Source organism: Anopheles coustani, chromosome 2, assembly GCF_943734705.1.
Source record: "Anopheles coustani chromosome 2, idAnoCousDA_361_x.2, whole genome shotgun sequence".
NCBI lineage: Eukaryota > Metazoa > Arthropoda > Insecta > Diptera > Culicidae > Anopheles > Anopheles coustani.
In genome coordinates this window covers 61,276,113-61,348,201 of record NC_071289.1, presented here as the reverse complement: position 1 = coordinate 61,348,201, position 72,089 = coordinate 61,276,113, and the positions used below count along the sequence as shown (strand labels likewise).

Below are 72,089 nucleotides of genomic sequence, written 5' to 3'. Positions count from 1 at the left end.
GGAAAGGGTCAACAGTGCTCAAAGCCAACGCAAATCCATTTTCAACGTATTCATGTTACCTACCCTGCACTACCTTCACCAGTCTTCGCCACTCCTTATCAGTCCTAAACACAGACGATAAATTTCAACCCGCTGAAACGCTGGAAGCTACTAGCAAAAGCGAGCCGGCCATTTTTGTGAAAGTTTTTCCACTCCACTTTTCGGTGGATTAGTTGCTCCGTTTATTTTATGTTCTTTCATGCATACATATTTATTTATTTCTTCCCCTTTTCGGTCCGCCCGCCCGCGTGCTCGAGTTTCGATCGACACTATTTGAAATTGATTACAATTTCTTCACTGCATTCCCACCTTTCAACCCGACCCGACCGTAGGGATCGTCAGGTCGTTCGGGATTTTCTCTCGGCCCCTTCGGGTGGTCTATCTCTCCCAAACAGCGGCGCAGACGACAGGATTGGATGTAAAAAGAAGTTTCACTTTCACTTCACATTTCGCCAACGGAGCCTCCGGAGAGTTTCGGACAGCCCGCGTTTGACCATTGACCGCTGGTAAAGGCGTTCATTTTGTTTGCCATACCTTCTTGCGTGCACCCAATTCAATCATGCGTCATTCGTCATCCGTCAGCTTCCTACTTCGTTTTTTTCCATGGTGCTTGCTTGCTGCTCATCGCTCCAATTGGAGGAGCAGGGAGTTGCACATGGCGTGAGGATGGGTTAATCATTCGCCGACAACGAGTTTTAGCGGCGGGAGGCCACAAAATTCGACGACTTAATCAATTCGCTATGCGATTCGTTCCCTGGCACAGTGGGCAAGTGGTAAGGCACAAAAGGCATACAAATAATCAACACAAAATAATGGTTTAGTTTTTGAACCCATTTATTATTTATTTTTTTACATAAAAAAAGCCCGGCTTGGGTGTATTGCATAGTTTTCTATCTTAACTTAGGTTAACTACGCCTTATGTTCTAATGAAGGTCTTCACAAGCTTATGCCTTATTGTTTGCCCTGGATCACAAGCTTTTGCCTTATTGTTTAAGAAGGATTCCATTTTTGAATTTATTCATTCCGATGCGAATGTTTCAAGACCGAAAAAGCAATTGTTTTCCAACAAACTTAAGCTACCCAAAATAGACTTCCTCGATAAACGGTGGTAGATAATCTGAACATTCTTCAAAAGCCAACAAAACAGTATAAAAGTTTGTCAAAGCACTGAGTCTAAAAGTTCGAAGATGGATTATAACATTTTCGATTACATAACTTTGGGAACTAATACTGAAAAAGGAGATCGAGCATCGGGAGTTAAGTGTAATTCGATTACATTCACAAACTACGAGAGGATAAATTGTTTGACAATTTGTTGGTTTATCCTTTTTCTTCTTCCAAATTGAGAGAAGATGCTTAACTACTTACTGTCATATAATTTCATAACAGCAGCGATTTGAGCAAATTTAAAAACCCAAATAAAATATTCATTTCAATCAGTCTTATATTTTTGCTAAAAACTGTCTTTTTTATTATTTTTCAGTTCTTCCCTGGGTTTATGTTTTAGATTATTTCGAGTACATGTAAAAACACAACCCTTTTTACGTTGTTCAAATTTTACCGTTGGATTTTCATTTATTCCCATAGTGAACTTCTGGAATGTTTGTGGGTCTTTGTAATGAAAGAAAACCCTGGCCAAATCCGGGAGCTGATAATAGATTTTTGTGCCTCGGGTCATTTTTCATGCCGGGCTTACACTTTTCAAGCTAAATTGGGATGTAACCGATTAGTCGTTCGCTTTTCACTCTAGTTAATTTTTAATATTGACTATTTTGTTTTATGAAAGTATACAAGAGGCTTTGTTTAAAAGTAGTTAGTTTTTCGTAAACATTCAATCGTTCCAATTTTGGAAAATGCCAGCAAAGATTTTTTTTCGAATATTTTTACAGGAAATTTGATGAACGGACTTAAGCCCGATCCCAGTTTGTGGTGGTTTCTTCCTATTAGTGATTTGCAATGCTATGACCCCTTAGGATCGGAGACCCGCAGGATCCGGTCAACCCACCGTTCGGGAAAAAAGGGTAGAAAAAGGCGAAGAAAACGCAACGCGCAAACTTAAAACGCTCAACCATGCGAACGAACGGGACCCTCGTGTCGCCCTGGGCGTCATGTTCCAGTTGTTTCCAGCTGCGGGCCAAGGGCCAACAACACTATCACGCCCCGACGCTGTCCAACACCCAACCAAACGTCTAACGTCAACCAGCCGGTGCGTCCCGGTCGCGTTCGCCTGCGCCGTGCGTCCCTCGCGTGTGGCCCGTCTCAGGCGCAAGAAGGAACGCATTTCGCTTTCGGATTTTATGAACTTTCAAGTTCAAGTAAAAGTGTTAGTCGCTGTCACTTTTTTTTGCTTCCCCTCCAGGCTACCAGGGACTATTTACTGGAACTGGTTTCGGGGTGCCCTTACCGGCCCGAGATCGTTTGCCTTGCGCCCGGGAGGGAAAACTCCCCGAACATACACGCACTTTAACGACGATTGGGAAAGATGAATGCGCGCGGTGGTCAGCGGAAGGGGTTGGAATCGAAGGGAGGGTTCGCGTTGGGGTGGGGGACATACATTTGTTTCCCACATATCCGAGAGTGTCTACATAAAACGACACCTTAGCGGTCGCCAGAAGACCCCCAAACGAGGCGAGGGCAACCACTATCGAAGGCGCGAGCTCGAATGGAAAGAAATTTAGTGGTAAAGATTAAAAACTGAAACGCACCGGAGTGGGCTAATAAATTAAAACGAAATTAAGACCGGGCACGGCCAAGCACGGTTCAGCAACACGCGACAACGCGGTCCGGTCCGGCAACGGAAGTTGGAAGCTGCCCTACGCTGCCACATTTGGATCTAAGATTGTTGCGCGCCAGTTTCTCGGAATCCCTCGTGAGGTTGGAACCTTTTATGATGGGTAGCTTTGGCACCCTTCGGTGGACCGGCCGATCGGTACGGTCCACAATATGGAGCTGCTGGTCGTGGAGAGAGATAAATAAATACACACACACACACTCACACGCACATGTTATCCTAAGGCACTGGACATTAATCAATTTCTCTCCTCAACATGTTGGTCTGCGTGGTTCGAAGGGTGCCACCAAGTGTGAACACTCGTCTAGGACCATCTTCGGTTGGTTCGGCTCGGCGTTCCTCGTTCGTTCCCTCCTTCCTTGCCCCGGAGGGCATTAGATATTTCTTTCCGTTTGTCGTTGCACCAGTCCGTCGAGGTAGCGTCTTCGCCGGCCGATCCGATCTTCCGTTTCGCCTGCCGGGGAGGATCGGAATTGCACATTTATTTATGCGACATTCCACGCGACGGTAATTGAGCTGGCCGGCCACGAACACCCTTCGAGTGTGTCGGGTTGTTTTTTTTTCCTTCGGAAAAAAGCAAAACGGGAAATTTGTTGTTTTCCCCCACGAATGCTGCAACGCCGGGGCCGGCGCAGGCGACGAAGTTTATTAGACGCCAACTTGTCGCGCTAATGACGATTGCGCTAATGATGCCGGGAATGGGAGTCGCTTTAATTGAGCGTGATTGTGTGCGGTGGATTATTTATGTTAATTTTAATGTTATCTGCCAAATCGTAGGTGCGATTTGTTTGGCTGCTGAGAAGGGGAAAGCCAGGTTTTCTTGCACTGGCGCAGACTTTTTTATAATAATAATTACATGAACGAAAAACGGGCTTTGGACGTAACCATTCTTCATTGGATCAGGTTCAATTTGAAAAACAAAACATTACTTTCTACACAAAAACAATACAACCAGAATGATATCTTACTCGATGTGCATATAAACCATTATTTTATTACAGACAATCAATTTATTACAGACTTAAGGAGAAAAATGACTGGCCGATTTTTTCATTGAGTATTCAACTACTTCCACTGGTTTGTTATTTCTCATACAAAAACACAGCACGCAGAAACATGCAAGTTCATACATACTTTTGATGCAATTATTATAATGCAAATTATCCTTCTTTAGATTCTTTTTTATTTTAAGAAAGGTTCTTATATTTGGTGCTGTTATGCGACTTTAAACGTTTTTTTTTTCAAATATAGTATTTGAATTTATGTTGTTGCATTGAAGGTGTTATCTTAGGCAAATAATTTTCAGTTGCTATACCCTGCTCTTTTGAAAATTATGAATTGCAACTTATGTTTTGTGCAATTTCAAAATTTCACATCGTGTTTCGCATCTTTTATTCTGTCAATCTGAGTAAAATATTAAAATTTAAACTTTGGAAAAAACACGCATGAAAACTTCACATGGCCAATCGTCAATCAGTACGTTTTCAACGTTTCTACCATCGTTAATGTATTACATTAGACCAGGGGTCGGCAAAGTCCGGCCCGCCAACTGATTTCATCCGGCCCGTAAGAAAATTTTAGTGCTTCATACAAAACATCCAACTAAATTTTTACCGAATTTGTTGATAATGTAATCAAGTCTAATTTCTTCACAAAACTGAAGGTTAAAATTATTGAAGGTATTCCTGTTAAAAAATCAAAATTCAACGAAAATATATTGTCTTTTATCACTTTTTATATAACTTTACTATTTAGAATGTTAACACTCCAATCAAAAGGGTACTACTTTGAAAACATTAAATCATCGTTTAAGGCATCCGGCCCGCGTTTTCAGATTCGTTTTAATCATCTGGCCCTTTTAGGAAATGTATGCCGACCCCTGCACTAGACAATAGTTTCCATTGGGGAGACTCCGGGTTTATTTAATTGAAAGACTTTATTGACTTTGTTTTTTTCATTTATTTAATTGAAAATATTCTTTAGTTTTTTGTTTCTCAATTGTCTTTTTTGCAATAGAAAAATCAATTAAGTCTCCTACTCGATCAATATTTCAATCTTGTTTACACCGTGTAACTAAAGATATGCAAACTAAGCATCACATACATATTCACTCCACAAGTGTTCACTCCTTCCTATAATAGCTCAATCAACGCACGATCCCCCAGCTCGACCGCCCGGATGAAACATGCTTCGTCTGTAGGAAAACATTCTAAAAATTGTTGCGATCAGCCTCATCCCCGCAAGTTGTTGGGTCGACATTTTCATAATCGATTGATGGCAGGCAATTTCCTCTGCAACGATCAAACCAGGGCCACTGGGAAATGGGGAATCGGGCCTCCCAACGCTCGCTCCCATCCGATTGTCACATGGAAAACATCCCGCTCTAGCCGTCCCACCCCGCTAGGCCTCGTGCCACCACCATTTGCACAATGATCTCTAATTTGCAGCCACTTAGCGTGGCGTCCAGCCCATGCTTCCGGCCGGCACTCCGAAACCCGGCGTTGTAAGGACACACTCAAGCGACCGAGGCGAGGGTTTGTCTTTTGCCCTACAGGCCACAACAGCCACTACCGTTTCGGTGCCATTTCGCACGCCGTTGAGCAACGGGAGCACAGCCCGGTTGGCGAGATCGCTGCGAATGAAAAGCGCTATAAAAAGTAAGAAAACATCAACGTCACCCTACCGATGAAAAGTGCCCCCTTCCTTCCTTCCTCGCTTGGCTCACACGAACGGTAATGTATGCAAATTGGTGTGCTCGAAGAAATGCACTGCGCCGTGCGCGTACAATGCAAAAAAGTGGCGTTCGTTTTTCCCGGTAGCAGTGTGCATTAAATTACACGGAAACTGTTTGCCATCCTGGGGAGCCTGGGCGAGATTTTTTTTCTTCCGTTCAACTAACACCACACGAGCCAAAGCACGCGCTCTAATTATCATAAGACGTTGGGTGGGTTGGAATTGAAGCTTCCCACTTCCCATCTGCTGGCAGGCAGCGAAGAGAAAAGGGTGGCCCTGTTTAATCGATGCCATTAGCGGAAATGACACAGTCTTGGCAGATGTCGTGAATGAAAAAAATACATACCCGCTGAAGCAAGGTGAGATTCGGAAAAATTGAAAGTGAAATTGTTGCACAGTTGTGGACCAGCTGCGAGAGGACAATGTAACAAGCAAACGGTAAAGAAAAATAAATTGGATTGAATAACTGAACTGTGAATAAGCATTGTTTAACACGTGTTCAACATAAATTAAGAAATTGAAAATGTGTATCATATTAAAGTTGCTATTAATAGCTTTATTTGTTTCGTGTTTTCCACTTCAGTTAACCGATTTTATTTATCAGATCAAATTTATTATTTCTCATAAAAGACTTCATTTGTTAAAAAATAAGTTATCCAGGGATTAACAGGATCATTAAGTTTTGTGTGAATTTAAGGGAAAATATTTTTTTTCACTCCCATTCCATTTCTTTGTCAGAGCTACGATTTGGCTTCGCTCTTTGAAGCGCTATAATTATCAAATTGTCCAGTTCATCCAGCATCAACCATCCAAGCGCATTTGAAAGGCCATTATTAGTGGCCACGCCATCGCTGACCCATTTATCATTTCCCCTCCAAAACAAACAAACTGTCACAGGCTTCAATTGCCACCGGCTTTGGTCACTCCGCCCGAGAGACAGTTTTCCATTTTTCATTTTTGCTTTCCGCTTGTGGAACGGCGCGGGAAAACGGCTGCCCCCGGGGGGGGTTTGCCTCAGAAGTGTAAAGCCTCAGAATCGATCGCGTGACTTTCGTTCCGTTTGTGTTCAGGCCAAACCAATCGCGAAAAAAAGGGGAAACCGCAGTCCCACAATCGCACATTAGAAGCAAACCGGCCACCGCAAACCCATTTCCGCAGAATCCCCATCCTACCGGGCCACGGACGGATCAAACTCGCCAAAACGGCAAACGTGCATCGGGAAAATGATAATGATATGTTTTTGTTTTTGTTTGCGCTGATCGCTGATTTTAATGCCGATTCCACGGTCCACTTTCGGTTTGTTTGCGCCCTAAGTTTAACCATGTATGAGCGGGCTTTTTATGCGCCTTTTTTTTAGTTTTTGCTTTCAAGACGCGCCTACTTCCTTTGGTCCAATGACCGACATGCCCGCCCGGGCGGGAAACCCCAAAGGAAACGAAGGAATCGTCCCACAACATAATCCGAAAACCCACGGGTCCGATTATCGCGCGGCTGACAAAGGTTTTTATGCAAATAATCGTCCGCAAATGAAAGAGAAAGTAACCCTAGGAAGGACTTGGCTTGCGCCGAAGCGTCTTTTTAAAGCAACCGATCTGTGGAACACAATCTCCTCTATGGGAAATAAATAAAATAAATAAAATTTCCCTCCGATTGAAATTTGATCAAGGAACGCAAATAATTCAACCTGATCAAAGATCACCTTTTATTGCCCTCAATATGCTCAACGATTACTTTGACGATACAATTCCAATCACCGATGAGAGGATGTGCTTTATCGGTCCAATTTTATACTTCCGGTGGGCATTATCGTGTCGTTCCCGTGTTAACACCCGACCGGAAACAGTTATGTGGCTTTACCCTGTCACATTTGCCAAAAAAATACCGCCAGGAAAACCAGAAAGGATCGGAAACGCAAATATCTTCGTACTTTCTCCTTCGCCGTCGCGTATTAATTTGATGTCCGAAATCAAACCGACATCCTGTAGAAATTAAAACAGTCTGTATTCCCTATCGCTATCGGAGTGCGATTTCGTGGAAGCGAGTTCGATTTCACGGTACGGCCGCTCCGGTGGCTTACATACGAAAGTAAAATCGCCCATCCGTCCGCTCAAGATCACTGCGTGACCTTCCCGTGGCGTGGCCCAATCGACCAACCGGTCCGTTTGTTTTGCCCTCCTAGTCTTCTGGTCTGCCAAGCGCGCGCTGCAACTTCGCAATATGAAGCCGCACACTGATCGAAACTGAACCTTTCGTTTCGTTCGGCGTTCGAGAATTTCATGGTCATCGCGTTGAGGTCTGAATTAAAGAAGCTCGCGATCAAAGGTGAGCTTTCGACCGGATTTTCAACCCATTCGAGTGGTTCGCGGTCGCCAACACACGACTACAGGTGCAAGATGGCCGCGAGCGCCGAGAACAAAAACAAACGGCTCGCGGAAAGAAAAACCTGATAGAATCAACGCCGAGTTGACGTGAGCTAATCATTGGTGGTGGTTTTAGTTCGCACTAACTGCGGGGGGTAAAAAACGTCCACCAACCCATTCCACCGTGGGAGAGGACACTCATTCGCACACCGTGGTCGTATGGACGCGATCGCGCCATGTCTGTCTCAGTCGTCGTTCAGCGCTAACGTCAGTGGAACGTGAAACGTCACCTCAGAAGCTGACGAGCAAGTACATCGAGGGCGTTGGTTGGTAGTAGTTTAGTGAAGTGCGGTGTAATTAGGGTGGTGTACACACCCTCACAGGTTCGCTGTACGCTTGTCCCATGGGCTACCGGAGACATCACCGGAGCAGCAGCCGGGACGAAAGCCCGGAGCGCAGTAGTGGCTCAAGGTCGAAAACGTCACTCGAGCCACGGGATGACGCCACGGCTGGTGGCGGGGATGCCACGTCATCGTCCGGCACTCACCATCGGTCGTCCTCGTCACGGCATCATCATCGGAGCCACCGCAGCCAGCAGCACTCGGAGGGTCGACCTCGGCGTCGTCGCGAACGTCCGGAATGGCTGAAGCTGATTCTGCGCGCACAACGTCAGTTCGTCGGAGCGATTCTGATGACGGTGGGGCTCTGTCTGAGCCGTGGCGCTCAGCTGGTGAGCGCAATGTTGCTGGGACCTCGGGCACAGCCAGTCGAGGAAAGACCACGGGAACGACCGTCCGGAAGTGGTGACCCTGTGCCGTCGGCAGCGCCCTCGACGTCTACGACGTTGGCGACCAGAAGCTATGCTCCGGCGAGCAACTACCCGATGGCGCATGATGACTTTACGCCGATTCACAACCGTGCGATCGTTCCTCCGGAGGATTTGGACTGATGTACCAGTAATTTCAATGGGAATAGGTTACCAACTTGCCCAATTTCAATTCATTCAGTGAAATTGATTTAGGATACTCTGTGGTTAACGGCTCAATATAAAATATATGTTATTAAGTATTCACCAATTTTAATGATGTGTTTTGGATTTATTACACAAAGTAAACAGTGGTGAGGTCCAAATCACTCAAACTGAACCTCAAAGCCGATTCTATCTGATGAATATATGGTTAATTTCATTGAGATTTGTTTCGAAATCAAGTTTTAATAATTAAAAATAGTTTCCATTTACCAAGTAAGACAAAGGTGAGGAAAGTACCAGTAAGTTTATTTACGTAGATGATTTACCGGACAAATTAACGAACAAGTTCCTTGCGTCTACTGTGACAGAATGATTGATGCACTTTCCCCGTTGGGAACGCACATGAAAAAGGGCTACATTTGCGCTTGACAAATATGTCTTAATAAGTGTGTTGGCAAATGGGCGTCGACTGCAAGCCTTTCGCAAGCGCGCGGTGCCTAACGAGTGACAAAGTTATCACCAAAACTGGTCCTCCCGGACACAAGCTACCGGAGAAATGGCTTCCGCCAGCTGGAAGCAGCTCCGGATGAAATGCAATCACTGGGAGATGCATTACAAGCTTGCACTGTGAAATGAGTTTTACGTACGAAAGCTTGCATTACAATTTCTACTTAAGGAGAAAAAAAAAGATTTAAACAGCCTAGATTCACATAAAATTTAAGAAGAAAGAACCAAAAATGGTAATAAATATAAACTGATGCAAATATTTATGTTAGACAAAAAATTTATACTTCTATATATTTTATACTTCTAAAATAATCAATTGATTTTTTAGTTCACAAGTAATAAATGCAAAAGAAAGCAGAAGGCAAACAATAATAGATGAAAGTGAAAGGTAAAATCCAAATGAATCTCGAAGAATATTTTAACTTTCATTTTGACCAACACAATTTGAACACAATTGAACTAGATTTGCCGATAGGAGGGAAAAGTTTGACAAACCCGGTCGGATGTTTCTCGCAAAAACTTACCCGTTTCCGCTTCGGTTCAAACGGCGATTGTTTGCTTGATGCATTGTTTCGCCGCTGCTCGCGGTGCAAATGGTGGTAAAAAGATGAAAAAACACCCATTCCAATACACTTTTAAGCAAACGGAAACAAAAATGCACTATAACGCGAAAAAGAGGAACCACCTCAGCCATTCGGAAATGTATGCTTTTGGGTCCCTTCGGGGAGCTCGGATCCATGCAGCGCTAGCATTAAGCGGGGAAAACCGGCAGATTCAGAAGACGATGGTGGCGCGCAAATGGGTCAACGGGTTCGATGTGCGACGGACCGATGCATTCGAGAGTCACCAGCAACCATAAACGTGGCTGCCGGCAGCAATCAGTGTAAGACGACACGGTTTAACACTCTCGCGCGAACCCCGATGGTACCTTCCAGACGCGTGCGAGGTGTTAAACGTCGACATACACACTTGCCGGGGCCTAATGAGATGCTAAAGGTGGCAGGGAAAATCGGGAACGCGAGGGAGAAGTGTCGCGCAGGTGTTGTGTGTAGAAAATGTGAGACACTATGAGGATTAAAAATTAAAGAAAAACATCCGTAAAGGACTGCTGAGCTTAGGTCATTTTAGAGTTATGTTAGAGTATGTGAGACAAGAAAAACATTAAACCTTCACATTTTTATTTTACTTTTAATGTTAGCTCCAACGAAGAAAAATCTCGTCTGCTTTGCTTGCGAAAGGTGCTCTCGGTTAGATTTCCCTTTCGTTAGCGCTGCATTAGTTCCTTTCGATTTCGCCTTCGGGATGGATTTGGGAAAAGTGTAATCCCCGAGGATCGGCGTTATTGGCGCTGTCCCCGCTGGGCTTCTTCACTCGTTTCCGTTTTCTCGCTCGCAGCCAATCGGCACATCTCGCCCAGGGAGGTGCGAGGGGACGGGAGTTTTGTTTCGTACGCGACAACATACGTGACCAAATAGGCAATTAAGTGAACTATAGACATTGCGGACGGAGAAAATGCATCTCACAACGGTCGGCTGGAGACTTTCCGCGCCGACAAAGCTCCCTTTTGATGGGCTTCACTTTGAACGGAGCTGACGACACAGCACGGGCAGACCCTGAGACCGCCGTCGTCATGATGTGATGTCCGTCGTGACGCGACCGAATATGACCTCCCCCGTGCCAGGGAACGTTGATTGCATTAGATAAACAATAAAGCCCTTTCCAGGGCCCTTCCAGGTGTAGTTTGGCGCGGTACTTTCCAGCGACTCACGAGCCTCGAACGAAAGCGAATACGCTTACGCGAAGAAAGTACGTATCGTTCGTTTCCTTATGCTTTTGACTTTACAACAACTGTGCTGACTGCCAGGAATACCAGGGGATCGCAATGTTTGCACCTTACAATTTCAATCATGTGAAGAATTCTCAAGATATCATCAACATTTTTTAATTTTTATCTAATTGCTTACATATGCGAAATGAGTGTTCTAGTACAGATACCTAGTCAAAGTCCCTGAACACATAAACTAAATACACCATTCAACTTTTTCCATCAACATTGATAAACTTGAAATTGAAATTCACACCATATCATGTTTGGAAAATTTTGAATCATGTTTGGAAAAGAAGAAGACAATACTTTTTTAACCATTATTTCTTTATCTGGAAATCTGCAGGGCATTCTTTTTTGCTGATCCACTAAGTTCATTATCATCAAACTATTCTGAGAATTTTCCTTTCCTTCAAGCTGACTTTTTTAGCATACGGTAGTAACGGCATTGTTTGTCTGATTAGACGCTCAATAGTTATGACCAATTCACAAATTTAAGTAAAAAATAAAGACACAACAACAAAAGTTATTCAAAATCTAGTCTAAATATGACCAGTTCCAAGCCATCATTTTGTAATTCCTACCTTCAACACCTCCAGTGCTAGAAGTTTCTTGTTCTAAATCTTGTTTAAATATTGTCTCCTTCGTCTACGATCATCATTCGTTGAGAACCCACACGTTATTTGCCAAAACTGAAGATGCTTCATATCAATAAACATTAACTATTATAGATTTTTTTGAAAATATATTTTTTTAAATTGTTAGATATTGTTTTTAAAGTTTTTTTAAATCAGTGTTTTGCTCGTATGAACCTGAAGTTCGTTTGGATGTTTTGTCCGATACGGAAGGCTCAATACACACATTCAAACCAGAATACTAACATATGATGGAGTTCTTTTTCTATAGAATGTTTTATATTGATCTTCGTTCATAATATTTGTGCAATGCTGGAATAAGCGTCATACGCTACACTATCAACTGTTCAAAGATTTTTACAATTTCATACCACTTTCAAAAGACTCTTTATCTAAACTACATTTTTCCATCGACTTTTGAAACATCCCCGGAGCTCCATTTTCACAAGAGGATGCGCGATCCCAGTCCATTCCTGCCGATGACTTCCAGCGGGTTCCATCTAATTGGGCGACCGGGCGGGGAATCAATTTTGACCCATCGAAAGGGAAACGCTACCGCTTCACCGCCAGCAGTCAGCCAGCCCGTCCCACACGTGCTCCCGCGGAAAGCCAGCCGTGCGTGACGAAGTGAAAGTAAAATGTGGTCGCCCGAGGTGAAATGGCGTGCGATGGGTTTGCCTTTTCAACAAAGTTCAGCGTGTCCAGAAGGCCAGAAAGTGAATCTGATCATCCCGAGCTGCGAGGGGCGAACCCCATGATGAGGGGCCACGGCCTTTCGACTGTTGGCGCGATGCATCGGCCAAATGAAGACTCGCCAAGGAGTCATGCTCAGTAATAAATCGCTTGGGCCAATCATTGCGGGCATAACCTTTACCTGATCGCGGGACTCGTTGGTCGGTAGTAATTATTATTCCATCCCGAAGTTCCCATGTACCACGAGATGAAAAGCACCCAAGGAGCCTTTCTTTACCCTTTTTTGCTGGACTTGAGACGCTCTGGGAATAACTGGAAATTTGAGGATTTTATAAATCAACCTAATTAAATCTAATTTACACCAAATCGTATTTTTATCCGCATCACAACGAAAGACAACATAATCAGCATGCAGAAGTGAAAGATGGCGAACGCAAAAAAAGGGTTCCTGAATGTGTCATTTTTTGTGAAGCCACCACCGGAAATTAAGATATATTATTGTCCTCTCCAGTTTTCCAGTCCCGCATTCAGTCCGGTGACACTATCACTATCCGCAAACTCTGGCCAAATCGTGTTGTAAAACAATCGTTTTCGTTTTCTACGGTTTTAAAAAGAGGTAACATTTTACGCTACTCTTAAAAATAAATATTGTAAACGAAAGGAGCAGGCCATTGTTTATCGCATTAGGATTAAAATAAAGTACCCAATCCACATACAAATTGGCATCAACATTTGCATACAAACCGGCACATAAAAGACCAATTATGATGTGGGTCAATTCATTCCAGAGCGAACCACCATTTCGTTCGGGGCAATAACTATTTTCCAACAATAAACTTCCTCTCAAATCTATCCCCGAATGGATACATGTTTTGTTTTTCGTTCCTTTCGCTTATCAAACCATAGCGGAGCGTGCTTCCGGCCGATCGCTTATCCCAACTTTCCTAACCAAAAAGAGCCATCGACCCAAAGGAAGATGCCCAATCTCTTACGGTCGGACTGTGCTGCTGCTTATCTATTTGAGGAAAGCGTCCGCGCGGATCAATTAATTCATTTATCGTCGGGTTAATCTTAATTGACGTTTCGACACCTTGCGGGCTCGATTAATCTTTCCCCCTGGAGGGGCATGCTCTAAAACGAGCCCACCGGTAGCCCACCTGGCAATCCTGGTCAGACCGATCAAAAAGCGATCGCACCGTTTCATCATCTTTCCCCCGACCCCGAGCGTGACAGTGAAAATAAATCGATTTTTTAATGGCGTCTGCTTTCCGTGAGCCGCTCGTGCAACCATTTTTGTTTTTTTTGTTTTGGGGTGTGCGGCTGTCCATTTCATTCAAATAAAATAAAAACAAAACCTAATCGAATGTCGAGCAGCGATAAAATACATCATAAACGCAAGCAACAGAGAGCTACAAAAAATGGTCAAATCTCGCAGGCCAATTTGGGAGAAAACAAAATGCAGCAAAACATAAAGGGAAATTGGGGAAATTAATGTGGAAAGGTTCTCTTTCTCACTCTGACTGTCAGGAATTTGGCCACGGTTCCCTTATTTATTATAGTCGGCTGAGTTTGCCTAGACGCTGAAACAGTATAAATTTCCTGTTCATTCCAATGATTAGCTACAATCAGTGTGTAAAAGGGAAAATACCTGATAAACAATGTGGCAAACGTTCGTGAATCAGAATGAAAACAAAATGACGAGAAAGTGACAAAGAAAACGAGCTAAGTGTTAGTAAAGCTTTACATAACAATCATGGCATAGGATTAAAGTACACCAACGCAAAGGGTTAAATTGATAGCAATTACGTAAAACAACAATCTTACTAATTCTATTCATAAAAATCGAATATTACGAGTATACACTTTGTTAACTCCTTTACTGTTATTGATACTCATGGAACCTTGCAATAAATCTCTAGTTAGGTTGTATCTTTCTTATTTTTGAAGCTAAGATTTTAATAAAAGAAAAATAAGTGACGTTAAACATTACCTAAGCAACGAACATCTAACTAAAATTGGACAACTTAATATATGGATTATAGCTTAAGACTGGGCATTTGATCAAATCTTGAACAAAAAGTCGGTTCATTTCAAACCTCCCGTTTCTTTTGTTTTCTAGCAGCTTACCGTAAACATTGACAACAACAGCAAAAAATCTTCCTTTCACCAATCTTTTTTTTCCATTTATTGGAGCAAATTTTTCCCATCCAAATTGTGTTATTAACTTTCAACTCAAACTGAAGTTTTCGCGCGTTTATCTTTTTGTGCATCGGAAGGTCAATGCACTCTCACTTGCACAAGATATTTGGGGACGTTTCATTTTCACCACCTCCTCTCGGAGTTTACCAAGAAAACAGTAAACAAGGCATCGTTTGTCGCCAAGAAGTTGTTGGCCGGCAGACTCCAGTCGACTTTGATGGAGATGCGAACACTTTCTCCGAATTGACGTATGAAAGAAAGTGAATGAAATACGCGGTGTTCTGAGGAACTGATCGTATCGCTCAGAATTTTCCCATGAAATGAGCTTAACAGTTTAAGAGCAACGACGTGGAACGGTGAGAGTTTCATCGCAAACATCGTATGACTTCAATTATTGCCAGATGTCCAATGTCGAATGTTCAGCGCGATGAGGGGGATTTTAACAAATTTCACAAGGAAACGATAATGAAAGAGAAAAGTGATACAATTGGCTCATCCCCAAATCCAAGCTCTGATCTGATTGAAAGTATCACATTTTTAAGAGGTATGTTATAAAATTACATTGAAATTTTTAAATCCAAATATTTAGAAAAAGAAAGCACTAAAAGATTGATGAACGATAATTTAAAACTCGTACAACATTTATTAGAAAACTCAACAAAAATTACCACAATTGGCATTATTTTAAAATATCTTTGATTTCATTTGGTTTGGTCAACTTTGAACACCACTTCCTACCGAACAAGCGTCTGGACATGTCCGGTACTTTCTCCCACTCGAGCTGTGAACATAACGCGCAATGCGTTCTGCCCACATGTGTTTTATGCATTCGGTTCATTTATTTACTTTGCTCCCGTCCGACAGAAGTGCACGTACGTTGAACATTGCACTACAGGGTGTCTCAAGTGCGTCAGCAAAGTATTTTACCAAAGCATCATCCAAGTCTAACGAGAGTATTAGGTTTTTCTTATATTGATTAACTGCGGAAGATTCTCCTAAGTTGAGTGACACTATCGCCTATAAAATCATTTAATCATAAAGAGTTCTCGCTCCACCCTGTGTTGCAGATTTCTACAGCCCAGCGGTATCCAGAGTGGAAGCGCAGAAACCGCAGCACCCATACGGAACCCGCATTCCCAAAGGAAAGTGAAACTCTGGACTCGGGAGTGTGGAAAAGATTTCCCTTCGGCGGCGTCACAGCAAACTTGTGTGCATCAGCCCTGCGGACGGGAACAGCCGACTCCCTAAATGGTCGCCCACGGACCGGCGGAAGATCAGCTGTCGAACGATTCGACGGTGCATTGAACTAACGACTGCGAAAGTGGTCAAGTAGTATGCCCGATCCAGACGGATCAACGATCTCCGCTCCGAACCCTCGAGGCGCTCGTTTTTTCCGATCGAGACGTACTAGAACGTTCGGTGATGTGTCTTGCCTATTTCTTTGATTTCACTTTAATTAAATCTAACAAAATAGCAAATATTGCTTTTTATGTATGATGCCCTAAATCTACATAATTTGCTGTTACACAAAAAAAAAACAAATTAAATTTCTTTACGATTTAAGGTACATTTATTAAAATGGTTTATTCGTATAATTAGAAAAAATATGTTTGCAGCATAAAAAGCAAGTGACATGGACATATACAATATATAACCAAATCGTTTATTTAATTATTAGAAATTCGAAAATATTTTGCTTATACACCATAAGTTAATCACATGTTGCCTAGATAACTGCGAACACCAACATCCTTTTAAAGCAAAATTACGATTAACATGCTGCATTCACGACTCGTTCCTGCACTCCCTTTTTCTCTTCAAATGCTGCCAAGTCTAATAATCTCTTACCATTTGGAGATCATTCGATTTGCTGTTTCTGCTTGCCTTTTCCCGGGAAAGTTCCAATTGTGTACGGGCAAGCACAAATATGATTTAAATCACCGACGCGCTTCCATTGAGAAATGCAATTAGTTTCAAGCCGTCTGGTCCCGCGATCCCGCGCGTTCTCCCTCCAAAGCCACCGAATATGGTTATCAATCCGCTGATCATCGCCCGATCGTTATGCGCAACATAACGCTCGCCAACGTTGGGTGCGCATATAAACCAACATAATATGACAGGAGAGAAAGTTGCTCGTCGCTGCCGGGCTTATTCCTGTTGTTGTCCCCGCCGTGTGTTTACATTCGTTTATTTGTTTGTTTGCTTTGCGTTAGATGCAGTGACGATACCGTCGGTAATGTGAAGATAGAACGAGCTGAATACGAACGGTGCACGGATCGGTTGTAACTGAACCCCAAGGGGAGTCAATCGCGATGGCCTGGATTTTGGGGGGCAATGCCGGTACGACTGCTCGAACATGATCACCGACTTCTGCTTCAGTCGGCTGGTATAAGCTGGTCTTCGTAGTTCGGAAATGGAACCGGAATTTCATAAATCATCTAGTGCTCCCTCCAAGACTGTAATGAACTCTACACGAGCTCCTGGATGGTTTTGTACTTCCTTCGTTGCACCTTTGGTGACTTCTTAAGTGTTCGATTAACGGTCCGCTGTCAAATCACCACGGCCTCAGGTCAGTTAAGTGTTAGAGTTAGTTATTTAAATCCACGCAAACGCAAGAGCGCAAGTCCTTTTTTATTATGGTTGTTTTCCCGATACAATCGAATACAATTTTTCCTCAACTGTCGATGCATGAACGATAAACGAAAAAAGTTCATATGAAAAACGATCTCATGTCCAATAGGAGGTCATGCGATGGCTGCAGCAAAAGTTTCCTGATTTGGATTTTCTTTGGATTTCTATTATGATTTGATGTTCAATAAAATTAAAACAAAAACATTCTGAATATTAGAGACACCAGTACGGTGTCAAACAAACATAAAAATTTAGATCAACTCATCATCAATCTACAATAAACTATATGTGTAACTCTATAAAGTAAGTGAATATTGTGTGAGTTAGTATGGAGCAATAATGATTTACGTAGTCAAAATTCGTACATTTTGGCTGGTAAAAGAAGTACAAATTTTTCAAAGAGAACGAGCTCACGATTTTATAAATGAAATGCACAAACCCAATTAACATATGAGCTTACAAAAATAAGGTAAAATTATACTCACAAAAATGATACTCCACTCATCCTTTTACGATTGCTAAAACAGTTATCGTATTTTTCCGTGTATGATGACCCCCTTTTAGTTCAAAAGACCAGAGTCAGATTTAGGGGGTCGATACACGGGTAGTAACTTTTCGATTCTTGCTTTATGGATTACCGGTCAATTTACATTTGGACGTTTCGAGACTTTTTTGACAACTTTTTGTATGACAGACGATACATGACAAGTGATTGATTTTTTAATGGTTTTGGTATTCGTCTTCAAAATCGCGCAATATAAGCAACGTGCCTTCAACAAAGAAAATTTCGTATTAATCCAGTTTCAAGTTAACAAAAACAATAATGCAAAAGTGAATCGCGTTAATCTTGCGGCAAAGAAGCATTTTGGATCACCTTCAAGCAGATCTACGATTAAAGCGTGAAGGTTAAAACAGGAATAAAATTGTTAAAACTGGTGAAAATTAGAAAAAAAAAGTTTTTTCAAAAACATTGAATAATTTTTTTCGTCATTACACACAGAAAAATACGGTAAATTGTTCAAATTACAATGTAAAAAGTTAAATTCAACCGAAGGCTAGTTCAATGTAAACAATGACAAAATTTATGAAATTGATGATAGTAATCGAATGTTATACACAATTCCAAGTAAATGGTGAGTAAATCAAAATTTTATGTTTTATTTTGACATACAAATTTCACACCTTATGTACCCCCGCTAGCCCAGTGTGCAAAAGTGCATCTACCGACTAGAGCAAAGAATGCAATCTGAGTCAACATTCGCCGAATCGGTTCGATGCCGGTGCGTTGCATTTCCAATCACAGCTGCACTCGCTCATCCCAAACGCTTTATGCTCTTCACTTCCAAACTCAGATGTGAATGCACTTTCTCTCGGGTTGTCGACTTGTATCCTCTGCTCATTGTTCGCTCTCCGCGAGAGTTCGCTCACATTTCTCCACCGTTCATCTCCTTCGCGTTTCTGATGCTTTCTTCTTATGCTCGCTCTGTTGAAGAAGGGGATGACGACGGCGATGGAGATTGTCGTTCTCTCTCTCTCGCTCATCATCCCACGGGAGCCCCAACTATGATCGTTCGCTCGTCTTTTGTCCGGTTGTGCTCCACCGTCGAGGATCGGAACCGCGAGTACTGGGGTACGAAAATGAGGAAAATGCACCGCGGGAGCATAGACACGCACTCGGCAGATGGCGCGAGAGCGTGATGGGAAGAAAAATCTGAGAGCATCATCCCCCTCCCGAGTCGGCGAGAGATTGCCAACCCTTAGGAAACGCGCGTTTTCTCCACCGGAGAGAGAAAGAGCGTCCATCAGAGGCTGTGCAACAACCTGTCCTTCCCCAACCCCATCCAGCGTACCCCCCCCCCGGGCGGCCAACGGAAAAGAAAGACGGAAAAGCAAACAAAAAGGGTTCGCCGCTCGCGGACCGCCGATCGCGCCGGAGGAAAAGTGTAGATCCGCGAAGGCGAGAAGTCGGGCGACCGCGTCGTCGTCGTTGTGGTCGTCGGGGGAGAGGAAGCTGGGCGGGCGGAGTTTCGGTCGCTCGCTCGCTGCCAGTTCGCGCCGGTGCGTCCTATCGGGCTTTCTCTATAAATTCCGTAAGCCTTGGCATTGAAAATTCATTCTCGATTTATTTCTCCTTGGACTTGGACCAGTTTCTTGAACTCCATCGGCGGCGTCCGGGCGAGTCGTTGCCGTTTTGCCGTTGCTCTGTTCAGCCGTGCTTTGACTGCGCGCGAGCCTCCCCGCATAAGTCTGCCCGGTTATCTCGTGTGCCAAGTGCCTGTCGGTGTGTATTTTCATGTGTGTGCCGTACGATCGTACGCTGCTGGGGTGTGATTTTTCGTGATCGTTTTCGTGCAAAATTTCCACCCAGTGCATGGGTGCACTTACCTCCTCCGTTAGCTAATTGTGGTGTTGCTTAATGTTTGTACGTTCGGACTCTTACCGTTACCGTTTGCGGTGCTTGAATGAACTTTGCAATACAAAACGTCCATGCAGAACGAACGACTTCTTTATTCAAATTAGTACCGATTGGCTTGGTTTACTTTTCTCTCACCCAGTGCATCGCAATTTATTTGCATGATTATCTTTAAAATCGTTCTTTTACGACCTTTCAACGGAAGTTACTCAGGAAAATGAAAATTCATTGTGTAATTTAAATTTTATTGCAATTGCGTGACTGTTTGGCGAACTTGTGCTTATCGAAAATTGGTCGTGAAAAAACGATAAAATGCTTTATATTTCTTCTGGGTGTATGTTTTCCTTGTTTTAATAACATTTGTTTGATTTCATCGTTACCAACATTCATTTTCTTGAAAATTTTGAAGAAACAGTCTCACATACAAACAACTAACAAAAACATTAAAAAAAGTGCATTTATTTTCGCGTGTATCGTCCATTAAAATTAAGAAGTGATGACGCAGTGTAGGTACGGTAGAAGTGAATGGACTGTAGTATGCTGTCGGAGCGATCGTCCCGGAGAATATTTTTTCAGTGCCAAGTGGAAGGAAACGAATGACTCTCGGGGGGTTTATAATTATGCAAAGCAAAACGTTAAAAAAAAAAACAAACAATCAAAATACCCTTTTAGAGACAGGTTTGCGCGAAAGGAAGTGTGGAACGGTTGTTATGGATTCTTTCCCCGTTTCGCCCCGCTCGCCTTGATCTCAGTGGATGATCGCAATGTTTGCCGTTGATCAACCGCACGAAATCGTAATCGTTATCGTCGGCGCGGAACCGAAAACCCGCAGAAACCAATGGATTAATTAAGCCGGCCAGGAAGTGCAGAGGAGTGCACACCACGCAATGCTGCAAGTGAAGCGTCCGGAGCGGGCGGAGGGAACTGCCGTGTCGTGTTAATCAGCAAGAATTTGTCGCCACAGCTTGCATGACAAACGCCATCCGTTTAGTTGGATTGTTTTATTTATTTGCATATCTTTTCGAATTATCAAAAGTGTTTTCGGTTGTTATTTTTTATCTTATGGGGAAGTTTTTCTTTTGCTCTTTTTGCAAATGTTCACGAACTATTTTAGAAGAACAAAAAATTAAATAAACTACAATATTCAAAGAAAATTTTATAAACGTAAAATAACATAGCAGAAAAAAAACCATAAAAAACTATGGATGTCGATTCGTTAGTAATAAGAGAAACAATGAAACACAAACATTTGAAGCGATTTGAAGCGACTTTGAATAGCACATCTGAGTGATTAATATAACCGTATAAAAAAGTATGAAGAGACTTCCGGAAAAATTATTTTAAATATATAAATACGTTAAGGCTTCACATTAAATACATCGGTGCCCATTGTTTTAATTTATTTTTAAATCTTTTAGGCTTTTTGAAAAGAAAAGTGAAAACACAGAAATCAAATCACAACAGTTGTTAAAAAGTGAACGGATTGGGCATATTGAAACAAATCAAAAGAAAGCAAGAAGAACCGACAACAAAGTGAACCAGTTTAGTGAATTATCGGGACTTCAAGTGAAATACAACACATCATGTGGAAACTAGTGACGCTGATAGCGGTGCTGCTTGCGCTGGAGGCCAGCTATGCAAAAGGTATGTTTTAAAACAACACCAAATTTGTGAGCACTTCAACGAGTGAGTTGAAGTATTGGTCCACCCGTTTCTGAAGCACATTAACATAAAGGATGGCAGATAAAAGTCTCTCCAACAAAGACAATTACCATTTGCCAAACTAATCCAGAACTCGTTCAGCTGATTCACATGAAGAATGTTTCAAGATAGTCCGTTAAGTTATTACTTCCTTTCATTAAATCATTTTCCCCTTTTACGGGATTTTTTAGTCCACACGCCAGGGCGTTCAATTAATTGAGGTCATCCACATCCTTGTCAGTAATTAAAAACTTTTCCCGAATAAAACCCAGCGAATCAAGCATACACACACACACTGCAAACTCCACTTGAAGGACCCTTCCCTCACCGGTTCGCCGCGCAGCGCTCAAGGAGTTTTTCGGCAAACCAATTTCCATTCGCAATCGCAATTTCGTATTCCTACAACATTTCGCCACTTCACAGCAACCAACCCCGGTGCGTTTTCCCGACGACTTTTCCGCCACCGAGCGCATCCTGGCTCTTTTTTGCAAACGGTCGGAGATCCTTCTCGGGATGCACAATTATGCATGGATTTTGGCGGGCGCCCTCTGAGAACGGATCCGGCTGACGACGATTTTCCATGTCCGACATGCTCGTGTGTTGCCGGGTGGCATACGCGAGTGTGTTTATTTGAAATTTCCTCCCTCCTCCGCGAAACCACCACCATACCGGACGTGCCATGAACCGAATCGCCCGCTTCATTTTTCATTTTTCACTCGAACTCCACGCCGGAACATATTCTGCCGGTAGGGATGTTTTTGTACGCTTTTCTTTTCGGTTCGGGTTTTAGTTCTCTTCTTGCCGGCAGCTTTGGTTCAATCTCTGCAACAGTTTCGCATTTTTCGTTCGTTCATCAACCGGTGTCTCCCGAGCGGATACCTTTACCTGCCGCTCGGTGGTACGCTTTCCCTTTTCTCCCAAGCGGTTTTTTTTCCTTATTTCCTCTCTTCCCACCCCGCGGACGGATATATTTTGATGATTATTTTTCCCGCACATCGGTTCGTCGTCCATTAATGAAGCGAAGAAGAACCGTCCACAAGCCGGCAACACATAATGCGAGCGAATATAAAATCCATCCGCTGGGCTGGGTTGGCGGAGGCGCATCCTCATTTCGCCCAGATCTGCCCGGATAAGCGACCGGATACGACCGTTCCAGGGAGGAGAAGAAAACACACGCAAAAAAATACAAACACATTCAAAACGCGCCACGGTCGTGCGGAAAATCGCGGGAGAAAGCACCGGCATTTTGTGTTTCCCTTTAGCCTCTTATTTTTCTTCCTTTTTCCCACCCTCCCCACTAAATACTCGTACTGGTGTGTTGCACATTTCAGTGAATTTCACTTTCCATTTCACGGTTCCCTTGGCGGACGGTTTTGCGAACGACCGACGGTTTATCTCTCCGGTTCTTTCGTGGGTCGCCACGGGAGACGTCACGAGAAGGTAACGTTTTTGACTGACTCGCCTGAATCCGGCCGGGACGGGATCGGCCAGACGCCGGCCCAACCAGGGTCCTCCGATCCGCACTGTTTTCCTAATGGTTGCCCGTTGCACAAACACCGCGAATCGGGATAAATGGTTTTCGCTTCTTGCCTCGACCCGGGCGGTTCGCTTTAATGTTTTGGCAGCATAAACATATTTGCGCTGGAATTCATTTCCATCTGACGTGCTCCGAGGGGATGGCGTCATTGCGGGCTCCAGCTCTCAGTAGTTTCAATTACAAACAAGCCAAACTATCCTCGGTCAAAGAATCTCTTTGCGAAGAGGATGGAGAAAAAAACGGAAAGGTACAAAAAAATAAAACTCCCCAGATTATCATCCAACTTGTTGACCTTTCACCATCGCGTTGAGGTTAGAGTAAGCCGTCCTTTGGCTTCGGCGGTCAACCTTTATCGCTTAAACGCTAGTAGATCGTGCCAACGGGCAAATCAAATAAAACTTAATCGTAACGTTTCCCTGCGGGAAGCAAACGAACTCGCAAACGAGCAATAAGAAAGGAATTTTGTCCTTGGATCTTAGCGTCCGGTAAGTCCTGGACAAAACGTATTGCTCCCTTGAGGAAAACGGGGCCTCATAAAACTTCATGTGCGTTGTTTTGAAGAGGAAAATGAAGGGTTCGGTCTCCTTGAGGATTCGTAATTGATCCATTATCTCCCATCGGGATAAAGCAACGAAGGCAGTTCAATTGTAGCAACGAAGACATCAAGCAGATTATGAAACGGGTTTTGGGTTTATTAACTTTATATAATTGTTTTTTTTTCTGAAGACACTCAACCAAATGAACTTTTCTGTTAAAACTAACTAAATGAACTGTTCTACAAAATGTCTGTTACTTAAAGCTCAACACGAGATTTTTTTTCTGAATCAGACGAAAACCCCTGAACCGATTTGATGACAGCCAACATTTCAAAGTAGTTCTGTAGATGATATCATTACCATCATCTTTGCATCATTACAAAGATGTGTCATTAGAAAAAAAGAGTAAAATAAAATAGGAATTTAAGCTGTTCACATAATTGATAAGAAAACTAAATAGTCAATATTTGATATGAAAAATATCTTATAGTTTTAAAAAGTAAAAGCCCTTGAAGTAAATAAAAATGGAACGTAAAAACTTTATAGAAATTACAAAAAAATGTTCTTTGAGTAGCTTTGTCTTTGCTTGGTTTCACAACACCGTTAGTTTAATAAGTTTTATAAATGAATTTTATCAAAAAATATTGTACAAGACATTGCTCTCAAAATGGCAATTAACGTGTTAATAATAGAAAAACAGAAACAAAAACAGGTTGACAGAAATTTAATTTTTGCTGCTATCATGTAGTTCCAGCAAGAGTCCCAGCAATCTACCATGGAAAAACTTGCTGTAACTACATGACAGCTGCAAAAAATTTGAATTTTTGTCAACCGGGACAAAATTAAACTTAATCATTCTGTTAAATTTAACTTAAAAGATTAGTTTATAAATTAAATAGTTCAACGTTTTCAATCGGAAAGTATTGAGCTTTTAAAAAAAACATCCTCATTATAAAGATACATAACGGTACTGACTAAATTAAATCATTACAATACCGTTGAAAGACCATTCCGAAATAGTAGCTCAGAATGCAAAGAAAGTCATTATTCCTCCGTTTCGCACCGTTTTGCACATCTGATGCGGTACCGTAATGTCATTGCAAAAACAAATGTCTTCCTTCTCCGGTTATTCTAAATCAGTTCAGTCATCAGACAAGTGCTAGAGAATCACGCCTCGAAAAACAAAAAAAAAAATACATATGTCGGCACGCGTCTGGTGATTCAGTTTGGAGAAGAGCAATCAACAACACACAACAAATCAAAGGTACAATGACAATTCGAGCGCAGCTGAAGTGCCGGTTTTCAACACTTGGCAAGGCAGACGGGACGTTAATCAAGCTCGATTAACGCGTCCTCCTCAACGAGCATCGCATCCCGAGTCCGGCTCATCGCTCATTTGACTCGAACGACTCTCGACCAAAGAAAGCAGTTCGGTTTCGTTCAGCATTTCTCGGTACAGCGGTCCAGCAGCAATGAAGCGCTTCTCATATCGATGACAAGGCAACGGGAAAGAACCGATTCAATTTGGGGAAAAAGGATTCCGTGGTACAAGGGGAATGGATATCAATTAACCCTCTCGACGCGCCATCCCGGTTCCAATCCCCCCTTTCGTTTGAATTTTTGAAATCACTCTGCATGCTGGATAGCCGCAATACAAAGGTTCATTTCTACTGTGTTCGGGTCCGATAAACGCCATTGAAAACGACAGCGCAGGATGGAAGAAGGGAATAGAAAATGAAATGAGGGAATGGCGGCGGTACGAGGAGTGTGGAAGGTCGAAGATCGGTGCCGCTGGTTACGCCACCCGATTACGTTCGAGCGTGCGAGATTCGTTCCCATTACCTTGTTGGAACACAGAACACGAGTGTTCCCCTAGAGCTCCCGGAGGTCTCTGAACTCCTCCAGCAGCCGTATCGGGCAACACAGTACTGTGTCGCTCCAGGATCTTCGGACTAAAACCGGACCTAGAACGTACTCGTACATACTTGCGCGTACGTACGACCATGCATCGTCTAGGTACGCGCCCCCTTTTCGCAGAATCACAGATCGATCCTCCTTTGCTCCAGGCTGCCCTTCGGTGTAGCGGTCCAGATCTAGGTCCGGTCAACGCCAATCCGCTGCAGGATCATATGACCTGCGTGAAAGGTGGAAGAATACTCAGCTGCTACCCCGCACCAAGAAGATCCATCGAGAGCTGTTCCATTCAGGGCGTGGAAAAACGGGCTAGCAAATGGGCTGCAAACCTCTCTTCAGAATTCCTTCATTGGCTTCCGAGGTATCTATCCTGCAGCATTTTCGGTTAGTTCTTCTGAAACTCCTCAGGTCTCTCTTTAATGGATGTGAAACACCGTGAGACGATGATCTATTTTCTGACGCCTCGCGAAATCCCTCCCGATAGAACCGATATGTCTATGTGGAGCCCCTGTGAATCAATGCGGACTTTCGTCTTTATTGCGCGAGAAGTACGTTTTGCAACAAATATATCTTCATTACTCGTGCGGTCTGGCCTAGGTACTTCAAGTACCAGGGTATTCCTTGAGGCTATATTCAATTTTTCCATTCTTGACCAGCATGATCGTGGCATTGCTGCTTCCAGGAAACCCGTTGAAATCCGGGTTCGATAAATTTCGCAAACGTCACCGAAGTGGATGATCTCCACTCGATAAAGATATGTACATCTACAGAGATTAATAATTCAATTAGGGGCATCTTACAGTCGAGCGAATGTTAGGAGGTAGGAACAAATCAAAAACTCCCTCGGCAAGAAACCTTCCACCGTTCTAAGTATGGTCGTTTAGCGCCAACCGGTTTAATAATAGAACTGGATCTTCGCCGCTAGCTTGTTCGCGCGGAGTGCGTGAAAATTTACCTCGTCCATCGCCCAGGATATTCAACATGATTTTCGCATGTTCATGCGATCCCAGCGTGCTGTAATGCCCACGATCCTCCCCAGGGTTCAACCTCCCAGAAGTCCTCAGCCCCAGGCCAGACTCTTCAGCAGGAGACGACACGGGCGATCAAACGCACACGACGATGATTTACGGCCGATCAGCGACCGCGCGAAAAGCGCCAGAGCGGAAGCCACGGTCGCGGAGATGGCAGAAAAATGACCAGATAGCGCTCGATGGATGCGTTTGATTTTTATTGTTGATCCACACAGCACCGCCCCCCCCACCCGTCCAGTCCGTTGGCCATTTTTTACTTCCTTCTCTTTCTGGTTCGCCACCAACTCCAATAGCCGCATCAGTGACTGCCGTAAATTTACGCGCTCGTTAACTTTTATTGCGAGTTGTTAGGACACATGTTCGGAGGTGCCACGGCGCCTCCATTAGAGCACTTGCAAACGGAGGGAAGACAAATCAACGTGGCGTGGGAGTTACTGCGATGCAATTTCTATTGCTAGTTGGACAGGGTACCGGGCATCGCAATTCATCATCAACCAGTTCGATAAATTATAATGACAACACGTAAAGACAAGATCAAAAACATTACGATAAATAGTCAATTCGGGGATAAATTCCATAAAAATGGAATCAATTGCTTTTAATTCAATTCAAGATGCTAGTTCATGTTACATTCAAAAAAGTTCGAAGACAGTCATCAGACTTCTTTAATTTGAAAGATATATTAACATAATTAATAATAAATTTATAGACATTTTGTTCCAGCATGTAAGTATAATCAATCCTTCCATCTGTTGGCATCTTTTCCACTCCACTGAAGAGTATTAAAATAAAGATATAAAAAAAAACGGTTACGACAAGATCAGCATCGTGAGAAATACAGAAACAACCGGAAAATGGCACCACTTTCCGTGCTCCTTCGGCAGCTCTTGGAAAGCCGTCCATTGAGCGAGAACTATTTAAAATCTCTCGTTTACGTGATTCTTTGCCTCCCCGCCGGTGGCATTTCCGTCTGCGTGACAGAAAAGCATAGCTTGGTTATGTCCGCATGTCGGCTGTGTTTGTTTTATTTTTATTTTGCTTGTTCATAAATCCATGCCCAGTTCTTGTCCACTTCCTTCCTCCGGCGTGCCAAAGGGAGGGCCATCTCTTTGACAGAACGTTCCGCACAACGAATGTCTCTAACTCACCGGAGACCGAGGCAGGAACATGGGCCTCTCCTTTCGCTACCGGTGCAATGACTCCGGTGTCAAAAGGGCCCGGAGACTGCTCCAGCTGCTCCGGTTCCGCAGCTCCGCCCTCCCCACGTAACCCTTGGAATCCGGTAGAACCGCATGTCGGACGATTGTCCCGCGTTCGCCCCCATTGAGAGACCTTTCTGGCACGTATAAATTATATCCGAGGTGTAGCAATGAAAAAATATTAATGAAAAAAACACACCACTTCTCAACCGCCCGATAAGATGACACGATAAGCGACGACCAACGTTGATTCTATTTCCTTTCCGTCCCGGGTTTTCTTTCGTTTCATCTGCTACGGCTCGCCCGCGATGGCGCTAACCGTCCGATTCTCGGCGGAGATTCGTCGGAGCGATATAATTACAAGCCCCGCGATTCGATGACGACGAGATTCGCATCCGTTGATCTATCCGTCGGAGGTCGATTCTAGTTGCCAGGCAAGGCGTGCGTTCGCAGCTGGAAAGCTCACCGTTTGGAGTAGGCGGAAAAACGGAATCGAATAAGCGACGATCTTTGCCTTGGTAATAGTTCCTTGATCTTGGGCTAGACATAAGGCAACGACACGATCAAGTAGAACTTTAGGCTCCACAGCCGCTACACCGCCCTAATTATCTCGATGGGAACAAAGCGCACAGCGGCTGTTTAAACCTACAAGGAATTGATCTCACAATTCCAGTTGTTTCGACTTGGAGCCAACGAAAAACTTTTCCATAGACCATAACGTCCCCAAGAATTCGAAATTTCTCCCAATTGAGAGCGGGGACTAAAGGGCAGTCAAGATGTTCACACACGGTAAAGTCGTTGTTTCTTTTTGTTTCCTTTGAGACATCTGTTTGCCTAGTGGGTATTGAGGTTTACACTGGCTCACAAAATCTGACCACAAAAAACCGGAAGGTATCACCTCAGCACTTTTGACGTTCTTCGGATAAGTTGAGGAACTTCGAACCACTTGGACCAACTTACGGCGGGAAAGTTTCCACTTAACCCGATTTTCGGTCAGCTCTACCTCTGCAGCTATGCAGAGTAACACCAACCGCGATTCTCGTACACCTGTGAGTTAGTTTTTGTAACGTGGACAAAACGGGTACTGTACGCGCGTGCTTGAAAACAATGCCGGCCGACATAAACCTGGATCGGGTTCCGGTAAGGCCTGCAGCCTTCCTCCGCATTTAGTTGCGTCTTCCTTCTCACGCGCACTTCACTGTGTTTATACCGAAAGTGTCGAACCGCTTGAATATTCATCACGTTGTGCTTCTGCACACGCGCAAACCAGAAACTCCAAACCAAAACCCCCCAAAAGCTCCACCGAATCTGCATGGGCTGCTACGAGCGCCAGGGACAAACGGTCGCGCGGTACGGGGTAGCATTGGACAGGAAAGGGTTTTAACTTAAAGCCTGAAACTCATCCAGCGGAAATTTTTTCGAGGCAGTCTATGCCAGTTTGAGCCCTTGTGTGTTGACTTCCTCCGGTTGACTTCGTACGAACGGCGACGTGTGCGCCGGCTTCACTGTGTACGGACACATTTGGGCCAAGAATCCGCACTCGCAGTGCCAGCTGTTGTGGTTTACTGGTGCGTGCGGGTTACACCGGCCCGGTCGCGACCACACGCAGTAAAAAAGGGGCCATGTTGTTTCGTTAACCTTTACGACTGTCCACTTTTTGGAACGGTGTGAACTGTAGACCCGATGAAAACGCTTCAAGTTTTGCTGCTATTTCGTCGTCACGTCACTGACGGTAGCACATGGTGCAATGGAGAACTCCAACAGACCAGAAACCACTTCACGTGACGCTGTCAATGTGTCATATCTTCCTGGGTAGCAAAAACAACTTGTCGTAGCTTTCTCCTCTAAAAACATTTTCTAAAGAATTTACCTGCTTAGTAAAAAGGTTATTTTGCCAATTTTCTCAGCTGTCAATGAAGATGTCACTGCTGCAGTTTCACATCCAATGCACACCATTTGTAACGCTCATCGCTATTTTAACTTTATTACCTTACAGTCATATTCCGTTGATTAAAGATGTACACAATATATTTCAGCTATTTTCATCTGTTTTCAACATTTAATTTATTTTTTTTATAATTATTTTAAAATGTTTCTAGCTCTCTCGCACCTCTTTATACCAAACGTGATGCAAACGGGATGCTATTCATTAAAAAGAAATGGCATTTCGAAAATTGATATTTAATTGATATCATTTCAAAACTAATAGCTGTAATACTCATTTCTATACAAATAACAAATAACACCATAAAAATGTTGATTTATCTTGAAATCGATGGTAAATCATGTTTTTTTAGATGATTTCGTCTTAAATTTTGCACATTTTCAAGTCACTTGATTTTATTGATTATTAGTTTTGTAACAATGCACAATCAAACGATGGTGTTTTTCTTAAGTAGATATTGAGCTTGCAACAACATACGCTCCACAATTGGCGAAAATCCATTTGCATTAAATGATCAATTTTCCTCCCCCTTTTAAAAAACCTTTTGGAAAATCGAGTTTTAACCGAGGCAATACAACACAGCCGGAAGCTACGCGATAAAGAGGCGCTATCTGCCGGGGCAGTATTCATCCAATTTGCTTTTTGCAAGCGTTGGCTGACCTTAATGTGCACGTCGGCTCAAAAAGTAGTAACATGTTCGGTGGAAAATTACACACCAGCACACGGGATGAGGGAAGGAGCAACCACATCGACAAGCACCGACTGATACTGACCAGCTTTGCCAAATTCCTACGATTCGGTGTGAGGAGATTCCTCTATTTTCCTCTTCGGAGCGTGAGAGATATCGGAAGGAAAACCGAAAAAGACAAAAAACACACACACTCAGGCACTTCAAATCCTCCCAGCAGCATGCGATTGGCAGACTTCGTACCGCCGGTTATGGTGCTTTCATTTTTTGGCAATCATCATCACGGCTAATCCAACGTATTACACAATCCATGGTTACATGGTTATCCGAGGCGCTCTGACGAAGCGTGAAAATGGTTCCGAACACCAAGCCCGGCAGATTAAGGCCACGGTCGGCCGCTCGGATGCAACAACGAGGCGCGATGTAACGCGCATTCCGAACGCGAGCTCTGGCCCGCGGAAAATGCAGTCAACAACGCCTGTTACAATGTGCAACACACCCCCATAGCGATAAGGGACTGCTAATAACAATGAGCCTGCATTCGATTTTTTCCCTGCTCTCCGAATGGAAAGGAGGAAAAATTGTGACGGATTTTTTTGTTTACCCTTCGATTTTCCATTGCACACCAACATGAAATAGGTCGTTGCGCATTCGATTATCGAGCCTTGGGGAGGGGGGTTTTAAACCGCCCCAAACCAATCGATCGGGCGGTGGCGCGAATGGGGCGCGTTAAATCCGACCAAGTTAAACTGGTCACCCTAATCGACGGCTAATCAGCTATGCAAATAGAGCAAGCAAACAAGACACAAACGAGCACAATACGGTGGAAATGGTTATAGGAAGTGATCCGATTCGGAAAGAAGAGGAACCTCGGAAGACCTTCTTTTCAATTTCCATTCGCCACCATCGGGGAACTTTCCCGGTTTGTTTATCTGTTGTTTGCTGGAAGAGAAACCCGAGGCGAACGTGCCGGGTGTTGTGGTGATTTTCATCATTTCTTGCCACCCACCGAAGAGCACTAAGGAAAACGGTAAGAACGTCACCGTTTCGTGGCGGCATCTCTTAGATTAACGCGACGGTTTCACTCGTGTCGTATGGCGAACAGAAAACAACCCCGAAGGAGAAAGAAATCCGAACTGGACCCACAAAACGCGCCGATGGACATACTTGCTTCGGTTCACAGCCATTAGAAGCACTTATTTGAAGTCTGATTAGCAACGGTTCGGGAAAATCTTGTCGCTCAATTAGCAATGCGGCGGGAAAGAAAACTGGCCTGGCGCCGACGAAGAGGCGTTCATTTGGAGAAAATTGAAAAAAAAAACACAAAAACACACAATCATCAAGGTACTCCGCCACCGTGACGACTGGTAAGATACCGGAACCGGAACCGGGCGCGAAGAAAAACACATCACACACTCAGAAAATCACTCAACGCGCGCACAGGGTAAATGGAATTGTGCCATCGCCCTCGGCGGGTGTAAAGCGTCGGGGCCTCGCCGAGCCCCCGCAAGAGGTGTCAAATGTTCAGCTTTCTGCTACTGGTTTTCCGTGCCGGGAAAAAGAGGAAAAAAAAGGCCAGCAATGGTGGGAAAAACCAGTACGCCACAGTCAGTGCGGATTTTCGCGGTTCCGATCGCGAAGCAAGCGGAGTGATGTTGCAAAGCCGAAGCCATAATGACCGCCTCAGAAACAATGGGGAAAAGGAAAAATGGAAAACTGCTCAGAAAGAGGCCGAGCGTTTGGGAAGAAAATCCCACCCACCACGGGAATGAATCGCGGGAACAACATGCGCTAGAAAGGAAAACACCAATGAAAAACAGATGAAAAAAAAATGGCAGAGAACAAGCAAAAGCAATTCACACAACACCCGGGCGAACAAAACACATACACAGGGACAAAAAAACAGGGTACATACACGCGCACCAGCACGCTTAATTCATGTTATTAGCTCAGTGTAAAGTTAATGAGTCGTTCAATAGCACACGATAAGCAACGTGGCTTAATGGTACACTTTCCCGGGGAAGATGAAAATGCCGATGTCGGTGGAGTTTGTTTGTGGTAGGAATTCAAGATTATACTCTTTTTTTCTTTTTTTCTCTCGTAAACCTATCAATTAGACACCGCTTTATGCGACGCATCATAAGACAGAAATAAGCATCCATCAGCCGACGTACGACATGACATAAAAGTGACACATATATCCGGGCGCCCATCTGCATATTCATCAGCTTGGGAACTTCCCTTTTCACGGTGGCTGATCGTGGCGCTTCCACCTCTTCTTCGTTTCTGCAGCAATCATCCCGTGCCCTTTCTTTGTTTTTATCAAACTAGGCCAAGTGTAAAACAATAAGAGAAAGAGAGAAAAGCAAAAACATGAATCCTCCTGAAAGTGGATCAACGGTTACGGATATTGTGTCATCATTGTCTGGAACTGAAGGCTGAATTTCCCGACACAGTACAGAGTTGGTGAAGAAAACCTCCGTATGATTTAACACGCTGGAAACCATTCCGCCTCCCCCTCGCGATCGTTATGCAATTGTCTTCAATTTCAGAGCATTTGAAACGGTTCTTTTTTTATCTAGCCCTTCGGGTGGTAGGTCATGTGTACAATTTTCGTTTTGGGATTTTACTCCCTTGTCGATGGTAGCTTCAAGATTGTTCATTCGGTAATTATCTATTTTTCACCCACTATTTATTATCAATCCGTGCGATCAGCTGCGTCCGCAAAACGCCATTTTTGCCCTGGATTGGATCAGCAAAAAGGAGGAAAAACCACGATGGAAACTCGATCTAACAAATCCAATTCTTCAGTTCGAATGATATAAATCAATAATGTGGTTGTGGTTGATTTGCGGAACATTTTTCTAATTATTGTTTTCGTAATTTGAAGAAACAGTGATCGTAGAAACAGGACTTCCGATTTGACCTTTGTACATCATTGGTTCATGATGTGAAAAGATTTTCCTTTCCCAATCTCACACCGTACGGGACATAAAATGTGCCAATCCATCTTACTGTTCGTAGGGAAATGCAGTTTCTTCGGCATCTATCCCGAATATCATCCCCCATGGTGAAGAAGGAAAAGCAAACCTGCCATTAGGTTAGACTGCATCGTTTGAAGAAATCTGCACCGGGAAGATAGCAAATCAATCGAGCAATAGCGTATCGATAGCCATCTTCTCGCCAGGAAAACCACTTTTAAAGACGTTGGGAAACGAAGGTAAAAGAAGCAAGAAGTAGAAAAGGAACGGATGACGGGCGGTCAACGATTAAATTGAAGCTGATTGCCTCATAATGCATCGTCGGTGTCGTATTTATCACTCGGTCGGCAAAGGTTTACTGTTCGCTGATCGCTGCCATTCTACCCCTTCCCATCTCCTCCACCGTAGACATTATCTATCGCTCAATCTATCCTTGCCATCTTGAAGTGTTTGCCCTCTGTCCACCTTTTCCGAGCTCTCGTATCGAACGTTTTCTTACCAATTTCTTCACTCTTTATTTATCTTTTCAGGTAAGTTTCATCGGAACGCGTCAAATTCCATGCCTTCCTTTACTGGTGATCGTAAACGAGTCTCATTTGAACACTGATAAGGGCAAAGAGCAATGCCAGTGGAAGTTAGAGTTTCAATAAAGGGGAATAAACGGTAAGTGAGCCTTGTACTTGATGGAATCGATAAACGTTTAGCAACTTCGCAAGAGAACAGTGGTTCAACATCCTTACGGAACGTATTTCAGGTGCATGACCTTGACCTAGATTTATTTGATTCATAATACTTATAATATTAGCCGATACCATTATAAGTTGGCTGTGTTTTGATTTTAAAAAAATGAAAATAAGCATAAAACAGGGTTAGAATGTATAAATGCATTGTACAAGAAAATGGGTGAGAATGGAATCCGAGATACAGTCAACTTTAGAAAATTATTTCCAATTCTCTTTGCATTCGCTTTAAGGGTAAAATGTTATGATGGATGTTTATTATCTGCTAAAATTCAACTGTAGCTTGAACTTCTCGTTGAAAAAGTATCTAACAATTATCATGAATAAGCATCACAGAGCAAAGTTCGTTTGAGCAGTATGGCTATGCCATATTTCAATCACTGGCCAAGAAATCACAGCTTAATATAACCCAAGTTGCTCGGTTTGCCCTAAACCTGAAGTGAATCAGGAATGCAAGTGACATCCAGCTCGTCGCCAGTTCATTGCATTGCACCGAGCACAGGAAAGAATAAGGTGAAAATGACAGATTTAATCTGAACCCCAAACAACAACGACATCATGGTTAACATCGAGAGCATCACATTATTCGCCTGTTTCTTTCTTCTACGGGCGACAGAAGAAAGATAAAATATTGAGCACAAACAACAACGGCCAACGGTCCGACGACGACAAATATGTTGAAATGCCGAGCTGGTTGTTTCCCTATGCGGCCAAACGGCCCTAAAGCAGGCTCCGCCGCCTTTTGTTGACCTTAAACATCCTCATCGTCGTCTCTGCTGTTGATTTCTGAAGAAGCATGGAAGCGGGGGGGAAAAAGTAAATAAATGTCACCGAGGTTACTGTCTTCGGTCACTGTTCCTTGGCGCGACGGACCGTGTCCCTCGAACGAATCTGGTTCAGAGCTTCAGCTCAACACTGTACGTGGTCTATGGAGAAAAGTGTCTCGGTTGCATCTTTGCCCGGGAAGTGGGCAAGCGGTCAGTACCTTTAGCACTCCATCGTACCGGTTGTGCTTCTAGTTGGTGTTCCATAAAGGGGGTAGAAAGGGCGAAGTATGTGCTGATTGCAACATACAGAAAAAACACACTCGTACGTCCAAAGGCACACAACTCACTAAAGCCGCATGGAATCAGGCTCAGTAACCGTAACCAGAACATGAAGTTATTTCACTTCACGAACTCCGTAAAGTGACAAATGAATGTCGGTAATTTCTTTCACCACTTTGTGCTCCACTGTACCTTCCTTTATATGACGCTCCACTTGGCGTTCCGTCTCCAGGCCACACCACCGTTTATCATCTACCTCCAACCCTTGCAATGCAACCATCAATCTGCTCCACCGGGGACAAGAGCGTTTTCATGTTGCTCCCCTTCGGCGCCATCTGTCGGTGACAGTTTGGATTCAGGCGAGTGACAGGAATGCAGGAGTAGCTGGTGATTACTGGACCGGCGATCGTGCCGACGTGCCGCGATCTGTCCACCACCGGCACGGCGAGAGAATATCAAACAGGAGCGCTGCAACAAGAAGTGCTTCACTGGCGTCGCTTTGCAAAACTAACTTCAACCGAAGAACGAGGGTTCAAAAGTCATAATACCGTGATCCGTTCGGATGGAGCAACGTGTGCAATTTCTGTGGTGCATTTCTTAGATCATCGGGAAGCGTCGTGCTGGACGGTCTCGTTGACCTCTTGGGGCAGCCCAATCAAAGTGGTACAATGCATTTTGTGTCACCAGACCAAGAGTTTATGACTTATTTAATATCATGCAATCCTTTGAAGACCCAATTTTAGGTTACTCTGATGTAGCCTGTAGCTTTAAATGGGGCTTGATATTTCTGGCAAACATCTAGTTTCCTTTTCAAAATTCACAATATTCGGACATTGCGAGATATAAACAGTGGACTTCAGGATTCAGACCATGTCAGAATCCAGGTGTTCAAAAATTGTCGGTCTTCTTTCCTTCTTCTTTCTCTCTCGCTCCAGCATTCAATTTGTTTAAGCTCCTTCGCTAGACCAAAGCGACCTGCCGGTTATAGCAGGGATTAGTGCGCACAAGATTGACACGTCGGCACGTTCAAGTAGGAGCCGCGCCTCCCTCAACGTCGGCCGGGGGGCATGGATATGCCCTTTTAATTGCGTGTGCCCGACCGTAATAAAGCCGTCAACGAGTATCTTGCACGCGTGCGTAACGGGATCCGTGCCGGGCGGATCGAGCCGTCACGGAAGATCGAAACCCGGTTCGCGCTGCTAAGCCTGTTTGCGGTGTGGGAACAAAATTTCAGCAGAACAGGTTTCTTTCTCTAGGAGATGTGATTGAAGGGGTGGAACGAGCTTAAATGTACATTAGTCTATGAATAGTTTTTCGTCAACCAAAAAACAAGTCCTTGGTTCTGAAAAGTAGAACACATTGGTAAACAGATTATTTATGTACTTCATTTCGTCACACCAAATATCTCTGATCACCCCAACAAAGGTGTGGACGTACCATTCAAACAGCATTTCAGTTTGTCAACAACATCAATGATAAGAAGTATATTCAAACATGCTCGAAATACCTGTTCAAGTATAATTAATAAGAAATTTATAGGTTCTCGTTTCTCTCGCTTGTGACTTCTCGCAGTTAATAGTTTTACAGTTTACTCTAATTGTCCTTCCTGTGAAACAATTAGCCGTTGTCCCTTCATTCGTTCCCTTGCTGAACCCCAGTTATTTAGCAGTTATATCATCCCTAGCAGTTTTCTCTTTTTATTTTTTTCTGATGTCCTACTCACACTGCAAGCAGACAAGAAAAAGCCTTCAATTGGTTACACGCTGCTACCTAACAGTAATAATAGCTGCGAAACGGCATTAGAGCAGCATACAGAACAAGGATCAGGGAATCAGGAATCCCAACGCCAACCGGGCAGTTACGAACCTTCCAAGTGCGATGAAAAATGGAAAAACAAAAAAGTCTCGTGACGCGAGGTGGAGCGAAAGTTAATTTATTTAATGATCCTTATCTCCGGTTTCCATGATGGTGGACTTCGCTTTTCCGCTATTTCTGCGGCCAGTACATTTCTTTTCAATTTCTACGTTCTACGTCCTGCACCGAAGTGCAGCTTTCCGGTGGGAAATCGAAGGGATTTGACTCGATAATGGAGGCTTTGCCAAGGACCGTAGGTGCGGAAAGCAGAGGAAACACACTCAAATGGCGTGTGAAAGTAAAATTGATTTCTTGGGACCACGTTCCGTTAGGCAGCCGGTTGTTATATTGGTTTCTTTGTAGTGTCTTTTTAGATAACTCTAGACCGGGAATCCCTGCAAGCCCAGAAAGCAATGAATAGAAAAAAAGAAAAACGGGAAAATACACGGTTCTAAAGTATCTTCTCTAAAATGTGAGAAGCACAAGACACGTGCAAAAACTTAAAAGAGATTATCCTCCACTACCCGTCATGTGCTTTGCTAATCACGGAAGCTATAAACAGACACTACAGCTTCTTGTACTCTCGCCTTCTCTCGCACTTTCTTTTTGTCTCTAACTGACGGGAAAGGTAGGAAAAATGAACGTACGGAAGTAGAGGGTCATCAATTTGTTACCGACTACAACCGAAGCCTACTTAACTCCAGAATGTACCAGCTTCTTGTGCATCTCCGTACACAATTAAAAGAAAAGCTTAACGTGAAATCATCTGTTAATCGCAGCGGATCCCGTTCTCTGCCGCGGGAAGCAATATCGGAAGCACATTCACCGACATTTGGCAGATCCATTACGACGCTTGCTCCAATGACAGGTCGGCTAGGAGAATGCCGAGCCAAGCGATGGAGCGTGAATCTTCAGAGGTTTCCTGAGCAAAAAGTATCGACCAGGCGAGTCCCGTGTTCCGTGCCAAATCTAAAAATAGTCCACTGCCACTCGAGAATCCCCGGGCCAGAAGAGTTAAGCCTATCATCAGCCCTGTTTCCCTGTAACAACCGTTGCCGGGCGCACAGTTAGCCCGGTCAGCGGTGTGCAGATGCGAGCAGCTTGTTAAAGTGTTCGCCGCTTGCCCGGTGCTTCGTGCGCCAATTAATCATTAGACTAATTCCGTGTCTGGTTTGCCAATTTTTATCCCTTTTGGTGTGTGCCGCGCCGGTTCCGATGGGAATCAGCTGGCCTGTTGGAATGGACAGTTTTTCCGTCGTGCCCTTAGTAAGCTTCGCTACTGGCAGCTTCGCAATCTAAGATCTAAGACTAATGATATTTGACGGTGAGTGCAAGGAGTGGCTACCACAACGACACCTGATCATCGATCAACTGCGGATCCATTCTATCCGGCGTCCGTTCCCTAAACCTCCGTATAAGCTTTATGCGGCGTGTAGCCGAACGCTCTAGATGAGACCGTGCTGTTCGTTGCACGAGTGGGTTGTGCTGGACGAGCAGGAATAGTCCATTTAGAGCTGCCGCAGAAAGAAGATACCACCGACATCATCACCGGTCAGTGTTCTGATGCAAATGTGTTTTGATTTATAGGAATGCGCCGAGCCAATGCCGTGTGTTCCAGACTATCTTTTCGGTGGAAGCCTTAGGACTCTATCGTGCCTCAATCCTCACTCAATATTCCTTGGTGTTTCATTCAGCGAGATCGCAACGATCAGCTTCCCTTTTCCGATCGCCTCCCCAAGCCCAGTGGGGACCTGTTTTTGCACGGGCAAACTCTGAGTATGCAGCAGAGGTGCTTCGGTGATCGGTAGTTTCTCATTAGCTCACTCGCGAACCCCCTAATTGGGTTACGGGGCACAAACCCGATCATTTGCCCAGGCCAACCGAGATCCGGTCAGGCTGATTCCTTCCCGATCACACACCCAAGTTCCGCATGCGATGGTCTGGGAAGGGTTATCGCGAAGATGGGACGAAGAAACGATATGTCGAACGAGATCCTTCTGCAGTCCTTCGGAGTCGATCCTGGGAATCAATTTAATGATCTTTGCCGCTGTTTTATACACCGTCCGAACTGAAATGGTTTTATTAAAAATTAACCTCATTACAAGAAAGATTAAAGAGCTTCTCTCCGTGATGTACTTCGAAGACTCACCTAAGTGACGCAAGCAGACAATCAATATGTTGGCATAATGGCGCAAAGGATGGTTATTTTCCGACCCTCTACCCAACTGGCAAATTTTTGTGATTGGATATGGATCAGTGTAGATCGTTATTGTTGAGTGACTTAAGTGATTCCTCACCCTTTGCTCACTCTTACTAAATAAATTACTAAAAAAAATTCCCCGACAAACGACTGCGAAGAAGGGAAACATAAATCACCCCGTAATGCGAACCATCTAGAGGCCCGTTTACTTGGGGCTTGGAGGCCCGGGCGGGGCTGGTTCGTGCTCAGAATAACGAGATAATTGGAAACACGTGTTAGTTGGGTTAAAAGTATATAACAAACAGTGCGAGATGCAACAAAAACTTCTACCTCCCCGTAACCGGCGGCAAAAGAACAAACGAAACGAGCCCCCGTTTTGCGCGCTATTTGCAGAACTCTTTTTCTTGGAGCCGCACTTTATAGAAAAGAATGTTTCCCCCCAACTGCCGTGTTTAGCTATTTTAGAGCAACAGCTCATCGGCGCAATTTGTTCGCCACTTTCTGGGGAGAAAATAGATCGCGGTGGTTTCTTCTCTGACGTATCGGTTCCCTGTTTGCAATGAGATACGCTCGTTATTGGTACTTCCGATTCTTGTCTCGTCTGACGCAAGTTTCTTCCCAACTGGGTGGGTAGAATCTGGAGGCAAAAGGCAAAAGAAGGCAAAGTGAACTACAGATTCATGTAAGTTACAAAACGAGCTTAACGATTGCTATCGAACTTTTGAAAATAAATTTAAAGCCATGGATAAAGATCTTTATAATAAAAGAATTTAAAAATGGAATCAAAAGACTTCAACAGTTGGTAAGAGAGAAACCCCTGCACCATGACCAATCTCATCTACGTTGAGCGTGTCTGTTTATACTTTCGATCGAAACCATCCATCCACCGTAAGATATTGAATCCAACTTCACGTTACCCTACACCAGTCTGCTTGATTAAAACATAAAATGAACCACTAAACCACCCAACATGATGCCAGCTAAAGGTCATTCGGTTGAACTGACAGGGGTGGAAACAGTTGCGTGATGATGATCTACTTCCAGCAACCCGGATTTGACCTACTTTTCCGAGCAAGTTCGAGTCTCGGTCGGACCTCTACCTGGTGCTTTGAAGCAAGCTTACCGAAATCGATTCTTCCCATAAGAACTTAACCGTGACCGGCGTTGGTGGGAGCCTCTGTTTGGGAAAAATTAATTTAAACAATGCTCCATTTTATCGAACCCATCGTTCACGGTGCATCCAACGGCTCCGGCATTTCGATCCCGGGTCAAAACTTCATCGGCGCCTGCTGCATTGATTGATAGGTTCGATTATAATTCGATTAACCTACAAATAAACTTCCCACGTTGAAGAGATGCCTGTTGAGAAAAGTTTGGAATGGTTTTTTTGAGGTTCAATTTTTTTTGTTTCATCCCAGTAAAGTTCCCACTTTACACTTTCGCTCGTAAAATACAACACAAGTATTACTAAAGTTCTTTCAGACCGATCGATAAAAAATTAACGTCATTGGAATATTTAATCACCAATCGATGGCAAACTCGCCGGGATATTGGAGAAAGCGAACCCTACGAGCGTTGCTCTTAGCGTAAAGCGAAAAATCCTTACGTTCCGTGTGACCATCAAGTTTTATGCGTGCGTGCAAACATGAACCACAGGGCGGTGCATCGCGAAGGTCAAGCTGTCCATATAGGGAAAGCGAACAACAACGCATGGCATGCACGCACCGGATAAAATACAGACCAGAAATTCTGCGCACTCCCGGTGCGCTCCTTCACGTAACTCATGTTTGCCTTTTTTTTTTCGTTGGCAAACCTTCTCTAGCCATCTTCGGGAAGCCTCCTGCCGAGCTAGGCCAGCTTTCCGGTTGCTTCCGCTCACTGCGAACCCAAAGCCCGCCATGAGAAGTCCCCAGCGTTCTCAGCGAAAGAATGCCAACCCGGAATGGGTTCAGTTACCTTGCGTCGCTTTCCGTGACATGCAAGCGAGCCATAAAAATTACCGGAACGAGGGAGACAACCCCCTGCACAACACTTTCACAAAACAACTCAAGTGAAAATTATTAAACAACCTTGACCAGCGCCAGAAACACCGCCATTTCCAGTCGAACCTAGACGACGTCCCAAAACGTCCCAACCATGAGAACCAGTTCGTAACCACGGTGAGCGAACGGGTTTTAGGGACTCGGGGGAAGTGAGACGGGTTCTTTTGAGGTGTAAATTATATGGAGCCATGAATTTGCCAAACGAGCGTCCCGCGTAAAGCGTACCTTTGAATTGGCTGCCCTGCCGGGTTTCCACCTCGTAGACCTCGTCCGTCCACGCACGGGAAATCGGCGCAATTTGAGCAATTGCAGCACAGCAGAACCCTCACGCAGCCCTGTTAACACCACTTAGCGAAGCAAATGGGCGACGGTGTTGCTGTTATCTGTAAAACGCAATGTCTGTTGCCAGCCCCGTTGTGCACCGCGCGGACGCTGGCAGACGGGGCCCCTAATCGGTGATCCAGTCGCCCGGCCGGAGCTGGTCGCCTGGAACGAAAACAAATCTCCCAGTAGGTAAACACGCGCGAATGTGCAAGAATTCTTACCCGACGGGCAAATGACAACGAGCGTGAAACGCTAATTAACTTCTTGCATCCGAAGAAGTACGCACTAAGAAGCTTAAGAACGGAGGTTAAGGAAAGAAAAGAGCTGGGAATGTTCCCGAGGAGGACACACAAAGTCGGTGCAAGTATCCGTTCTTAAGTACCGTGTGTTGCGGTAAAACAAATCATAAAAATGATATCCAATCTTTGAAGAAAGGAACATTAAAGAGAGAAGAATCTCTCCCAGTACACACATACACCTACAGATGTTGGGTAGTAATTAAAGCTGCTGTTAAATTGATCTTTGAACAAACATTTACCAACGCATCGGCCTCGAAGGTTTGTGGGAAGCAAACGCTCCCAAGATGTCGAAACGGGCCACGGTAGGAGTCGCATCGTGATGTCTTGTTTTATTCTTACGCGAGTGTTTAAGCTACTATTATTACACTACCCCTTCTGGATGGGGGCAATTAAGCTGCAATCGAGGATCGAGACTATCGTCACCGTCTGTGGCTTCACTGTTTTCATGGGTGAATCGGAGTTCTTCATCGTTTTCTCACTACCATCGAGGAGCCACTTTTGGCCTTTCCGTTCCAACCCTGAGGGATCCGTTCCTTCTCACAGAGTCTATTGTTTCTAATCAACCCGAAGAAGATACCACCAGAAATGATTGGGAAGTGCGAAGTAACCACGGATCGAAAGTGAGAAACCGAACCAGAACCGAACCTGCTTCGGAGGGTGGGTGTTGCGTCAAGCGCCCAACTTTTTTTGTGTACCCAATCATCGACCCCGTCGGATTCCGATGTGAACGACAAGCGGGAGGGGAGGAGGGGAGGAAAAGCCGGGCATGGGCCAACGCATGGTCCGATTTGTGGTTCGATCTTTGGAAGGTGCAACATTTGGTTCGCCAGCATCACAGCTGATCGATCGTGGAAGGCATGCGAAGGGAGCGATGGAGCAGGGAGTACTTTTCATCTCCTTTTACCACGCTTTCCAGAATGATGGCCTTACGCCCGGGTGGAAGGAAGCAGAACGCCAGCGAACCGACCACGCAAGAAGCGTTAGAGCAGCAGAAGGAGGGTTTGATAAAAATAAAAGCGCCAGACGAAGATTGAATGAATTTAATTAAAGATCTGTCCGGCGGGCGAAAAGTCGGCCCCGATCAGGCGGAGGTCAACGCCGCCGGCGATGCGCTCAACCCCCCTTCGTGTCCGTTCACTGAACCTTTTCCGGCCTGCTGTCGAGCCGAGTCTCCCACCCCTCCCCGGGGGAGGGGATGGGTGGACTAATTGAAAACGAGTCGACGAGAGAAGGGGGTTAAAATAAGGAGGAAAAAACAACTTTAACGTTCCAAATTGGGAACGGCGATCGAGATCGGGAGCTGCATAGATTGCGTCCATTCACTTCGAATTGGAGCTGCTTTATTTTTACTTCGTTTTCCGCGTCGGTTGAAGGTGAAAAGTGAAAATGCTGTTTTATGCACGTCCGAAATTCGTATGGTTGAAAATAAATGGCACATGGTGCCACCGCAAAACGCTTTGCGTAGCATTAAAGTACAGAAATTACGATTTCAAAGTGATTGCGATTGAATTAAAAAAAACCTTAAAGTACAAAGAAAAACTTCACAAAAAAACGCAAATGATCTTGAAAAACGAATTAAAAGTAGCTTAAAAATTTCTAAAAGTGAAAACAAGTTAAAAGTAAAATAACTAAGTGCAAAAGAAGTTAAAAGTAAAAACAAGTCGAGTGACAAAAACAGTGTAATAACAGTTTCAAGAACAGTTTCAAGATAGTCAAGTCGCAAAAACCCCTTAGGAGTCACAAACTATGCAAAATAAATGTCAGCGATAAAAATCTATTAACCATTCTTTACTTTAACTCGCTTTGGAAACGATTTAAAATCCATTTGTTCAACTGGTCCATCCCAACCCCGGCCGAAGATAGTCCAAGCGTGCCCCCTCATCCCTTGCTAGCTCTTTAACGAACCGAGTCGAAAATCGTTTTTCCGCTGGGCAAACTTTTAATTGTCTTCCGAGTAACTTTAGATTGCCAAAGTACGGCTGGTGTAAGTGCAATTCTGAAAAGTCAACCCTTGCAGCGATGGGTGTATTGAGCAGGACGTGGCCTCTACCCGAACCGGCCAGAGTCTATTCGATGGGTTTACTCTGTGAAACTTACCCAACGTTCAGATCAATTTCAGTGAACGCACATGCATTCCCACGCGGAAGTAAGTCCTACTGGCACCAGAATTTGCGGCCGTTATGAAGAAGTTCTGTCTTACATTCCCTTCGAACGCATGCAAAACTGGGTGGGAAAAGAAATCCAGGGCTCCATTACCAGCTCCAAATGACTGAAAAGTGAACCTAAAGAGAGTCCACGGTTAGGCGTGCGAGCGTAGAAATCCGTGCGGTAGTAAAAGTTCTGTTTATGGACCACCCAACTGCAACCCGCCCACGCCATTCGTGGGTGGCATAACGCACCAGCCTGGCATAGCGATGCCGAAACGCCGAGCGCATTCCAACCTTCCGCCATTCCGAATTTATCCTGGGCTCGGCGTGGGCGCGCGTGAGCGAAATTAATTAAACTTCTTCAAAATTATGTGCGCTGCTTCGGTGAAATCGAAACGATTAACCGGAAAATGCGAAACCCTGCGAGGTATTTGCGGTCGCCCTGGTATTCTACGCAACCGGCTGGAAGGAATCATGCCACACCGACGCTAGTTTCAACGATACCGAATGCACACGCATTTTTGGCCACATTTTGATGTGCAATTTTGCACCACCGCATCGTCGCATAGTAACACCACGCGAAAGGTAGTTCAGTTCTCATTTGAACATGTGGAGACGATTGCATTTCCGCAGTCTTCACTTTTTAATAGCTTTCGCGAAACAAATGCTTTCATAATATATTCAATTTTTGTCATAATATATTTTCATATCATGTTTAAAAGATTCGATATTGCTCTTGAATGTATTGTTTTTTTATTACTACAAAACACTTTTTCAAACTTTTATTGAACAACAAATAGGGTAAAAAAAGAAACCAATGAAATGGTCGGTTTTGGTGATCAATATTTTGATTTTTCGTCAATAAATGAATGGTGAATGAAAATGAATGGTAGTGTTTGCAGTTTTTTAAATGATCAAATCTTTACGATTTTCTTTTCAAAGCATCATCAAGAGTATTTTTGATGTTCAGGAGAAATTTGACAGTGTAATCATTTATTTTGAAACCGTCTAGGCCAAAACAGTCAACCAACTACGTTTGATTATATGTTGGCACTTCCATCTTTGAACTTGTTTGATGTTCGGAGATATTTCTTGTCTGTAGAACTCAGCCTTTTTTAGATTTCGACCATTTTGTCACTTATGGATGGTTGAAAAAATCATTTGGAAGCCTTGGTCTGGCCACGGGCTGTGCTACGGAACCCCAAATTGCAACAAAAGCCGCAACGACAGGCACGTTGTCAATCATGATCTAGGAAACATGTAGCCTTTGACGTTAATTTTCATGAAAGGTCAATCTTCAGAAGTACTTACTTCTTACGATTTTCTACAGCTTACTTGAACTGGAAGGATTAAATTGAAAAGTATTTAAATTCAGTAGATTGTTGACTTGTTGACATAATCAATAGTTTCCAGTTACATAACGGCTCTTGATTGTCGAACCGTTCTGAAGTGTCGTTCCTCGAAGCGCTTTAATTGCCAGAATGCAATCAGTGAAATACGCAAACGATGGAATTTGAAGTCTTGCGCTTGATGCTGATGAGCATGGCTCAATTTGACCCTGCGAACGGACGAACGAGCCAAAGCCACATCCATTGTCAATTATGTCATTCCAGCATTCCGCCATACGGTGGCGAAACGGCCCCTCGGAAGAGCCGATTGGAAGCGACGTTTCCAAAGTTCCTAAATTGCAGACGAAGATGCAACAACGGTACCGCGGGGAAGATCTGCCGGCCGAATAATTGTTGTTTGATGACTTTGTTCCAGCACCCGGAGGACAAGGCCGGCTAGAACGAACGGTACCGTGACCGGCAAACAGTGTGGTAGCAACTGTACATTGCCGGTGCTCGGTGCGAAGCATCTTGGAGCTGTGTGTGTGTGTGTTTATTCTGGCCAGCTCGAAAGACGAGATCGAGAGCGCCGAGGGTGGATCACAATCCGATGCTGGATCGTGTGGCCTGCAACGCTTCCGTAAACGATCCTTATAATGTAGAGCCATAATTGCCACCAAATGGTGCGCATGGAACAAGCGAGGCAAACATGCAACACGCTCGTTCTTCAAAATCCGACGCGGGAAATGAACGATTTGGCCGTGGACTCATCGCGCGTTCGACGGGTTCTGGTTAGAAGAAAGCAAAAACCACGACACGATCGCTCGAACGAATGCGGGACAACGAGAGATAGGAGAAAGAGAAGAACCTCTGCGAAGGCGGAATCATCTTCTGCGCGGTTGTTCGCGGGAAACCTTTTAACCCATAAAAAAATATACACTGCACCAGAAAGAAGCCAACGAAGAATCTTAAGGTAGCGCCAGATGAATGCTCCACGGGCAATTATAACTGTAAACACAGCGTCGGCATTCGGTGAGCAAACCGCGTGGAACCAATGAGGGAGGGGAGGGGGGGGGAGGATAGTTAGGGGGTACGAAGAGGAAAATCCGAAAAAGAAAAGCCTGCCTACGCGACCGCGGTGTGACAGAGTCTGCGAAAATTCTGGCCACATTCTCCCTCGCCGGGGATTGATTAGGCTTCGGTGGCTTCGGTGGCTTCCCCACCTTTTTGAGACGGTTCGTGTTCTTCTTCGCAATTGAATGTCCCAGGCGTGCGGAGGCTGATCCGGTCGGCCATAACGATCTGACGATCGGTGGGCAAACGGTGGCTCCGGATGGCTGTGGATTTGCATCGGAATCGATGGAAATCGAACGTGTGGAACGAAAAAGAATCTTTAAAATCAATATTAACGGTTCGATTTTGACCCAAACAGTTTTGCATTCTCTGTTGCCACCATATTATTTTTCCGTTGGCTTTTCCTTCATTCTTCTCCTTCGCCACCGCGAATTTTTGCACACCGTAGCAGTTTAATATACAATAGCTTACAAGCGAAATTTGTTCCCTCAGGATACAATTTACTCGGTTCTAGTTTAGTTTTTGGAAGATGTAGTGAAGTAGAGTAGTTTTTAGAAATTTTTAATGTTTTTATCAATTTTCATAATGTTTTCCTCAATTTTATCTGTTGTTTTACTGTTTATTGCTCGTCGAAAAATAGTTATACAGCTGCCTAACAAAATGAAGCTTGAACATTTAAATTTTATAATTTTAGTATACAAACATAAATCCAATGGATATTCAACGGTTTAGCTTTCTAAAATTTAAAGTCGATTATACTTTTAAACTTTTGCAGGACAATTGGTAAATTTACATTTTTCATAAATTGATATTGCACGTCACCAAAAACATGCAACAACATGCATACAAGTGAGTAGATTATGAAAGGTATCAGCTTCAATCAATGAAACCAATACGAAAATGTTTAAGTTGATAATGTTTGGTAACGAAAATAAATAAATGTGTCATTTGAATTCATTCCAATCAATTTCTTGATCGAAAAATTTGTTAGTCCGATAAACAGCCAGCGCAAAGCTGACGAAAATTCAAATCTATAACCGATACGCCGCATTCTTTCGTTTCGCTTGTAAATGTTCTGGTGATCCCAAACACAAAAATCGCCCAATAAAAGGGAGCCAGAATCAATTAAGGCGATATCGCTTGACACAACTCTATCTAACGCGCACAGCGAGACTGTCCGATGAGGCCACTGAATAGCAGCTCAGTGGATCGCGAATAGGTGGGGTTAAGAATGGTTGATCGATAATTTTTCTTTCTATTAATCCAGATGAAGCTTAAAAGAAGGCCATGAAAAGATAGAACGTGATCCTATGGGTTGAACAATTGATAAGAGAATGAAAAAGAAAAAGAAAAGCGGACGATTTTCAGGCAGAAATTATCATAAATTAACATTTTCATTTGTTTAAATCCTACGAGCGTTACTAAGGTATGAGATGCGTTCAGTCAGCCGTTCGAAATCGACTTTCTTGATCGCCTTTCATCGGATGATCCATACCGGTTGACCGTTCCACATGGTGTAAAATCCTTAGCAGAAGAAGCCTCTTGTGCGATCAAAGAGCTCTCAAAGCCAAAAGAGTCGGTAGCTTGAGAACGGAGAATGAAAAACATTACGATCTGCAACGGGCCAAAGGTAGAACGTCAGCTAAGAATGCAAACAAAATAACACCGGTAACGTTAATAGATGTTTGAAAATTGAAAAGCGGGTTAGAATATTCCCGATTGGAGGCGTTTTTCCGTCATTAATTAGCATGACGTAAGACAAAAACGGGAACACAACCAGCAACCACGGCTCAACAGCTTCGGAGCGTAGAACTGCGGTTGGATGCTAATGGAACGACGGTGGCAATGACGGTCTGGTCATACTATCGTCGCACCTCCGACCAGAGAAACCATTCCTCTGGCGCCTAAAACCATCCACCAGCGATACGATTGGGGCACCATTTTTGGTAGTTTTCAATCCAGCGGTGCATATCAAACGGAGAAGGTAAGCTGAAATCCGTGCCGCTGCTCAAACGGTAACGGAAACGGGACTTTGTGCAGCGATAATGCATTTTGATAACCGCTGCACCATATATGGGAGATTTCGGTTAACGCTAACGCTAATAGAATGCATAATCGGGATCAAAGTCCCGTCACGAAGGGATGCTGAGTTTTGACGTGGAAACAAAAGGTGGAATAGGTAGCTTTGACATTTTGGATTTTATAAATTCATTTTCTTCTTCGATTTCTAGGTCATTGGGAAAACGATTAAAAGAATTCACTTATCGTAACCTAATAAAGTAGAGTGGTAGTTTTAAACCTATGTGGTAAAAAAAATACCGTCGGCCCATCAATCCCTTTAGCCTACTGCAATGTCTGAATACTAATTGAATCGAGGCATGAATGAAACGTATGTTTATTTGAATATGATCCACGTGTTTGAACTAGAACACTGTGATCCCGAATTTCCGATGCAATGTTTCCTTTTTTGATTAATAGATTATTGCAAAGATCTTCCACTTACTGCTAGTATGTTTGTAAACACTTTTCGAACTAATTCTCAAAATAATGACGGAGCACAAAATAGTACCTCTCTTTTTAAAGATCTTGGAACGTTCTATTGAACAATCAGACATCATCAATTACAAACATAACAAAATCAATGTGTAACTGTACAAAGAACAATCAAATATATTTGCATTTTACTCAAACCATAGCATAAGCAGAAAAATTGCAAATTGTTATTTCACGATACGCAATATAGACAACGGGCAAAGCTAACTTTTCATTCGGAGGGATCTATTGGAGAGTATTCGTCTATACGATTACGTACACCGACTATGTTCGCGGTTGGTGCTTGAAATTGGAGATCCTTCGACTTCCGGTAACATCCTCCAGTCCAAGAAGCAAGCGCAGCCAGCGTTCTAAATTAATTATCATCATCTTTCCACTGCAATGAACCCGCTTGGTGCTGGAATTGAATTGAAGCTCCCAGCACAGGCGACGCGTAACGCCCCGGAAGTGCCGGATGTGTCGGTGACCGACCGACCTAACAAATCGTTTGCTCCCCCGAAACACCTCATCCACCTCTTGAATAAGGGAGGCTCTCATCGATGGTATCGTGCACGGTACAAATTGTTGACAGCGGATGGATTGGCGTCGGTCGGAATGGAACAACCATGGAGGTGGGCTGGGAATGTGTCGAAGCAGCTCGGATAAGTTTAATGTTGCTTGGACTAGAGGACGCCCAGACACAAAGCTCCGACGCCACCCATCCATCCGGAACCGGTTCGAGATGCACCGTTGCTCTAATTTATGACACAGCTTGCAATTAAACCTCGGCGAGAGATAAATCTTCGGCCGGGATGGTGAAACATTTATAACCCCAGCCGAACCCCGAGAAGAATCACTGGGTGGTTGGTCTGTCGAAACGGGGTTTCACCGCAGAAACTTCTTCCAGCCAGAAAGCTTTACGACCTAATGGGACCGGTCTGCACTTTCACACCTCGAGTGTTACATTGTGGTCCCGCACAATTTGGATGCACTTGGGGAATGGAAGAAGAACGGCGCGAACCGTTGAAAGCTGGAAGTTGGAAGCAAAAGGTCAAAAGGCCTGTAACAGCTTCATCCCGATCATGTAATAAAAAAAAACAAGAATAACTTCAACCATAGAACAACAGTCATTAGAAAGGCTTTCTATTCCCTCGCAGTTCCCGGGAAACGGTCCGGGAGCTAATAACTGTTCCCCGCAGCCCGTAGGTGCGTCGACTAATTTGTCCGAAAATATTGATTCACTTCAAACAACATTCCAGACTGGCAAAAGATAGCCACGCTAACTTCCAAGTACCTCCAGCATCCGAGTCGGACGGACCGAAGGTTCCGTTCTGCACTGTTTGCTATATCGCAAGAGGTCTCGCCGAAGGTCCCGTTGGATTTCCTCCACTGATGATGCCGATCGACGCAACCGGCATCGTTGGTGGTACGCTGTTCGTTAATTCCTCTTCCCTGCCCTGGGTAAACCCCCCCCAACCATCGCATAAAGTGTCTCTCATCCTCAGTTACCTCGCGCATTTTTGTTTGTTCTCGGAATTGGGTGAAAAAAATCTAAGCTCAATCTCATCAGTCAATAAATCTTACATCCTCAACCACCAGGAGCTTCTCCAGCTCGGGCAATCCTCGCTAATGGGGTAGGGTATCACGGTCATCGATCGTGTCGCCGCGGGGCCAAAGAACCGCTCCGCCGAGGCATCCATATCCTGCGCGCTACGCAAAGAAAGTTCTAACCGGTAATCGTTATCGCCATCGTAAGACACCTTCATTAGCAAAAAGGCCAGCCTCCGGCGACTAAGATCGAGCATCGATTCACCGAGTGCCTGTGGACCTATTCCTTACGGAACGAATCAGTAAGAGGCTCCGGTAGCGCCTATCAAGTCTACCGTTGGCGTCATTTATGCTAATAACATCGAGCTCAGACTGCCGTCTCTGGGTTGAAGATGTTCAAACCTTAGGAAAAACTACAGGTCGACCCAGTGTTCGACGACTTGGAGAAATAAAGTATCATTTTGCTTGGGTAGATTGATCCTCCTCCTCCTGCGTTACCGACTAATGACTCGAGCGGATGTTGATAGAAGGTTTCACAACAACTCAGCAATCGTCATTTGTACATCAATTGTTTAATCTTTATTACATGTCTAACCGATAGTATTACCTACGACTAAAAGGGCAATCTGCAAGACTGCAAGGGCTCCACTTAATAGCCTAAGACTCCCGATGGCACTCGGACGGGAAAGCGTCCCCACTAGCCTACTCCCGCCTAGCACCCTAGAGCACATTAGATGCCGCAGCTCGAACTCCGGGTTTACACCGCCGTAGCCAGGGACGTCTCTGACACTCCAGATCCTTCTGTAGTTGGTACTTCCGGGCGGCATTACGTTCGGACGATACCGCAAGCTCGCGTTTCGACGCACCGGGTGCCAATCTCCGGCCTACCCGAGACAGTGGCGGCAGGTGATTCTCAAGCAACCGGTAGACCTCTTCCGGGGCACGTCCACTGTGAAGGAAACGGGTCAGCTGTCGAGCGTTTGCCGGTCGCCAGTACTTCTTGCCGGTATCGTACGGTCGGGTCGTTGTTGAAGGGCAGGAAGTCGTCGTTGAAGTAGTAGACGATGGAGTTGCCTCCGATGTGTTCGTTGCAGTTGGTGTCGAATTCTCTGTCGTAACCGTTGGGGTTGGTGTGGAAGTCTCTGGAATAACTGTAGTACTTGGAGTCGAAGTTGATTCTGTTGAAGTCGGTATTGAAGTCTCCATAGGAACAGTTGAAGTTACTGTTGAAGTTGATGTTGAAGTTAATGTCGAAATCTCTGTAGGAACCGTTGAAGTTACTGTCGAAGATGTTACTGTTGAACTCGGTGTCGAAGTCTCCATAGGAGCAGTTGAAGTTATTGTCGAAGATGTTACTGTAGAAGTTGGTGTCGAAGTCTCCATAGGAACCGTTGAAGTTATTGTCGAAGATGATACTGTAGAACTCGTTGTCGAAGTCTCCATAGTAACCGATGTAGTTGCAGTGGAAGTCTCTGACACCGTTGTTGTTGGGATCGAAGCCACCGGTGTCGTAGTTGAGGTCGTAGTAGTCGTACTGTTACATCGCGTTCTGCATTTCGAGGGATTCTTGTATTTCGCCAATTTACACAATAGACGTACATAGACATCCTTCTTTTTCAGATCATCCTTTGCTTCAACACTCTCCTTCATTTCTGAATCAAGCTTTGTTTTGTCCTTATTCTTATCTTCTGAATCACCTTTCGTTTCTGATATTTCATTCGCCTTTGAATCATTTTTCTCTTCTACATGGTCTCCCGGTGTCGAACCTTCGCTATCCTTAGGATTATCACGTTTCTTGGCATCGTTCTTCTTTTTCGCAGCGTGTTTTCTTTTCTTTTTCGGACGTCGAGTAGTGGTCGATGAGGAAACACTACTCGTCGATTCCGGAGTAGTCGAGGTAGTCGAAAAAGTAGTGGTCGATGAGGGAGCACTACTCGTCGATTCTGGAGTAGTCGAGGTTGTCGAAAGCGTTGTCGTCTCAGCTGTAGTAGTGTTTGTTGTCGAAGCAGGTGTTGTAGTACTTGTTGTCGATGTAGTATCACAATCCTCCGAATCGTACGATTCATCCCATTCTTCCTCATCGTCCTCGCAATCCTCCTTCGTGGCTCCGTTTTTCTCCTCCTCGTCACACACATAGAAGTCGCACAAATAGCTCGGCTCACAGGGGTTGTCTTGGGCGCAAAATTCGTACATAAACTCGTTCGGAAACTGTCCTATGGGATTGAGCCACTGATCTAGCTGTGCCACTGTGGCCGTCTTAACTGGCCCAATCGCCACCACAAGCACGCTCGCGACGATGACAGCTAGTACCTGCACTACCGTCGATGACATTTCGACTGGTGACCCATGCATCAGTGCAAGGCGCGGAACTAATGGGAACCTGATTCACCGTGTACATCGTTTTTACGGCAACCACCGACTACCGGCTACTGTTTACCAAACGCATCCGTTAGGCAGACCCGAGTGCACTTGTTTTGGTACACCCTTCCAACCAAAAACCCCAAACATGTGTGGTTTAAGCTTGGTTAAAAATAAAGCGTGCTTCCGCGAGCCGACCAGCAAAAGGTCAACGGCGTCAGCGCACGTCTAAACTTTACTTCCTCCACCGGGCCTGTTAGTCCAGCAGTCATGTCAAAGGAAAATGGCGCAAACGAGGGTCCATTCCTTCCGTGCGTCAAAACATAACATACGGCAGCGGCCGCTAAAGAACAACGCACCATAAATCATAACACGCGCGCGAATGGAGGGAAAAGTTCGACAAACCGAACCCCACATTGGCAACGCTGCAGAAACGAACGAGATGTTAAAGGACCGCGAAGGGGATGGCCAAAAACTCTTATCAAAACTTTTTTACTGCCCAAATAAAATCATCTTTTTATGATGTTTTATGTTGCAACGTTATGGTCTCCTGCCCTTTGCTTTGGTTTGCTGTTTCGGTTTTTGCAACGCCATTTTCCATTCAACATTCTGGTGTTTATTTCCCTTCGCAAATAAAGAGTCTGTTGGCTAAACAACGAGAGAAAACATTTACTACCCTTCTGCCGATTCTTTCGCACTCTTCACCGCCGATCATTTGTTCGCTAGCATTGTCATTTGTTTTACCGCGAAATTCCGCGATGTTGTAGAACGATTTATTAATTTGTTTCTTGTTCTTTTCTTTATTGCAGGTTCGTATTGGCTGCCATCCCATGATACTCCCGAGGGTTTATAAGGGTGCGAGAGTATCAGACAGATATAGATTGGAATCTCCGGGGTAAAGCTTAGACCAACCACTTTCGCCGGTGATAGAATGTTGGGCAGTAAAAGGTGAGGAACGTTGCAAATGGATCGAGCTAGCTGAGTCGAAATTCCCATGGGTGGAGAAGCCGTGCACTGACCTAAGATATAGCCATCAAATGTGTTCGAGACGAAGACGCAATCATCAAACCTACCAATCGACCGCAAGAGGAACGAGGCAACGTTGATGGTTTGTCGTATAATTAATCATTTTATCGCCCGGCTGAAGGAATCGGGAATATCATCTGAGGTGGTGTGATTTATTTCACGCGTGGATCTAATCTAAACCACAATGATTTCCCACCATTAAAGCATAATGGATCGAACTAAAGTGTCCTTTACGGTGTGATTATTTGAGGGATGATTCAGTCGGATTCTAAATCTCTGGCGAATTCGACCAGCTTTATATACCAACTGAAATGTCACATATATTTGCTCCATGTATTCTAGAATTGTGTGATTTCGATTCAGATTTATGAATCTGAATGCCTCTTTGCTTCGTTAAAAGAACAGAAAAGTAAAACCCAAAGTCCTTGATTTTTGCTCCCTTGATCAAATGAAAGAATGATGAATCATGAAAGATTCATGCAGGTACATAAGGGTTCAAAAGATTCATTCAAGTTTTTAAGATGCGAGTCCCGAAAGATTCTTGAATCAATCTGAATGAATCTTAGCAGAATTATTCATATGAATGAATCTTGCCTAAAGATTCATAAAGTATGTAGGATACATCCAACTCGGACTAATAAAATAAAATGCAAGCTGTTGAATTTATAGTCTTAAGCCCTTTTTTAGGGCATAAGCACAAGTGCAAATGTCTCGTGCTGGTAAACAAGTGCTGGTAAACATCCAATTTGCAAGGTTACACGCATTTGCCACGCTTATTCCGTTAGCTTGTTGTCAGTTTAGGAAAACGTGACTTTTTGTAAACGTATAAATTGCCTGAAAACAGCACAAATTATGCATACAAATTTAGACATACAGCATGAAAAATGCAACCCAACGTGCATTCCATCGATGAAATTTATCTCTCTAATTTTCGTGTTTGAAAACACTTGCAAATTGTTTTTTATAAAAATAAATTATATTGAAAAACCTCCGGCAACGTTCTTTTGAAAAACAATTCATTGTACTGATAAGCATTTTCTCAAAGAATTTAGTATAATTTGGGATAATTTACAAAATTAACCCCTTCACAGTTTTGCCTGGCTCGGACAAGATAATGGAATTTGTACTGTTTTGCCTTTGAGTAGTTTTTTGTCGCACGTTTTGTGTCTCCTTTCATTGCGTGTCGTTTATTTCGAGTGTACCTGCTTCGTAAACATGTTCTAACATGTCTGTAAACTTGTATTCATATATTTAACACTAATCGATGCAATTGCAAAGTTTTGCTTATTATCGACAAACTATTGCTGATCTCAATCACAAATAATACATAAGCAAACTGACCATCATTTAATAAAACAAATCCCAACATTTTAACGAAAATATTATATTTTCTTCGGTTCTAGATCAAAAACTAAAAAAAAAAAAAATGCAACAAAACAGTGTGACCAATTTTCAGCCATTTTCTCAACTTGCCAGGACTTTGAAGAGGTTAAAGTTGGTAAACTTATGTTCGTAGAAAATAAACACTTACCGGAACAGAACTCTGCAGATGAATAGCTTATATTGTATACTAATATTTTGGAAACTTCATGTTCGATGTAATCAGAAAACCACCAGTTGCTATTCTTTGAAGCGAGGAGTGAAATGCTCGAAGATTATTTTCTGAGTTTCCTGCAAGCCTTAATTATAATTTTCAATTTTCACCTGATCATCGCCGCGACGCCATTCGCGTGGTGTAGGTTTTGCGAAAATTATACGTTGACGAAAGCTGCCGGGCATGCGAATCAGAGTGCACACACATCAAGGAAATTGGATGCCCCAAGCGAACCAAGTGTGTCGAAAAGAGCCCGCTTTTTCAGATCAAAGGAAAGATAGATCAATTTTGTGTTTTCGTTCTCAGGTAAACATACTTGCCATCCCTTTCGGTTAATATTTATTAAGCCAATTAAATAACGGCTCGGTTAAATTATATAGATTTGCTCCAGAAACGTAAGTGAACCGAATCGATGAATGGGGACCATTATTTTCACCTTTTCCGCGAGCACAAATACGATGGGACGCTTATCGCGAAAACCAAACAACAAGCTCGACAGTATGAATGCAAGAGTCGCGAGGGAAGAAAATTAGGTACTTTTTCCTTATTCCTCCTCTGGTGGCCGAAATAAATCGCGCCCATCAGATCACAGCAATAACCGCAGGGTAATGACCACCATTGAGACGCAAACCGCTTCCGCATCACCGACCTTTCGCATTGCGTCCGCCAGAATCGCTTATGAGGGCAATTATTTACATATACGAAATTGATTTTCGCTGTCGCGCGTCCAACGGTATATGTTTTATTTTCGTATTTTCATTAAATTCAACTGCACCGCGCGGGCAACGACCGATCGCCGGTCAAAGTGTATCGACATTAATTGAATAAAAAAAAAAACCCGCTGCACGAAAAAACGGAACTTGCGCGAACTCGGACGACGGTGAGAAATGCAGAGAAGACGATGATGATTTATTGCACGACAATCTGTCTTGTTGTCCCACGGCGTCCGCTCGATCTTACCCGCGATGGCGATCGTACGCAAACGGCCTACAACCATTTCCCACTGACCATTTCTCCGGTTCTTGAAAAAGCAGGATGCTGTAATAAATATTGAACGAAACAAAAGCTAACGCTACGCTTCCTGAAATTCAATTTGTACCAGACAAACAGCGATCGCCATTCTTTTTATCCAACCAAGCGACATAAATTGAAAAGAACGATGAAAGGGTCACTGCCACCGGTTGGTTGATCGGTGCGAACGATATCGATTATGATTTATGTCCGACATGAAAGCGGAACTGGAAAGGGTCCAGCCAACGTACGTCTGCAATGATTTTACTCGCGCGTTTTGACATGCAGAAATGCAAAAAATATATGTAAATGAAGTAACAGTAAGTTTCGTACATTTTGCATTAATTTTAGTGTCACATCTCCTGACAAATGTATTGTTATGCAATTGCTGTTCATTCCGGGAAATCAATCAACATAAATCAAAAATCAAAAATCATAACACTTTATCATTACGTTGGAAATTGAAAAAAAAATATAAACGTTTTTCCTTCGCCAAGATAATCCAAAATATTAAAAAGTTGCTCGTTTTTTTCACTAAATCAAGATCTCCCAACAATTTTAAAATGTTTAATCTTTACAATTCCTGTTAATGCAAGATTTCCTATTTTTGAAGATAAAAATTGTTATCGATTCGTTTTATTTCTTTTGCTTTGGAGAATTTACCTTCAAACCATTGATTAAAAGAGAATCTTATGATTCAATAATTTGTAACAAGATTTTTGATCGTTTATAGTTTTCGATAAAAATGGTGATTTCAACAAAACCAATTTGTTGAAAAAACTACAGTTTAAATTCCACCTATTTGAGCTATTTAACTTCCATAAACTTTGTGCTTGTGTATTCCTGTGAAGTCCACTGATGGGAAAATTTGTTATATTTTCCTTTATTTGTTGTTTAAATTTAAGTGTCACGGGAATGTAGGTAGTTTAAATTATATCAATTATTCATCACTAAGGAACATTTACACTACTTATTTGAACAATTTTTAAATTGGGTTTGATTTAATTCTGTTCAATCTTTTAATTAGTTTCTTCTATGTGCGTACGTAGAATTTTTGTGTTGTGATAACCAGTCCTGCAAACCGCATGTGCGACGTCAAGAAACACACACGAGAGGGGAAAAAAAAGCAGAAGCATCAAGTCCCAAGCGCATCGGATTACACATTTGCCCGATTTTACGCTCCAACACGCCGTCGTTGCGCAATCGCACACGCACGCAAACCCTGCCTGGCCACGCGCTACCAAACGCCGCGAACACGGACAGATTCCGATCATTATCTTGCCGGCTCTGGCCGGCTGAAAGGAATCACGAACAAAAATGTACTGTTACTCGTCCAGAGCCGTCCCAGCGGTCTCGGAAAAGGGCGCCTCACGAAAGGGTGTTGCGCATAGGGCCGCTGCCGCCCTTGTCCACCGTCCCTCCGCACGCGCTTCCGCAGGAAAGTTCTACGGCCAGCTGCACCACCACCGAAACCGACACCTCGTGACTCCGACAGTTCCACCGGGTTCGGTTCGGGCTTCATTAGCAGCTAAATCAATTAGCTAATTTGCTTTCCCTTCGGCTGGGCGGGAGGTTTTTCGCCACGGGCGGAAAAGAACACCGACGGGTTAAGGTGCGGAGTGGTACTGTGTGGGGGGAGGTGGAGTGTAGGTCTCTTGGAGTGACACCCCTCCAGCACGATCCGCCGTCTGGTATGGCGACTTTGGCGTGGAAAACCACACGATCGCTTCGTGGATTCAACCTGGGGTGCTCCGCTTCGAATCCGTGGACTTCAATGTTTGAGGATAGCGATCACTGGAGTACGAGGAGGCGGTGGTAGAGCGACAGGGGGCAAACTTCGGGTGACCACAGCGCGCCACGGTTGTGTAAATTGATCACTGGGTTCGTCGTTTGCTCACAGCGGTTCTTTGGGAGAGATCTCTCTCCCTCCCGCGGAGGCCACCTCCTCCGACGGCCATGTTTGAGGAAGAAGACCCCAAGTCACAGGTTGGGCGCACGGAGTTTGGCATTCGCTTTCCCAGCAGCAGGAGCAGCGCGGAAGCCGAAAGAAGAAGCCGCAATGACAGTAATGAGAAGAAATCGGCGGAACCGAAGTGCGACGCGACGACGGCTTGGAGCAGTGGAAAGCAACAACCGGCAACAAGATAAATTATCGCACATCGCACAAATTACGTAACCTCGCGACGAGCCTCGGGCCACGCAACCGGAGGGTATCAGGTGCCATCGGGTGGCCAAGGGCAAGGGCCCCGACTGGAGTCGCGTTCCTTTTTTATGTTTGCGTTGGGAAAGGGATTTCCTCAACTCCGGGAACATCCCGGAGGGCATCTTCTCGTCAAAGTTCTCTCCCATGCGTTATTTCTTCTTTTTCCTTGCTCCATCCATGTTTTTGTTGCTCTCTCCGATCGTTCGTTCCTCTCGAGCCGTGGTCAACTCCATCGGGAGCTGTGTTTTTTGTTTTTTGCAGCTGGCGACGGTGCGGTTTTTGCATTGACGCGCTCGCCGCTTTGGGATACCCATTTTTAATTCGGGTTCACCGATTTTTCATTCTCTTTCAATTTGCACCATGTAATTGAGGTTAACGACCGGGAAGGATGCAACTGTGCGGTGAGCAGCAAAATTTGCCATTTCTGATTTCGACCGTTTCGCTTCTTTGCTTGTTTGATTTTCCCGTCTTGCTTACGTGCTTTGTGTTTTCCTTTCACATCTTCTACATGTGAATTGATTGTTTTGCAGTGTGTCTCCAAGATGTTGATAAATTTTTAACTAATTGACTTTACACCGTTTGTTTTTGTTTCGGCTTGTGTTCTTTTTACACGTTTTTCTGACTCTTTGATTCATACTGTCTTCTTTTTTATGGCCTCGTATTTGCCAGTTGAAGGAAATATTATGTTGTATAATTTGACGTTTTTAGTTGATTTAGTTTTAATTTGGAAAGCTAACTTACATATTTCGATATCATTCTCTTTTTGAGAAAACATGTTGGCATTTTACAGTTCTCTTCCTTTAATCTTTGCACTTTCGTTGCGGAAACTGTGTGGAAGATAAATGCTGCTAGCTAAGAACTCTAATTCAAGCAGAAAACTGATTTTGGAGGATGTGCAAAAATGTCCAACGCATAAACTGTACGAAACAGGATGCGGGTTTCACGAACAGAAAAAGCTAAAAAATTCAAGCTGAATGCAGATAAACAAAAAAACTTAACAATAATACATCGCCATTCCCACATACAGGATGAGGATCCGATGGGCCTATTTGCCCGGCGGGGTGGAAAGAATCGTTTAATCGGCTCTTAATCTGACACATAATTCCTTTTAACCGCCGTTTAATAACGCACTGATGTGGGGGCATTTTATCAACTTCATTATCCCTTTCGTTTCCCGATGTGGGTATTAACTGAATCTGGTACATAATGCGTTTGTTTCTGTTGTTTTTTTTGCTTATTCGCATTCATTCCACCTTTTCCCCAACACAATGAGAGAGTTCACAAAAAAGGTGGGCTGGTTGATGCAGACTGTATTACCGGAGGCATTCGTTTGATCGCATTCATACGGGAAAAAGATGAGCGGATAATGCCTCTTTTCTTTGCGCTTTGCCCACGTTTTGTTCTGTAACTGGTTTCATACTTATGGTATGCATTATGATTTGGTTCTTGCGTTGGAAAACTCCATTCAAAATTATGTGTTGCCAATAAACAAACTTCACCATTGATGTTGAAAATCGAATAGAATGCATCTTATTAGTTTTTAAGAAAAGCTATACAATTCAGTACTTTATTTGCATTTCAAAATTCAATGCCGTTTCATTGGGTTTTAGGATTTCCTCCGTATGTATTCGTATTGAATCTTCTGCAGCTCGCGGATTCATCCATCTTGCCAACACACTTTCCCATAACGAAGTGACATTTTATTTGCTTTCGAGATTTCCTCCTCTCGTTCAAATGTGGCTAGAGCAAGCGTCACCTCAACGCCGTTAAGTGTAAAAAAACCATCTCTTCTCACGGAACACATAACTCTCACGCCGACGTTAAGTGAAACTGTCCATAACACATTCTGGTCCGTGCCGCCCCAAATCGTTCCTTCCCGTGGTGGTACGGGCCCGGCCGAAGGTGGAAAAGTCGCACGTGCGTGCGCCCGAGCCATGCCGTCCTGCGTTGCTCTGCTTTTCTTTTTTGCTGATTCCCGTTTATCCTCCCCCCCATTTGGTGGTTTGGCGTTCGAAACATTAAAAACACCCCCTCCCGGAATGCACATTAAAAGATTTCAAACTTCCTCCGCGAAAGAAGTACGGTTTGCCCCTGCGAGACTCTATGATAGTGTTACGACGGGGCGATCTGGATTGGAATCGAGCGGATGATGAGTAACGCGAGAACCGCCATTCCCTGCTCGCTCTACTTCCTCCACCCGGCCGCGGCTGCACGGACACCACGATCACGATGCTCACGCACGCGCACGCGCATCACTGATGATCATGATGAAGTAGCTTCTGGCCCGAAAAACGGGGCTATTTACCTACGCTTCCGAGCCGCAGTGTTCGGACCGAAAAGGAGGACACCGCCACAGTGGCCAGCAAAACGTTACACCTCGGGGAAATCCTCTTACCGCTCGTAGCGATGGTGGAAAACCGACGGGTAAACTGCTCATAACGCTTAGTACGGGATGCGCCGCGACGGTTTAAGTCTTATCGTAGCGAAGCGAGAACCTTAAATGGAAAAACCAAACGACAATCGCTTAAGCCACAAATCGAACTCATCTCCAGGTACCTGCCCTCCAGGTCGCCATTCCGCTTCCGTCGAGCGAATTCAATTTTCGGCGCGGGAAATGGATTTTCTCTTTCCCATCACATTCACACACACACTCACATATATCGTTTCGTTTACCGACGAGTTTCTCATTAATCTAACCTGCTTGCCTCACTCGGTCCGTCTGTGCGCACGTGTGTGTGTCTGCAGATTGCGCATTTTCGCGAACACTGCATCCCCCACTCTGATCCCTCCCCCCTCCATTAGCTCCGTTAGACACGCATTTCCGCAGCCGGTTGTCGTTACCTGCTGCATCATTCACTTACCGTTTTAACCTCGGAGGGGTCAGGGTGGAGCCGAGAAAGGAAGCGAGAGAGAATGAGGGAGAGAGACAGGCATGCATGGAACCTGGGAAGTAGTTAGGGGATCTCCTCAAAACTGGCGCACGGCCGCCTGAGCGCCTGACCTCAACCGGATCGTGACGATCATGATCATCAGTTTCCGCGGGCTCCAGTAAAGGTTCACTTTCTCTTCCTAAAGACGGCTTTTAAGCGTTTGGCGTTTATGGTGGCATCTCACTCCGTTCGGGCGTTTAGTGTTGATTTATGCCTTCCCCACCGGTGCGCCATCTATCTTGTCCGACTGGCAGGTGAATCCCGTAGCGTTAGTACCGGACTACAAGATCCCGCGACCCGTCTGATGTACGGGATCTGATGAAAGTATGTGCGTGCGGACTTCATTAGAGTCCCGCACTCCGCTGTTGGCGGTAATCCCTGTTAATATACTGTGCCATTTGTCAAACGGAAAGTGCTGCGAAAAAATCGGTGCATATGATATGCATCATCGGGTATCGTTTACCGAAGGGATTAACCGAGGGTCAACAGCTTTCCACGGGGGATCGCTTTCATGAGGCAGCCACTTTCCTGTGCCCTTCTTTACCACATCTCATAGCTCAGTCACGACCGTTACGACCAGTCCGATCTGCATTCGATCCTCCTCCAGGACCTCGAACTCCTCCCGCACATTCCTATCCGGTCCGTTCGAAAATGGAAAACAAGAAAACCAACCCATCCGATCTGGTGGCACACGTCGTGGTGACCATTGCGCCATTTGTCAGCATTCAGTCGCACACGGTTGGCAAATTGGCATGGCGTGAAAATGCACTCTCACTACGTTCCTCGCTTGCCCCCTACGCCCCTAAGGGGCACTTAAAGAAAACGAGCCTACAGTTACCGGGACGCACACCAAACCGGAACCCTTTTCAGCTGACGGTTTCACTGAATTGATTGTGTTAGTCCCTATCGCTCGCCGACGATGGCGGGGAGATCCATTCAAATGCACACCCTCCCCCACTGCTCGGCAGCTAGTTACCACGTTTACCACGTTTTTGTCGGCAGGCATCTTTGCGGTCCATGTTTGGCACTTCAGGTGCCGCCTTCCCGGGATCGTCGACCAAGCCCGTAACATTCCTTCGCCTGCAAATGGAGACATTAGGCGTTGGCGCTGTTTGCCTAACGAAGAGATTCCTTATTCGCGACGCTACAATGTAGTATGCTAATGGAGGAAGGTCCACGAGTACCTTTGGGGGCAACTCCAGGGAGTAGCTCTAAGTGGCTCGATAGGGCGATTTGTGTTCGACGAGTGGATGTATGATCGGTATCAACCCGAGGAGTTTATATCTTCCAGTTCGGAGTGCATGGACTTTATTGATTACGGTATTTCTTTTGATAACCACAATCTGTTACTAGTAGACATACTACAGCGAACATGGCATTGAGGTATCGTCACCTTCACTCATCCGAAATTGCCTGACGCACATTTCCTCTTGCTCCTGAAGGTCCATCACTTACAACACTATTCCAGTCCCACATATCGTACGATGTTCAATCACCGAAAGCGAGAATTAATCCACATTCAAACCCTCGAGGAGTGTCTGTTGCGCAAATGACATACTTTACCGGGCACAAAAACATCCGAGACCATAATTTACGGTAGAGGAAGCTGACGGTTCTGCAATCGATACCTATATCCGTGCACACTAAACTAGAGCACGTGGAACAAAAGGCATACTGGATACATCACACATTCCCAGTGGCTTAAGGCCGTACCACGGTTCGGCATGTTGCCTGAACCTCCGTGGCGAGGTTGGCGCGCGATATAATAGCAATAAATGATGTGTGCCATTTTCCGTGCAGCTCTGCAAAATCCGACGCTCAATGGTCGTTTTTGCTCCACATTTCGAACCTTCGGCGTCGAGTGTAACCTATAACGTCCTAGACAACCAAGGGGCCCAAGAATATGGGTCAGCCCATCGGTCGGGATGATTGGCTGCGACTTGATTGCGACCCGCCAACGCCCTTCGAAGCGGAACACTCTTCGGGGGCATTCCGTCTCCCTGTGCCGTGCTCCAAACGAAAGGAGAAGACCACCTCCCGTGCAGCAGCATTCTAGTTGCCGGAGACCTTGCAGTTCGCGCGGAATGGGTAGAGGAATATAATTTAGCGGTTACCCGGTTGTGTTCGGTCACCCGATCCACCCCTCATATCCCACCTTTGGACACCACGGTCGAATGCATCAGCGTTCCCGTGCACAACTGCAGGTAGGCGGGATAATGTTTTATCCCGGAATTCGCGCGGGTGATGGAAAATGGGGCGCGCGCGCGCGCGCTTTTTTCATCGTCGCTTGGGGTAGGGATCGCCGTGAACAATAATGATCGCGTTTCGCACGCGATTGCATCCTGAAGGGTACGGCCGCGGGAAGAGAGGGCGGGTGCAATGGAATCGGGATCACTGGTGCAATGGGATCTAGTTCGCAACCGAAAGCACCCCCACGTGCAGCGTGTCGGTACTTGAGGCCATCCATGCCTTACATGAGCCGCCGAACGATCGTTCGAATTAATCGAGAAACTAGGCATGCTTCAGATGTTAAGCCTTCTTTTCCCCCTTTTCGCCTCCGAAGTACTGAGAACTCGTTATCGTACAGCAACCAATTTCCTTCCGGACTCGTTGCGAACTCTTCGAGCCTCTCTCCTAATTAGCATACTTAGAACCTACCTCCCGGAATCGGGTGTCGTGTCGATTGTTTCGCACGCGACGACACGCCCCATAGCGTCCCATTGCCATTCGGGTGGATGGTTTAGCTTTATGTACACAAGGTACGTACCATGAGAAATGAAACAATCAAACACACTCATTCCCCTTCCTCTAGAGAAGACTTTTCATCAAACGAGGAGCGCAACCAAGACCGATAGTACCATCTTTAGAGGAATTTTTTCCCCTTCCCGCGTCAGTTTATCTTCTGGCGCATGATCAATTAAATGACTACACACTGCATGCAATTAGTACAAGAGTACTTCAATTAGATTAGATTAGGGTCTTACGTCGATGTCATAAATTATTAGTCAAGATGGGTTACACAGTACTCCAGCCAAGTATTATTGTTATACAAAGGTCAGAAGCTTTTTCATATAATTTTCGGCTGTCTAATATGGTCTAATTGAGCGCAGCTTTACAAAATCAAATTACCAAAAGTACAAATCAAATTCCTTAAGACTACACTAAGAGTTTCTCCTTGATTTTCCTTGGTCTTTACTGTACCAAGAATGTAATATAATCACCTTATACCAAATCTTAACAAATCTCAAAACTACTTTCAACAATAGCACCCATCAAATGATAAAAAAAAGCTTCAGTCCCTAAATCATCATATCTATGCTATTAGCCAGCAAATGTAAATCAGTTCGTAAGAGTTATTTTTATTATTAGATTAGTTAGGCTAGTGACATTGCTTTATGGTACGATATTTTGTCGGATCTCAGATCCGCCAATGCTCTGTAATTTTCTACATTCTACGAATTTTATTATTTTCTCTAGATGAAAGCCAAACATCTTGATAAGTTGTGTGTAGTATGAGGGAAAAATATAATGGAAACCCCCGAGTTGAATAACATTTCGATTCTAAGATTCTTCTTAATTCTTCTTAATTTCTCATTTTTCTTAATTAATTAAATGAAGAGTTTCACATGGAAAACTTTGATTTCTGTTTTTATATTATCATTTTCAGGGGAAAATAACAAAATTGTTGCTTTTGTCGGCGTAATTTATACTTATCCCATAATCGTGGCCAAGAACATTGTTTTCAGTGAGTTTTTTTTTTCAATGATCGCAACTCCACAACTAGTCTATTAGCAACTGGACAATAATTGCCTATCTTTTCAACGTTTTATCACACGATTTTTGCAACGTCATGGTACATTCCATATTTTTGGATTATTATTAAAGGCAATTTTATTAGTTTTTTACCTAAAACTAACAAAATCCAGGGGGTCTTATAGATACTGAACTCAGTGAAGTCGTGCAACCTTCGTTGGAGCGGAAGTAGTATGGATGAAAAAATGAATCCCCAAAAAACACACAGACCTTTGCGAGGAACATCGGCCAGTCCTGTTGGTAAACGGAATGCGTGCACTGATGGCCAAACGAACGGTTGCTCCAGTGGTTCTCGGTTGATACCGCTGGAATACCATGGGGTATGGGTGCGCTCGGACTCCAAATTAGCCCAATTACGGATGGAAGTGGGTTACGGCAGCACCGGTGGCATTCTTGCCTGTGGAGACGATCACTGTTGCTCGGGTTTTTTTTTTCATTTCACCCTAAGATCAACTTCAATCGACTCTTGCCTTTGTCGAACGCCGGGAAACAAATTCTAGCTTTATGAAAAAAACGTTATCTAGGGCAACCAACAGAGTGTGGAGGTGCCCCCCGGGGGTTCACGGTTGCATAATTGCTACCCCCGGGGTGGTCCTGGACCGTAAAAAGTCGCGGCCTTGCAAACTAATGTGTGGATAGAGCAGGTTACGATAATTCCTCCAGAAACCAACCCCGCTAGCCCGTCGAATAGGAAAGCCCAATGGGTTTCGGGAGAAGATTAGAAACTCGTAAAAAATTGTTAATTTTTTATCGCTCCTGATCGTATCTGCTGGCAGCGATCTTCTTAATGGCGCCTTGAGAAAAAAAATTGAAAGAAAGAAGAAAAAACCAAATCGACCTACCAATCTTTCTAATGAAGATCAAACGATAAAGAACCAATAATACTGCAGATTACGAAAAGTGTCACTAGGATGGACCGAAAATGGAATGCAAAGCGTCCCTCTCGTGCCCAGAAGTTTCAACTGCCCTATAAGATGTTATCGAACTGATCGAGGAAATTAAAGGCAATCAAATGATGATCCTACGCCAATAATAGATAGGATTTTGGTTTGCGATAAAATCTACAGTTTTTTTTCGTTTTTTTTCGTTAAGCATACGCTATGAAAAAGAAAAACTAAAAATCTGTTAAAGCAAATATTGCTGGAGAGGATATAATCTTTTTCTTATAGTTTTTGATTGTCAAGACCGAGAAAGAGTAAGGAACCACATGGAAAAAGCAGTTATCTTCTACTATAAGGTCCGTTGAAGGTTTGCACGGTGTCCAATATATTCTCATACACTTTTTTCATTTGAAGTTCAGACGCTACAGTGTCTATACTTTAGCCATATTTTTTTAACATTCTGCTTTACTTACACATGTAATTTTGTTTAACTGTTCAATGTCCATCTATAATAAAAAATGAAAAAGTTTCGAGTTGATATAAAAAAAATATCTTAGAAGGAGCATCCCCAAAAACTATGTTTCAGATTTTTTAGACTCTGATAACTTAAAATGATTTTTTCATCGAACATTTAGGGGGTAAAGTAGGATTTTCTGATTTATAGATCAACAAAGATCCAGCCAAAGACAGTTCAGTTAACTCTGAACTAGCGAATAAAGCGGTCAGGAAACGAACTCGAACAAAATAAATATACTAAAAAGTAACAGTTTACGGAATTGAAAATTTGTTAACAAATTAGTTAAGTTATAGCGTTTTACAAGTCGGGGTCAAAATTACGCCTAAAAAGCATTCTGGGGATAGTCAAGTTGGTTCTCGGAACTGGTCGAACACAAAAATCTGAAATTTTTGTTTTAGATATAGCTTTGGATTTTAAGAAAAGCCTTTTTTTGTAAAAATACTCAGCCGTTTTCGAGATATTAAAATCGAAAACTGCGTTGGGAAGAATCCCCAATTTGGATTCTAGTGTTAATGTCTCCGAAACTGCATGGTAATATGTTACTAATATAAGACCGGGAATGCCAACTCGTTAAGAAACGTCGGATTGGACGGAATTCTACAATCGATCATTTAATAAAGCTTGAAAAAGCAACTCTCCTGCTATCGCCTTACGCTGGCAGAGTGTTTGTGTTTTCCGATTAAATCTATTTGTCCTGGGCACATTTGTCTAGGGATCTTTTAAATAATAAATTGTGGTCTTATAGGTCCAACGATATGTCGGATATTTATAGGAAACCTTTTTGTTTCCGAAACTCTGCCCCAGCATGGTTCAGGGAATATATTGAAAAATGACCTAAATACCGCTTGTTTTTATCGAAAGATCCGCAAGGTCAACGCTTACATTCCATAACGGGTGTTTTTGCAGCATGTCGTAAAGACAAACATAGGGAAAATGTAGCGGAAGGGTAATAAGATGGCTGATATATATCCAGTAATTAATGTTTTAAAACAGCTTTCAATTAAAGAAAAGTCCAAGAAAATTCGACTAAGTGTTATGAAATTATTGAAGCTAATTCAAATCTCAAATACATTGTAGAACATAAACTAATAAAAAGCTTCTATTTAATTCTGAGTCTGAAGATATTCTGTACTTAAAGGTATCTTATCGTTTACCGCGAACAATACTGTCCGACATCCGACACATATCTTCAATGGCGTAAGATATGCATCGTAATCGGTTTTAATATAACACCGATCGTTTGCATACCAAGCTTGGAGCTTGGATAATAAAGTCACGCCGATACACTTCCCTGACTGACAGCTCAATGCAGCAACAAGGGTTTTGCAAACTTTGTAACCCACACCAGACCACTGGCAATATAGCGAACGAAAAGAAGTAAACCCGCGTGATGGATCCTTTCTGATGTCTTTTACGTTATTTTTCTCTCCCCTTCGCAGAATCTGTGCCCTCGCTGATCGACACAGACCACCTCGGGGCGGACGGCACGAGTCGCCAGAGTAAGGCCGTCTCGACGCACTGCCCACGGTCCTGCCCGCTTCAGAGCACCCCACAGGAGCCGGTCTGCGGCAGCGACGGACTCATCTACGCCAACCAGTGCGAGATGAAGAAGAAGACCTGCACCAAGGCGAGCCCGAATGCGGTTACGGAGGATAAGGTTGGCTGCGAGCGGTCGAAGGGATCGCCCTGCAATCATCGCTGCCCCACCGAGAAGGACCTGGTCTGTGGCACTGATGGGCGCACGTACCTGAACCGGTGCATGCTGCGTGTCCAAGCGTGCCGCGTCGGTACGGCGGCCGTGTCACTCGCCCACGTTGGTCCTTGCGCGAACGGCAGCGTCATCCGTGAGTCCTGTCCGGTCGATTGCAATAGGTAAGGGTTCATCTGTTCGAGGCATTTTACTAAACTAGTGTAGCAGAATGGTTTCCATCTACTTAAACAAGTTCGGTTTTATAAAACCTTTTATCTCGAACCCTAACACGTTATCTTATTAGCTGTCCAATAAATGAATCCATTAACTGTATTTTCCAATGTACAGTGCACAGATTAGTTTACCAAATATATGTGATCCATAGACACATTCTAAGTAGTCTTTCCATTCAATAATTCTAATTGTAAAATCTACTATAGTTTTATCGGATTCTGCATTATTTTTTATTATTTTGACATTTCGCCTTAAATGATACCAATTTTCATGCCGAACAAATTTAATTTTAGCAATTTACAATAATGACACTGTACCAAAAAATAAAAAATTAATTTATGAGATTTAGAGTGAAATTGGTTTTAAAAAATACTATGATACTCATTCCCGTGTTTAACTTCGTTTATTGAAGCATGTACTTGGATATAAAAAGAACACCAACACTCGGTCCATGAAAATTACATCAAATATTTTTTTTATCAAACATCAGTACCGTAAAATCGAGGATAATAGAAAATGTCATGGATTTTCGGTTTTTTTTACTATTCAAACCATGAACTATTCTCTAGATCTAGAAACAAACTAGAGTAGCATTTAAATTCCGGTCTATAGGAAAATAGTTTTTTCACAGATACAATGTTTTGAAGCACACACTGTTTTGTTTTTAACACAAGAATCCAAACAGCATTTATTTTTACCGTCACGCAATTTTTGATTTTAATATGATTTTAATTTTTAAATTACAAATTAATATTCTTTAACAAAAAGAATTTTTCTTTAAATTCAACACTACATCTAAAACAGAAAATGCAGAAATTGATTTTTCTGTTCAACCAGTTCCGAGAATCAAATTAGACGAAATTAACCAGGGCCCAAGTCTTTTGGCAGTCATTTTGACCGCTCTTTTTAGCACACTATAGCTTCGTAGTTTTTGAAAATCTTTCTAATTCATAAACAGCAAGTTATTAGTACATTTGTTGACTACATAATGAAGAGGTACATAAAAAATGAAATAAAAAGCCAAAAGATGGTAAACGAGCATACCAAACCACGAATTTATTTGATTTTTTTTATTGTTATAGCTAGCGAGTTAAAAAGAGAAGTCAAAGAGACTGGTAAAAATCATTCGTGCAAGATAGGATAATGGAGAATAGAGAGATAAATAGAGGGAGCATTAGAATTCAAATGCACTTCAAAAACATTCAACTAACAATTTTTCTTGTTTTCCCCTAAAGTCCGAGTACATTGTTGTCAATATCTTATATTAGGATTTATTACTAAATATTTGCTTAATAATCCCAATACCATTTTAAGTCTAAGTTGATGTGCAATTTTGTTCGTTCTCCTTCTCCCTTCATCCATAGTGCTCCACAGGACGGTCCGGTGTGCGCTTCGGACGGAAACGTGTACAACTCGACGTGCCAGATGAAACTGATCACGTGCGGCCAGGGTGTGGTAAGTATGCGATTACCTTCACATCGGAGTCCCCACTTCACATTCCACACACTCTCTATCTCTCTCTCGGGCCCTCCCGGAACAGGTACGAACGAGCCGCAAACACTGCCAGAGCACACGCAACTGCCGGGAGTCCTGCTGGCGTGTGGCCCGCCCAACCTGCGGCTCCGACGGTCGGCTTTACGCCAGCGCCTGCAAGATGCGTGCGTCCAACTGCGGCAAGCACGTGTTCGAGGTGCCCATCTCGTACTGCATGTCGCAAGAGCGGGCGGGCGGCAGCTCGCACAGCGCCAGCAACAAGATCGAGGACTGCCCGACCGAGTGCCCGAAGGACGCCCAGCAGATGATCTGCGGCAGCGACGGCAACATCTACACGTCGACCTGCGAACTGAAGATGCTCAACTGCGGGTAGGTCGGGGAGTCGTCGGGGCAGCGGGGATGCTTTCGATCGCATGTTAATCGTCACCCTGTCATCTTCCTTTGCATGGATTCCTTGTGCCTTCGCCATCGCTAGGCAGAAGAAAAAGATCCAGGCACTATCGCTCGATCGCTGCAAGCAGAAGATGAACCGCTGCAAGTCGCTGCCGGTCTGCAAGCAGCACTCGAAGAACGGGGCCAGCTTCTTCGGCGACCAGAAGGACATGCTCTGCGGTACCGACTCGAAGACGTACAACAACGAGTGCGAGCTGGCCCGAGCGACCTGCCTGTAAGTGTACCGCTGCGCAAGGGCAACAAAGTTGCCGTCGTTCGTGATCGTATCTTGCGTGGGTGTTTCTGTGGCGATTTGTCGTCATGTTGGTGTTGTTGTTTTCTACTTGTAGACGAGGCGTACAGCTGGCACACATTGGACCCTGCACGCAGCTCAAGTCGAAGGTGGACGTCACCGACTGCAGCAGCTGCACGCCGGAGGAGGAGCAGACCGGTCCGATCTGCGGCTCGGATGGCAACACGTACAAGTCGCGCTGCGAGCTGAAGCAGAAGACCTGCGGCCTTCGGGTGGTGCCGGTGTCGCTGAAGAACTGCGCCACCACGGCCCTGTGCGAGGCGAACTGCGAGCAGCAGCCGACCAACTACGTGTGCGGCTCGGACAACAAGCTCTACCCGAACGAGTGCCACATGCGGCGGGAGAACTGCGGCCGCCACATGTTCCTGGTGCCGATGAAGCGCTGCCTGGCCGCGTTCAGCTTCAAGGGTTGCTCCAAAATCTGCCCGCAAGAGTTCGAACCGGTGTGCGGCACCGACGGCAAAACGTACTCGAACGAGTGCTTCCTCAGCATCGAGAACTGCCGGTCGAGGGCGCTGGTGCAGAAGAAGCACGTTGGCCCCTGCGGACGACCCGAGGAACCGTCACACAACTATCTCTACTAAACCCCCTCACCCCCCAAAATGTGCCCTTCAGCTTTCTGTCACTGCCACGCATGCCCTGAATCGATCATTTGGTGACATCCGGACAATGAGCAAAATCTACCAACTGTGGACTTCACCATCACTATCGTCCTTTCCGTATCGCTTTTCCATTTCAGCGTTAGTCGTAAGGATACACACTCTATGTAGGATAAGTGACAACAAACAAAAGGCTCCATCCCTCTTCCCCTCCCTGTAGCTCGTAATTGCGTAGTTAAGATAACTTAAATTTGCAACAATCTAACCTGCTGATACTTCTTCCTTCTGTCCACGCCATCGTCAACCACTTTATCCGAAGATCATGAAACAAGAGAGACTACCGCCGAGGCGCCTTCCTTTTACACCACAAACCAAGCTGACCAAGCTTTTTTGGAAACTTTTTACACAATTGAAATGGAAACCCGTTGCCCTTTTTCCCAGTCTGCATACCTTATGCTTGTTTTCATCTCCCTCACTCAATCAGCCAGCTCCAACTCCTTCTATCTGGTCACGTGATTTTAAATGAAACGAT

At 44.2% G+C, this 72,089-nt stretch overlaps 1 protein-coding gene across 1 annotated transcript; it reads left to right on the top strand.

Moving 5' to 3' along the window:
* The first annotated feature begins 21,379 nt into the window (after nt 1–21,379).
* LOC131266618 (agrin) lies at nt 21,380–71,542 on the top strand. The gene is made up of 6 exons (XM_058269211.1): nt 21,380–21,440; nt 68,235–68,667; nt 70,084–70,174; nt 70,260–70,582; nt 70,689–70,880; nt 70,996–71,542. The coding sequence occupies exons 1-6, from the start codon at nt 21,380–21,382 to the stop codon at nt 71,540–71,542; spliced, it is 1,647 nt and encodes a 548-aa protein (XP_058125194.1).
* The last annotated feature ends 547 nt before the right edge of the window (nt 71,543–72,089 follow it).

Excerpts from the sequence above, each read along its gene's own strand:
- LOC131266618 (XM_058269211.1), top strand. The coding sequence starts at position 21,380 with ATGTGGAAACTAGTGACGCTGATAGCGGTGCTGCTTGCGCTGGAGGCC. Across the intron at positions 21,441-68,234 it reads GGAGGCCAGCTATGCAAAAG|AATCTGTGCCCTCGCTGATC; the intron begins GTATGTTTTAAA and ends TCCCCTTCGCAG. Across the intron at positions 70,583-70,688 it reads CTGAAGATGCTCAACTGCGG|GCAGAAGAAAAAGATCCAGG; the intron begins GTAGGTCGGGGA and ends CGCCATCGCTAG.